General features: G+C 39.1%; 9 protein-coding genes and 1 long non-coding RNA gene across 12 annotated transcripts in view; 8 read left to right on the top strand and 2 right to left on the bottom strand.

The window, feature by feature from the left end:
* Positions 1-901, top strand: part of LOC131304544 (O-fucosyltransferase 27) — a 7,361-nt gene extending 6,460 nt beyond the window's left edge. The window contains exon 10 of the mRNA XM_058331795.1: positions 68-901. Coding sequence (XP_058187778.1) covers positions 68-539 — 472 coding nt within the window. The 3' untranslated portion in view covers positions 540-901. The remainder of the gene's footprint in view (positions 1-67) is intronic.
* A 1,303-nt stretch (positions 902-2,204) lies between these two features.
* Positions 2,205-3,175, top strand: LOC131302812 (F-box only protein 8-like). Its single transcript, XM_058329606.1, has 2 exons — positions 2,205-2,590; positions 2,746-3,175. Exons 1-2 carry the CDS (start codon positions 2,205-2,207, stop codon positions 3,173-3,175), a joined length of 816 nt encoding a protein of 271 aa, XP_058185589.1.
* A 2,456-nt stretch (positions 3,176-5,631) lies between these two features.
* LOC131302811 (putative F-box protein At1g47790) lies at positions 5,632-6,630 on the top strand. The gene has a single exon (XM_058329605.1). It carries the CDS (start codon positions 5,632-5,634, stop codon positions 6,628-6,630), a length of 999 nt encoding a protein of 332 aa, XP_058185588.1.
* A 3,479-nt stretch (positions 6,631-10,109) lies between these two features.
* Positions 10,110-11,694, top strand: LOC131304543 (uncharacterized). The gene is made up of 2 exons (XM_058331794.1): positions 10,110-10,687; positions 11,125-11,694. The coding sequence occupies exons 1-2, from the start codon at positions 10,274-10,276 to the stop codon at positions 11,224-11,226; spliced, it is 516 nt and encodes a 171-aa protein (XP_058187777.1). The 5' UTR covers positions 10,110-10,273; the 3' UTR covers positions 11,227-11,694.
* Positions 11,695-20,139: 8,445 nt separating this feature from the next.
* LOC131304541 (protein HEAT INTOLERANT 4-like) lies at positions 20,140-31,304 on the top strand. Of its 2 annotated transcripts, none has more exons than XM_058331792.1 (15): positions 20,140-20,241; positions 20,920-21,255; positions 22,068-22,106; positions 22,194-22,247; positions 22,451-22,514; positions 24,085-24,143; positions 24,690-24,814; positions 24,953-25,012; positions 25,862-25,920; positions 27,799-27,878; positions 28,144-28,182; positions 28,478-28,540; positions 28,637-28,684; positions 28,775-28,903; positions 30,707-31,304. In XM_058331792.1, exons 2-15 carry the CDS (start codon positions 21,040-21,042, stop codon positions 30,752-30,754), a joined length of 1,083 nt encoding a protein of 360 aa, XP_058187775.1. In that variant the 5' UTR covers positions 20,140-20,241; positions 20,920-21,039; the 3' UTR covers positions 30,755-31,304. The 2 variants fall into 2 exon arrangements, with proteins under 2 accessions (XP_058187775.1, XP_058187774.1); XM_058331791.1 differs by having other exon boundaries at positions 20,169-20,296.
* Positions 30,963-32,042, bottom strand: LOC131304542 (uncharacterized). The gene is made up of 2 exons (XR_009192424.1): positions 31,295-32,042; positions 30,963-31,050 (listed from the first exon to the last, which is right to left on the bottom strand). It is a non-coding gene; the product is annotated as an uncharacterized LOC131304542 (long non-coding RNA).
* A 6-nt stretch (positions 32,043-32,048) lies between these two features.
* On the bottom strand, positions 32,049-32,532 carry LOC131302810 (nuclear transcription factor Y subunit B-3-like). The gene is made up of 2 exons (XM_058329604.1): positions 32,282-32,532; positions 32,049-32,211 (listed from the first exon to the last, which is right to left on the bottom strand). The coding sequence occupies exons 1-2, from the start codon at positions 32,530-32,532 to the stop codon at positions 32,049-32,051; spliced, it is 414 nt and encodes a 137-aa protein (XP_058185587.1).
* Positions 32,533-36,144: 3,612 nt separating this feature from the next.
* Positions 36,145-38,275, top strand: LOC131302809 (F-box protein At5g49610-like). Its single transcript, XM_058329602.1, has 3 exons — positions 36,145-36,892; positions 37,507-37,622; positions 38,060-38,275. The coding sequence occupies exons 1-3, from the start codon at positions 36,145-36,147 to the stop codon at positions 38,273-38,275; spliced, it is 1,080 nt and encodes a 359-aa protein (XP_058185585.1).
* Positions 38,276-58,188: 19,913 nt separating this feature from the next.
* On the top strand, positions 58,189-60,086 carry LOC131304536 (F-box protein At5g49610-like). Of its 2 annotated transcripts, XM_058331788.1 has the most exons (2): positions 58,194-58,807; positions 58,850-60,086. In XM_058331788.1, the coding sequence occupies exons 1-2, from the start codon at positions 58,229-58,231 to the stop codon at positions 59,366-59,368; spliced, it is 1,098 nt and encodes a 365-aa protein (XP_058187771.1). In that variant the 5' UTR covers positions 58,194-58,228; the 3' UTR covers positions 59,369-60,086. The 2 variants fall into 2 exon arrangements, with proteins under 2 accessions (XP_058187770.1, XP_058187771.1); XM_058331787.1 differs by having other exon boundaries at positions 58,189-60,086.
* Positions 60,087-63,378: 3,292 nt separating this feature from the next.
* On the top strand, positions 63,379-64,673 carry LOC131304538 (F-box protein At5g49610-like). The gene has a single exon (XM_058331790.1). It carries the CDS (start codon positions 63,430-63,432, stop codon positions 64,477-64,479), a length of 1,050 nt encoding a protein of 349 aa, XP_058187773.1. The 5' UTR covers positions 63,379-63,429; the 3' UTR covers positions 64,480-64,673.
* Positions 64,674-70,009: the final 5,336 nt, after the last annotated feature.

Below are 70,009 nucleotides of genomic sequence, written 5' to 3'. Positions count from 1 at the left end.
TTACTTGTGCATCCATTTCAATATTCTGTTACTGGTTCCTAAATTGTATTTTTGTGCTCCTTGCCAGAAGAGAAGTCGTCAAGCTTTTAGATGAGACCCGTGACCACTTATACGAAGCCAACCACACTTGGATAACATCAGTACGCAGACATATGAGAAAAGCCTTAGTGGAGGGACTAGCACACGACTCCACAAAATCGAAGCCGCAGTCTTTCCTCTCTCACCCGCTTCCCGAGTGTTCTTGCTTGCGGCGTGGCCCTACCGAAACATCATTTCATGCGTCAAGTCCTTCGATTCAATCGCAAGTCGAGGCCTCTCTTGGTGTTACCCATCCTTGCCCTGCTTGGATGAAGGGTGAGAGAATCTCGCAATCAAGAGATGAAAGAGAGGAGGATCTCGACGAGAATGATTCCTCCTCATCTGGGTTTTTCTTCCAGCATAGTGTCGGAAGTCATGGAAGTCATGGGGACGGAGAAATACACAACAAAGAAGATACTCAAATGGAGGATCAAGAAGAACTAGAGGGCGCAGAAAGATAACTACACGCTAGTTTGGCTCGATGGTCGTACATATCTTAACTCACTGACCTTGAGGAATAGTTGGAAAACATTCGACAATGGAGATTTCGGGGTTCCTGAATTTTTGCTCTAGTGGGTGGTCAGATTTAGCTGCTTGGGTTATGAAGTTTCATGGGTGTGGTGTTCTCTAGTGGTGTTTATACATAAATGGAGAGCTGAGTTCCAATGAAGAGAGCAAAATGGCTCTGTTCTTGATATTGTTTTGACCCAGGTTCATATTTCTTTTCTTCCTTGGGTTAGTCTGTTGAAGTTAGAACTTGATTAGCTAACGTAGTTCTAACTTGTATACCTACTTGAGTCAATGTTAATTCACTTTTCTTGTATTCTCTTCTCTATGCATCTTTATATTTCTATTCTTCTCATTTTATTTTTTTGTATTTACCTTTACCTTGTCCTAATGGCCTTGGCTTCTAAATTCAGGACCTGTTTGATAGCAAGTTTTGTTTGGAGTGGATTGGTAATGAGGTGGAATTAAGATAGGGATTGGTAAGGAGAAGAGATTGGTAATGAATATGTTTGTTTTGCACCGGATTAAATGATAGAAGTAATATCTATGATGTTTGTTTTACATGAGATAAGATTAGATTAAAATATTTATTTCCATTTTTACCCGTGTGCAAAATGGTTAAAAAATGAAGCAAAATGGTAATTGTGTCAATCTATGGAAAAAGGGAGGACATAAAAGTCTGTCAACTCAAATTCCAAGGGATAGGATTGGTAATAATACCCCTTTCCATTTGTGGGATTGACAATCCCATAGTACTCTTAATCCCTCCTGCCAAAATCAAGGGCGCCGCTATTCGCAGCCCTCTATTTACTCCCGTAGCCCACTAAATTTCGGTAAATGATTGTTGAAAATCATAAATAACATTTCGGTAAATTGCTGTTGAAAACAAGATTATATTTCGGTAACTACATGTCGAAAATATGTTCAACTTTCGGTAAACAACTGCCGAACATGCATTTTCGGCAAACATCTGTTGAAAAAAATATTATATTTCGGTAATTGGACGCTGAAAATATATCTCAATTTCGGTAACTAACTGTCGAGTATAATTGAAAATTTTTAACGGGCTATGGGAGTAAATAGAGGGCTGCGAATAGCAGCGCCCAAAATCAAACCAAACAAGATTCTTCAAGCCCAAACCATTTTATTAGTCCAATCCAAGGCCTTATCTTGTTATCAAATATGGCCTCACAATTTGGTTACAACCACACACTTGTAGAAACTCGGGGTTCATGCTGTGCCCATGCATGTTGGGTCAATCCGAGCCGAGCCGTCCATGCTCGGCAATGGACGATTTAGATTTCATCATGGCCGAACAGATTCCAACCGTTTGGCCGAGATGAAATATGAGTCGTCCAGTGCCGAGCATGGACGGCTCGAATTGGTCCAAATGGTGTCCACTATGAGTCTCACATAGATTTGTGCCCAATTTTTAAGCATAGATGACGGTGTGGGACCCACTACAAGTCCTACACAGACTATCCGAGCCATTAGCTAAAAATGCAGGGACTCGACCAAAGGTCGGCGCTGGAGTATAGCTGTGCATCAAGATTGTGTTCTGGGCACCACCAAACAAACAACCCAGGGTTTCAACTTTCAACGTTCTTCGCCTAATCAGCATGGCGATTGATGGGGAGCTTCCGGACGATGTGTTGAAGGAGATTCTGTCGGGACTTCCGGTGAAATCCCTCCTTCGATTCCTTTCGGTCTCCAAATACTGGTACTCTCTCATCCTAAACCCTAGCTTCGTTTCCCTCCATCGCAATCTCGCCGCATCCATTGCCAAAGACACCAACGCCCACTGCCTCCTTGTCAAGCGTTTTCCCCACGACGGCGGCGACAACCTTTTCTGCGGACCTGACTGCAACGAAACTTCTCTCTTCTATGACAAACTTGTCCTGTCCTTGGTCCCCGTTGAAACCCCGGTTGGCGATTTAGATATATCATTCACCGGTCTAAACGTTAAAGATCTCAACCTCTTGCATTCTTCCAATGGCCTGGTCTTGTGTGCCGCTAATAGATCCACAATCGTGATATGCAACCCAGCAATATGACTATATGAGACGTTAGGGTACTCCCTCAACCGCCATATGAATCGAGGTGGACTACTTATTTAGGGTTTGGATTCGATCCCATTTCCAATGATTATAAAGTCATTAGGGTCGCCACGCTGTACGAATCCGATATTCGGTCTTTCAATGAAATCGATAGTCCATTTGAAAAGTACGATGAGTGTACTGAAGCCGGACAAAGAATCGTTGATGAAAAAGTCCTAGTATATAACATGAGTTCGGATTCTTGGAGAGAAGTCCGCACTGTCATGCCCAAAGATGTTGAATGTAGTTTTTGCCCTTCGTTAATTGGGGTTTTCTATTGGTTGGCTTGCGATTCTAGGTCAGGAACCAGGTCTATTGTTGCGTTTCGAATGAGCGATGAGGTGTTTGATGGAATGCATATACCTAAGAAGTTGTTAAAATGCTTGCAATCTACAACTTATGTTGACTTTTGCGTAGTGAATGATTCTCTTGCCTTGGTTCTTTTACCCATGTCTGGCGTCCCCGTTAATGGACAACTTCCGGTCTTGCTTTGACATATGGGTGATGGGTGAGCTCTCTGATAAGGATTCTTGGACTAAGAAGTATACTATCGGTCCCTTCATTGGAGGACATCACTTTGAGTTAGGGTTCCGGCAAAACGGGGAGTTTCTTCTCGTGAGAAGCGGACTGCTATTTCAAAATGGCAAGGAGGTTCTCGAGAGATGTGGAGCTAGACAGCTGTTTTCATATAACCTTGATACTCAAATGATAAAAGAGTATCAAGTTTACGATGTGCCGTTGTGGGGAGCACATTCTCCGTCGATACAAGTTCTTCCTTACATAGATTGCTTAATTTCGGTCAAGAGACGTTGATCAGGACAGGTTCTGTGCTCTTACACAATCTGCTGTTAATCAAGATCCTCTTGGCAGTACTCTTCTGCTCAAGCACTGTGAAACTAAAACACATTTTTTCAGGTCATTTGTGTTTCTTGTTTTCCATGTAGTTCAGTTGGTTTTTCTTCGCACGAGTTACTGGTTTCTTGACCAACTAGTCCTTCTCTCTGTCTCTCTTGGACAAATTGATCAATTCTGATTGTGTTGTGGAGAAAAAGCACTGTACAAGCTTTAAAGCATAGTATTTGCTGTTGATTTCGTTTTTGGTTTTGACACTGCAGATGTCATCCTTGCGCAATGTTTCTCCTTCAATTCTCTCATTATCTCATCCATTCGATATTACTTTTTGTCACCGTTTTGGAATTTCTTCCCAGGTGGGTCAGATTCATCTGTTTGGGTTATTATGAAGTTTCATGGTTGTGGTGTTCTACTGATGTTAAATACAGAAAGTCTACACACACATACAATCTGTGCACAGATTGTGCACAGATTTTGTTGTGGGGCCCACCACGGGTCCCACACAAATTATCCGAACCGTTCATTAAATGTGAAATATTTTTTCAAGGGTCCCTATAAAAAATAATCTCAATCCGATACCTATAGATACTCGATCCAATCATATAACTTTTCATTATCCGAAAATCTGAATGAAAAGTTAGATGGTTGGATGAAGCACATATAGGTATTGGATTGAGCTTATTTTTTACGGAGACCCTTGAAAAAATGTTTTACATTTAATGAACGGCTTGGATGATTTGTGTGGGATCCGTGGTGGGCCCCACAACAAAATCTGTGCACAATCTGTGCACAGAAATCTGTGTGGATAGCACAGCTCTGTTAAATATCACATAAATGGAGAGCTGAGTTGCAAAGAAGAGAGCAAAATGGATCTGTTCTTGATAGTGTTTTGCCCCAGGTTCAGATTTCTTTTCTTTCTTGGGCTAGTGACGCTAGTCTGTATAATAAGAACTTTGAATAGCTAACCTGATTCTAACTTGTATACCTAATTGAGCCAGTGTATATTCTTCAAGCCTTCTCCAAGTACTAAAGGCCTTGGCTTCTAAGTTCTAACTTCAATGTTGTTACAACCAGGAACACTCACACAACTCTCTAGCCTCGTATGGAGAGTGTGGTCTCACATCATGGTACGTTGTCGGGAGATCCACATAGACGGCTTAGCATGATGTTGCCATTATGTGAATTCTCAGCGCCCATAAGTGAGACCACACACGGGCGATTATATCATTATGCGAGAGGATTCGTAATGTTTGAGGGTTCAAATGAACTTCTCACCTCAGAAATTGCGTCATTTTGTTGATTATCACAAAAATACTTCTACTGGTATTTGGGTACTAGGAAATTGGTACTAGGTCATAATAATTGAAATTTTATATTATTTCAGAGTTGAGAGTAGGTAGATATTTAGCCAAACAAAGCCTAGTACAGTCTTAATGCACTTGTGCTCGAGTGAAAAGGAGAATTAGGGCGAGAAAGCGCATTTTGGAAACATCCATACTACTGAAATCCCAGAATAGAATTGGAGAGTAATTTTTACACTCCCTCTTTTGATATCTACACCCCCTATCTGTTTTTTAGTATTGAAAATGAATATAATTTCTTTTTTGCTAAAAAAAATAAAAAAAGGAGTGTAGATATAAAAGAGGGGTGAAAATCAATTCCCTATAATTTTGTTGTGGGAGACTTAGCCAAAAATTCTTCATATTTACATTTTTTGAGCTGAAGGACAAACATCTTATGCAATCAAACATAAGGATAAATGAGCCTATGAAAGTACTTAAAACATTAGGGTACTCTATATATGAAAGTATATAAATCACTAAAATCCTATAATAGAAAAGTGCATTATAACATCCCATGAGATTGCCTAAACATGTTTTTGGCCTTATGGCGAAAAGACTCAAAAAATTAAAAGACCTCCACTGAAAACTATTTTACTGGCGTTCTTTTTCTAAATGAAAATTATTTTACGGGGCTAATTTTTTGTCCACGGCCAAAATTATTCTCCTGGAATTGGAACCAAACCAAGGCCAGTTTTCGGAACGTTCTCTAATCATTACTCGTTCATCAGCACTACCCCATCATATAGAGTATCCCCATGGCCATGGCGATCGAAGATAATAGTATGCCGGAAGATGTGTTGATGCTTATTCTGTCTCGTTTCCCCGTGAAGACCCTCCTCCGATTCAAGTCCGTCTCCAAACACTGGTACTCTCTCATCCAAAACCCCATCTTCATCTCCCTCCACAATAATAGTAATCGATCCCGGAAAAACGAATCCCTCCTCGTCAAACGATTCCTGGAAAAGGATTCCGTACCTACCCTGTCCTTGGTCTCCGACGAAACCCACTTCCACGATTTGTGCATACCTTTCGCCAGTCCACAGGTTAGACATCTCCACCTCTTGGGCTCTTCCAACGGCATCGTTTGTCTCGGCGATTCCTCATCCACGGAATATGTGTTGTGGAACCCCGCAATGAGAGAATTTAGGGCACTCCCCCAACCTCCTTATCATACATGGCGCACTACCAATCTGGGGTTTGCTTTTGATCCAAAAACCGATGACTATAAAGTGCTTAGAGTTGCCACTTTGTCTGAATGCATGAATAGCTTTTATCAAAGAGTTCAAATCTACAATATGAGTACGGACTCGCGGAGAGAAATCATCTTTATGTTGTCCTATGGCTCTTGGCCTCGTCGTTCGACATGGTTGGATGGGGTGTTTTATTGGGTGGCTGTTGATGCTAATGGTGGTTGGAAAATTATTGGTTTCCACATGTTCGACGGATTGCTCGAACAAGTATTTTTACACGAGGATATTCGCGTCAACTGGATGTCTAGGCTTTGCGTTCTGAGGGACTCCCTTGCCCTTGTTACTTCAGGGTTTGACGGTTTGATTAGAGAGTCGTGCCTTGACATATGGGTAAGGGATGGAAAGGGAGTTAAGGATCCTTGGAATAAAAAATACAGGATTAGACACATTTTAAGACGTTATGATGCATTGGGATTTCAGCAAAATGGCGAGCTTCTTCTTTTGAGGGCAAAAGATTGCCAGATGGTGTCATACAACCTAGGTACCTGTTTGTACCACAATTAAGATTTCTATTTTTACCCGTCGATCAGGTGACACGTGACAGGGGTAAATATGAGCAAATGTGAGGATAGAATGGACTTAACTTAATGATTCAGAGTGGAGGTGAATCGATGGTGAAACTATAAAAAGTCTTGTCCATCGATTGGCCTACACGTGGCGTATTCTTGTGGCATTTTGGACCGTCGATCGGGTGACAGGTGTCAAATGGACGTGGATCCCATGATTCCACGATTGAAGAGGATGGAAACCGCAATCAACGAGACAATTTTCTCAACGTGGGCATGATCGGCAGTTGAAGGAGGTTCATAATCAGAATCCGAAGAAGTTTTCAACTGCCACTTTGGGGGGGAAGTTTTGAATTCAAATGTAATGTAAGGAGGCCTATTTAAGTACAAGTTACTAGCAGTTTCAAGGACACACAAACAACGCCAATCAGGCCTTTATCTTTTCTTTTCTAGGAGTAGAATTAACTTGTAATTGTTCACTCAATCATCTCGATTGATTGTTCTTCTACTTTGAGGGTTAATAAAGTCCATTTTGTTAATCTTCTTCCATACTTCATCCACTTCATTGTTTGTTTCCAAAGAAGTCCTGAAATACGGCAAGGAACCAAACTCCACTTTTCACATCCACATTCCAGCAAGCTTACAATACAGTTTCCCGTCGATTCTCCGTCGATTGGAAAGAAAACAAGAATTTTGATAACAGTACCAAACACATAAAGAAGTATGATTTGAGATTACTTGGGTTTCTAGTTCTTTTCTACACAGAGAGCTTAGTTTCAGTCAAGAGACCTGTTTATTGAGACATGATATGTGCAAGCAACCTGCTCAAAATATGTATTCTATACAACGTCGCAGATTGACCAATTGAGGTATAATAAAAAAAAAGAGGTTCAAGGATAATTTGATCTGTCCTTTTGTTCTCACTTTTTTAATTTGAATAACAGGTTTGCTTTGCTATGGTATTACTCTTGGAGAAACTAAAAATTGTTGAATTGTGGTCATGTTTGGTATGTTTTCCTTGTCTTGTTAACTATATTGCCACTTGCATCAAAAGACTGTGTTAAAGGCTATTCTCTTTACAAATTGGCCCAATGACACTAATGCGGCATTTGCTAGTTATGAAAACAAATTTAAGATTATAGCTTCTCTTAGGTCCTAGGAAAGCAGATAAACTTGTTTGCGGTAGATTTAGACTATTGGCTTCTATTTGCACCCTTGCTTGCTGATGAAAAAGTACAAATATACAACTTGACTACCGAATCTAGGAGGGAAGTCTGCATCGCTGTGCCCAAAACCAATGATTATAAAGTGCTTTGAGTTGCCACATTCTACGGATGTTATTATTACATAAATGGAGAGCAGAGTTCCAAAGAAGAGAGCAAAATGGCTCTGTTCTTGATAGTTTTTGACCCCGGTTCAAATTTCTTTCTTTCTTTCTTGGGTCAGTCTATAGAAGTAAGAACTTTGAATAGCTAACCTACTTCTAACTTGCATACCTAATTGAGCCAGTGTTCATGGTTCTTGTATGTTCTATACATCTTCGTGTTGGACCTGGGTGCGTATTCTTCAAGCCTTCTCCAAGTACGGAAGGCCTTTGGCTTCTAAGTTCTAACTTCAATGTTGTTATAACCAGGACACTCACACAACTCTCTAGCCTCGTATGGAGAGAGTGTGGTCTCACATCATGGTTGTCGGGAGATCCACATAGACGGCTTAGCATTATGATGTCGCCATTATGTGAATTCTCAGCGCCCATAAGTGAGACCACACACGGGCGATTATAGCATTATTGATCGTTAAAAATGCTTTTTAGGACCATGTTAGGGCTTGAATCTTAATGAAATTCTTATAACAATACAATTATTCTAGCGGTTGTTTTGTGCCAAAACTTATGGATTATTTTTGCGAGTTCATATGTGCGTAATATATATTGGAAAAGTCGATAGATACTTAGATGTAACCTTGTTTGTTTGGGGTCTCAAAACTCTAGGTATGGGTCTCCAATAAAATTTTCCTATCTAAAGTATCTTTCATTACTGTAAAAAAAAATCTCCCCCAAAAACCCCGAACTAACAAGTCCCCATGGCGATTGAAGATAATATGCAGGAAGATGTGTTGATGCTTATTCTATCTTGTCTCCCTGTGAAATCCCTCCTCCGATTCAAGTCCGTCTCCAAACACTGGTTCTCTCTCATTCAAAACCCTAGCTTCATCTCCCTCCACAATAATTGCTCGCGGAAAAATGAATCCATCCTTGTCAAACGATCGACAAAATATTACGACGATTTTTCACTCTCCTTGGTGTCCAACAACACTGCTATCCTCAATCAAGACGTACCTTTCTCCTGTTGACATGATGTTGATGTCGACCTCTTCAGCTCTTCCAATGGCGTCGTTTGTCTCGCTAGTTCCTCCAAAGTTATGTTATGTAACCCCGCAATGAGAGAATTTAGACTACTCCCTCAACCTCCATATCCCATGAGGCGCACTAGCCATTTAGGGTTTGCTTTTGATCCCAAAACCAATCTATCTATTTTAATATATAAAGGGGGAGCACCAGTTTGGTGTTTCCCCGGTCATGTATTTTCCTTTTCTAAAATACCCTCTAAAGAGAAAAAACACACAAAACAAAATACGGAGTAGTTAATTGTAGGGATATATTAGACATTTTAACACACAAAAAAAACTCCCAAAAACAGTTAACTGTTAACACACAAAAAAAACTCCCAAAAACAGTTACCACCTCACTATATGTCCAGATGTCCTCAAAACACCCCTTTTTCCTTCAACTGCTCCGTCCATTTAAAAGTTCAACTTTACTGGTTAGTTTCATAGAAAAAAACTGCCAAATAGCGCCTCACATGAGAAAGAGAGAGCCAGAGGGACCATTTTTTGTGAACGAGTCTGCCAAATGTCAAGAAATTTGAATAGGTTTGTACCTTCATCTACAACCCATAGCTCTTTACTCTACTCATTCATTTACCTACTTTTGGATTTATTGCTTTCTATTTTTCTTCATTCATTTTTTTGGCATGATCATGTAACCTGAAGATGTAGTTTTGTGGGCCATTTTTGAAGATGTAGTTTTGTTGCCATTTGATAATTGGCCAGACGGATACATGTACAAATATATCTACCGTCACGCCTGTTCGATGCACGGGATTACAAAAACAAAAAAATTGTTTCGTACTCTTTTATATCCACATCTATATATGCTTATATATGCACAATTTGACTCACCAATCACTCTCTTCTCATGCCTCGACTGTGAGTGGAGAACCAAATTTGACGGAACATATTGGTCTCCTTTAAAGCCCTACTAGAGGCCAGGACACATGTGTTGCATGTGCAAGTCGAATTTTCACAACATATGTGAAAATTTGATCAAACAATAAGTGGGAAATATTTTTACAAAAATGTTGTGAAAATCCGACTTACACACGCGTCGCGTGTGACTGGCCTCTAGTGATTATAAAGTGCTCAGAGTTGCCACATTCTATGATGATTTTATGCACCAAAAAGTTCAAATCTACAATATGAGCACGGATTCGTGGAGAGAAACCGTGGCTGTGGTGCCCAAAGATATGCTATTCTATTCTCAGCCTAATCGTTTGACATAGTTGGACGGGGTGTTCTAATGGATGGCCAAGGATCCTCATGGTCGGTTTAAAATTATTGGTTTCCACATGTTCGACGAATTTTTCAAACAAGTATTTTTACCTGAGGATGATATTTGGATTACGTATATGTCTACCGTTTTCGTTCTGAGGGACTCCGTTGCCCTTGTTGCTTCGAAGTGTGGCGAACTATGGGAAAGGGATGGAAAAAGGGTTAAGGATCCTTGGGTTAAAAAGTACAGTATTATTCCCACTTTACTACGACGTTATGCATTGGGATTTCGGGAGAATGGCGAGCTTTTTCATTTGAGGGACAAAGATCACCGGTTGGTGTCCTACAACCTTGATACCCAAGAAATAGAAGAGTTTCATGACGCATACGATGATCCGAGATCAATTGACTTTCAAGTTCTTTTCTACACAGAGAACTTAGTTTCGGTAAAGAGACGTGTTTATTGAGACATGATTTGTGCAAAGCAGCCTTCTGTCCTTCTCTTTATATGAATTCTTCGCAATGTCGCAAATTGACCAATTAAGCTGCAGGGATAGTTTAATCTCTCTCTTTTTAGCTTTTCTTTTTTAGTCTAAATTGGTTTTCTTTTTTGGTAATGGTATTACTGTTAGGAAAACTAAGTTTTGTTGAATTCTGGACATATTTGGTGTGTGTTTCATCGTCTTGTCATCTAAATTGCTACTTAGATCAAAAGCTTGTTTTGAGGGGCTATCCTCCTCCTAAATTGATCTGGCGACACAAATGTGGCGTTTGCAATAGCTATGAAAACATATTTAAGATTAACAGCTTCTAATAGGTCCTAACAAAGGGGTTAAACTTATTTGCGATAGATTATTGATTACAACTTCTATTTGCGAGATAGATTATTGATTACAACTCGAGTACCGATTCTTGGAGAGTAGTCCACATCGCTGTGCCCAAAGATGTGTACTTGGGCCTCACCACAATTTTTGCGCTTGGTTGAATGGAATTTTCTACTGGTAGGCTCCAGATTCAGGATGTACTAATTAACGGGTCAATTGTTGTGTTTCGCATGAGCGATGAGGTGCTTGACGTAATACCCATACCGACATTGATTATTGTCCGACATACTCTGTTTCTTGGTTTGTTTTTGTACCGAGCTTGGGCAAACCGGCGTTAAGGAGTCTTGGACAAAAAATGCAGTATATATAATGGCCGTTCTTTGAAGGAGATCATGACAGATTTAGGATTTCAGTGAAATGGCGAGTTTGTTCTTGGGAGATGTGGAGTACCATTACTAAATGGCGAGTTTCTTGTTTACCGCAGAAAAGGAGAATGGCGATTTTCTGCTTGAGAGATGTAGAGATAGGTAGGTGTATTTTGTATTTTTAGTATGAAATTGTTACTCGGGACGTTAAGGATATCAAGTACCAGACATGCTGTTATGGGGAGTTGCATTGTCCGTGGTTAAAAAGTTCTTTTGTACAACGAGTGCTTAATATTTTCTGTATAGAGACTCCTTGAACTCCCACAATTTGCATTATCAGACCTCGCATTGAGGGGGGGGGGGGGGGGGGGGGGGGGGGGTGGACCGTGAACACTATCCGGGAGAGAGGCCACGTGACTCTTGAGATCGAGTCTCCCAGTGGTTCTTGATCGCTGTCCCTCTTCTGCTTGTTTTACTTCTGGCGAGTTTCACATGTTCAAGCTTGCCCTAGTCCACTGAGTTTTGTTATATTGAACGTCAAAACAATCTCCATGAGCATTCACTTGTTTCGTGATGCTCAGGGCCAGCCCTAGGCGGTAGGCCCTAGGCATAGGCCCACCAGCCGACCGCCTAGGGCCTTCTTTTTTTGTCCAACTATAGGGCCCCGAAATATAGGAACTATAATAAATATTGTATGTCAAGTTTTATACAACAAAGTGAGCCTGGTGAAGTGGTACGTTCTCTGTTTTATAATCACGAGGTCGTGTGTTCGAGACCTTTGATTTTTTAACTTGTGCAAGCTCCATTTTTAGAACTCGCCTAGGGTCTCAAAAATCTTAGGGCTGGACTTGGTGATGCCTTGGTCCATTATGAGGAGGGCTCCCTAGCTAACAAATACAAGTAATAACTACAATTTCTAAACAAGAAATCACCAACCTACACACACAAAGATGATCTTAGAAATTAAAAACATGCATAAATGATATCCTGAGGATCTACTTGCTTACGATAGTATGTAGTACAAGGCGCTCGCGGAGGGCATGGATGCGAGTGCCCTGTATAGTCTTTGGGCCTTGGACTGTAAAGTTCAACGGGCTTCACATCATTCAAATGACCTCGAAGGAGTTGATAGCAAATAAGAGATTTCGAATTTGAGATCTTAGGAGGGAACAAATTCCTAAGTCTATCTCAGGCCTTGATCACTAGGTATCTAGTCAGCTCTCCACCGCAACGGAACCCAGGAAGGATTTTTGCACTCTGAGCTTAGAGCCAAGAAAGTCTTGTAGCTAACTCGAGGAGCTACTAGACGTTTGCCTGTTAGCCAATTATTTTCAAGTTCGTTACTAATCGAGGTGCTCATGAGTGGGCCAGGACACCCGGTTACTACTTACTAGTAATTTGAAAGTGTTTTTACAAAAAAGTGGTGTGAGACTATCATTTTCTTATGAAACATGAAAGTCCCATTTGGTTCTTTGTGAAGATTTTTTTTGTTTTTGAGTATGATAAGAATGCATTGGTTAGACATGTCAACTAGCAAACATTTTGCTCAAGAACGATATCAAGTTAGTTTTCTATATATGTTATGGTAAACTCATGTTGAGTTTTGCCTGGATGTTTTAATGATTTTTTCCCTTTCTCTCACAGCCGAGGAGGAGCATTTTCAGCTACTTCAACTGCTTTGCAAAAGCATGACCTTCCTGGATCAATTTCATTCATTTTCAAAAAATTTCGTGTAATGATATTGTACACTTGTTTTTAGTTTTAGGAACGATGATGTGTTTGCGAATCCTATGAGGGCATGTTGATTCTTGTGAGAAAGGAAATTAAATCGGTGGAACAGTTAGCCATAGTTAACTGAAAATTTGAATGGGGTAACCAAAAAACTAGCAGGACTTTGCCATATCGTTTACCATGCATGTTTACGTACTGTATAGATGACTTAACCAAACTGTGCAAATAAATCAGAATTTTTGCAGACACGACCAATGGGAGGACCATACATAGCAACAGTCAATTAGGGTCAATTACAGCTCCAAGTCTAAAGGCAAAAGGGAAGGAAATCTCCGAAGAAGAATAACCAAGGCGAAAGTTGCACAAATCACCCTCTTTTTTCGCTCCGGAGAGAAGTTCATAGATAGTAATAGTGAAAGTGCAGTAATACAATGTATTACTAACAGTGAACAGCATTTTCCTTGTCAGCGCAGTAATACAACAACGTATTCCTGACAGAACAGAGATTTCCTTTCTCTTGTATTGCTTCGTATTTTTAGCATTTGACAGAACAGAGATTTCCTTTCTCTTGTATCGCTTCGTGTTTTTGCATTTCCCAACTACCAGTTTAGAATGAAACACCACCATTAAGTAGTAACACCATACCACCAAAAGCAATCATGTAAGAGCTTCCAAGTTTCAAGGAGATCAAAAAACGTTATGCGAATCCGAAAGTTGAAAGTAAAGAGAAGCCAAATGTTACTAGCGTTCAAAGTTCTTCAAACCAAGAGCTAAATCTAGTTTCACCTAATGTATTGTGACATAAAATTATCTTAAAAACAAGCTAGGGAATAGATGACGGTGATTGTTTTCTTGTGATGTGAGATCAAGAAAAGAACATCAGCAATGTCTGGTCGAAGCGGGGCAAACAATGAGAGAGAGAGAGAGATCTAATGGGTTGAATTTTGAATTCAGATCTGGTCCTTAACTATTTGGTTGATTGCCAAGATTTAACGGAATCTAGGGATGAAGATTTGATAGATAGTTTTGCTTTCTAATGAAACTTCGTTCGGGCCGGGGAAACAGTTTGAGCATGAATAGTTGTTCAGTCAGCTCTCCAATAGGTTGACACTTTTGCAAAACAGCTCTCCGTTGTAAAAATAAAGGGGTCACGACATTCCAAACTTGTGACTTGTGATCGGATGAGAGGAGAAAGAGGAGAGAGAGTGATCGGGTGAGAGGAGAGACAATGTTTCAATCTAAGCCGTCCAACACAATTTTGAATAGTCCGAATGCGCTACTCGGACATCACGTGGGCACGGCCATATAGTACCCACCCGGGGCACCCTAAAATTTCTCCCAAACTTGTGACTTGTGATCGAATATAACAAATTCCAATTGATAATAAGAAAACCAGCTCTAAAATCTAACTTAACTTCAGTGGTCGCAATAATTACAATTATTATTATTAATAGATACATAAAGCATAAAAAAAACAAACCTGATTAATATATTGAATTCAGAAACTAAACCCCTAACCCAACTTATTATTCTAAAAAAGATCTCATCAACAAGCTACAATAGTGATGAAACCTCTATCATTACAGAAATTAAAACGAGAACAAAATCCTAGACATGGCTTTGTTTGGTTTAAGTCTTAAAAAATTATTTTTGAGAGTTGAGTGGTAATGAGTGGAAAGAGATAGAGAGAGATATTTATTGAAAATTGTGCCGAGAATTAAAAGTTACTCTCAGGCCCCGTTTGATAACATTGATAGATGTGTGAGATTCGTAAGGAGATGAAATTAAGATTGAGATTGATAATGATAATGGATTAGTAATGAGTATGTTTGTTTGAAATGAGATTGGATGATGGGATTATTAATATCATGTTTGTTTGAGATGAGATTAGATGATGGGATTAGATTGATAGAAGAAATTGGTAATGAGAAGGAGTTGAAATTGGATTATGAATATCAAGTCCCACGGGGTATTGCTAATACCCCTAATGACCGGATTAGACATCGGATAGGGTTGGCAATGGGGCGGGTAGGGGTGGATACCATGATCCCCGTCCCCAATCCCTGAATCCAAATCCATTCCAATCCCCTCCCCGATCCCCACCGGGGAATTATTTTTACCCTCCATCTCCTCCCCAAACGGGGAACGGGGATCCCCATGGGGAATTGGGAATCCAACTGAAACCACAGGCAAAATCGATATTCTTAATCCGGTATCCCTCCTGCAACAAGACGCCAAGAACAAACAACACACGCAAAGCTCTTTAAAGCTTCGTTTCTTATTCTCTCAACACGACGCTATTTCATGAGTTTCCGACGTGAACAATATTTATCAGACGTGAACAATATTTATCTGACTAAAACTATCGATTTGAGCTCTTTTTTCTACTAATCTTCTATCCGTGGTAAGTGAATTCAATTACTTCTATGTTAATTGACAGTGAGATAAAATAGTTTCTTTCTTTCTTCCTCACTTATGTATATATAGGACTCCTATATAATTTTCATTTATATATATAACTTATTTTATATATATATAGACACACACACACACACACACACACACACACAAACGGGGCGGGGATGGGGCGGGGACAGACTCATACCCATCCCCTACCCGTTCCCCATTTTTTAAAAAAAATTATCCCCATCTCCTATCCGATCCCCAAAAAATTCCCGAATCTCCAATCCATTTGGGGCGGGAAATGGGGTAGGGCAGGGTGGGGCGGTCGGAATTGCCATCCCTGCCAATGGACTAATAATCCGGACCCCTTTTTTATTACCAAACTAGGTGCACCTTCGTGCACAGCACGAATGCATACCTGTTGAAGGAAACAAATTTTGATAGAGATTAGAAGAGCATGATGCAGTAGAAGAGCATGAAAACTTGTTCCTATATAGATTGATCAAAGTAGCAAAAGCTTAGATGGTTTACGCACTATAAGAAATCATGATTTTCCCGGTATTTTTTAAACACCAGCAAAAGTGAAATGAATGCTGACTTTTACGCTGGTAAAAATCTTCCAGGAGTTTATCCCAGCATTTTCCATGAACACTATGACTGCCGGTGTTCAGCGTTTTTCATGAACACTGTGATTGCCGGTGTTTACAAAACGCTGGGAATAATCCCCGCGTTTTTTCCAGCTAGAACCCATACCGCCTCCAGCAAGGGAATTCCCCGCATTTACTAAACACCGGGAATAGTCTTACTAATACTTTTTTTTACCCATTTGCTATTATTTTCACTTGTTCATAATTCATTAACAAACATATAATAAGTAATAAAGTAAGAAATACACACATACAAACAATTCATAATATCATACAAATCTGCCTATCATAATTCTAAATGAAAAACATATTGTCCAAAAAAATTGACAATATTTTCTATCAAACCACATACAATGTCTCATAATTATACATTGAGTACACTACTCAACAAATAAAAAAATGCTTTCTGAATTGTTCTTGTACTGATGAGGTCTTCAAGAAATGAAGAGCACTACATCAAAGCATCACTGAAAACCAAATAGTAGCACCTTCCTGTAGAAGCATTTAAATATCATCCTTGGCAGCAACAAGGAATATATGCATCAGAAATAGAAGATACAGCATCAAATTGGGAACAAATTGGACTGAAGACAGAAGCTAAGACATTAAACCAACATGTACTCAATGCTTGGCATCCCAACTGTTGCCAAATTCAATTCAAGCAATTCTAGTTCAGTAACATTACAGTAAATTAACAAAGATCTGCCTGCAAGGGGGAACGAAACAGAAGCACCTTCAGAGTTGTGGAGGTATTTTTACATGCTTGTGGCTAGAATAGAGCACGATACTATAGAATTCTTATTTGTGCAATGTAAGAGAGATGATGACAGGTATCAGAGAAGAAAATAGTTTGCCATATCATTTTTGTGCACCAAAAGCTGGAAAAAAAATGTAGTAAGATTCCTAGAACTACCACTCTCCTGCATGCAAGCAGCAATAGCAGGCAGCTATCAGTGATAGAAAAGTGGCCATTTTCGTTGTTCGTATGTAAGCCCAACACTTCTATTCTATCTTCTAGCAAGACTCGTATATTTGTAGGAAAACAGGTCCAGATTCCAATACTAAAAGGTTGAACTTAGGATATTAAACTTCAATCTCAAAATTGCAGTTCAAGCATTAGCAATCCAACTGTTATACCCTTTCAGCACAATGTCAAATTGATGACTCACAATGGTAAAATGACAATTTTAAGTCAGTAAAATACTTGTTGAAACCTACCTGCTCCACTAAGCACAGAAATCAAAATGCTTGATATTGGCATCTGGTGAGGCCTCAAGAATGTCCTTCATCTCCAATTACTTGACCATCAGAATCTAAATCCTTCTCAACATTTCCTTCAATGAACTGCACAAGTCAGCGAAAAAGAACCTTTTATAAAGGAAGAGCCCTAGTTCTATTCTAAAAACAAACATTAAAATAAAGGAAGACAATAAGGAAAGAGAGTCCAATATTTCTTAAGAAGTAAACGAAATTAGGATACATCAAAGTCTGTTTAATTGAAAGAGAGTCCAATAAACGGGGTTTAAAACAAATGCTGAGAACTAAGTTCCGTGAAACCTACTTTTAGGACCTATTTGATAGTAGGATTACCAAAGTGATCTGCAAACCAAAAACCATGCTTGGAGTGATTTCATCAGATGGATTAGGAATCCCATGTGTTGCCCAATCCCCCCAACTGATGGGATTAGCAAACCCAAGTGTGGGGTATTATTGCTAATCCTGTCCCAAAGCGTACATGATGCCTTCGTATATATATATAAAGTTAAAATAATTTATATGTAGGCATATATATAGTATGCAGGCATGAATAATAATTAGACAACTACATAAATAATTTAACCATTCACAGCCAAAACAATGACATAAAGGCAGTTCTATTGGAGGACACTTGATGCTTCTCCATCAATCCATTTCTAGCCATACAACAATCTGATGAGAGAGTGAGAATAGCTTGGGCCAAATGCCAAGAATTACACAGACTCATTCACTCAACAAGTTGGATTTTAGAAAATTATAGGCCTAAGATGACGGCTAGTTGCATAGGATGGGAAGTTTGTACAATGAAAAAGACAAAGTTAAGAACACAGCTCTTCTTTGTCTATAGTAGTTTATTTGAGGGAGAGAGTAGAAGCACTTGAAGCTTAGATTGAGAGTCAAGTTTAGATTTTTTAGTTGAGACGATCTGGGAGATAATTTGGGATACTTTTCTGCAGTAATATGGATATGATGAATATATATAATGAACAATGGGGTCATGGGCCCTCCATTTGTACTCATCGAATCAATGATATTCCCTACTAATGAAAAAGAAAATCAAAAGCTTTTAACTCAATCAAGTAGCCCTATCAACAGAATCCTGAATATGTTGCTGAACGGAGAAGGAAAGTAACGACAGAGAGGGAAGACAAAGAAATGAGGGCTGCAAGTGTTGTTCACCACACCACACTACACTAAAATTTTCAATATTCCAACCCCAGGTGCAAATCTTATCGTCCAACAAGTAACATGACAATTTATAAATCAGAGAAAAGTTTAGTCAAGCAAATCTGGATCATGTACTCTTCTGCTATAGGTGCTACAAAACTCAAGCCTCATTAATTTATTATTGGGCATCTGAATTACATCAAGAAACCAACATCTCACAAATAAAAAAATTTAGAAACTCCATGTAAGTTATTGGGCTTTCTTTACCAAATCGAGAGACCCAGAATCAAGAACTAATAGGTATATTATTTGGTGTTCTTAACACCTGCCATGGAGAGAGAGAGTGTGTGTGTGTGTGTACCAGATCTATGGCAGCGACAGATTTTGGAGCAGGAAAAGTGCGATCTTGGAGTTGTACGTGTAAAACCTACCTCTTGCAGCCGATGAGTGACTCCGACGCCGCCACTTCCATGAGACAGAGGGAAACATAGAGGTGAGAGAAAAAAACAAAATCGAAAAGCAGGAAAAGTGCGATCTTGGAGTTGTACGTGTAAAACCTACCTCTTGCAGCCGATGAGTGACTCCGACGCCGGAGAGGGAAACATAGAGGTGAGAGAAAAAACAAAATCGAAATCGAGATAACCCTTAAAAACACTCTGAACAGGAGGTTGAGAGGTCAAGAGAGATTACCCATGAATATCGGCGATCAAAACGTTGACAATCTTCGTTCTTCAAAGTTGAAAGCACGGAGGAGAGAGAGAGAGAGATGTTGCAGCGGTGTGTAAAACTTCTGGAAGGGAGGGAGAGTAAAGTGGTGGAGAGGAATAGTTGAACGGGAAGAGAAAGCGTGTACTCCCACAGGAATGACACATTTTCAATTGCCCTCCAAGACACTCGTAATTACCGAAATAGAAGCACGCAAATGGACACAATTACCCCCAACCTCCAGCCTTGAGGTTGCCCAATCAAGGGACTTAATTGAAAAAATCGAGCCAAAAATTGGCATCCCTCAATCCCGTTCTTATTATTTAGGAGATATTTAGGAGATACCGAAATAGAAGCACGCAAATGGACGCAATTACCCCCAACCTCCAGCCTTGAGGTTGCCCAATCAAGGGACTTAATTGGAAAAATCAAGCCAAAAATTGGCATCCCTCAATCCCGTTCTTATTATTTAGGAGAATGGATATAGAGTATTAATACTCTCGTGGGATTGGTATTCCAATCCCAAGTCCCAAACCTGTTATCAAAGGGGGCCTCAAAGTTGGGAACCAAGCTTATTGTATATGTTTGCCCAGGAGGCTTCAGCTGCGGACGTCCGCAGTTCACAAAATGCGGACTTTGCTCCGTAGCCGTTGGATAAGTTAAAAGGGAGAGAAGCGCGGGTTAAAAGAGCAATGAGTCGGGTAAAAAAATTGTCCTCGGGTCATCCGGTCTTCTCAGCCGGATCTAACAAAACCCCCCAAATCCCCTCGTTTCACCCCTTGAAAGCGGAGCAGCCGGATCTAGCAAAACCCCCCAAGTCCCCTCGTTTCACCCCTTGAACGCGGACGAAGAGAGAGAAGCAGAAGAGAGACGACGAACGACGACGACGAACTTCGACCAGGTACCACCAAGCTCTCTCTCTCTCGATTTTCCCCACGAAGCTCTCTCTCGATCTTGTGAAGGAGAACACGAAAGACCACCAGATTAGGGCTCCATTTGAAGGTATCTTACTCTCTCGGTTTGGATTTTTTTTTCTCCAGAAAATGTAACTCGAAAAAAAAAAAAAACAGTTATAAAATACCCATTTTCTCGAACCCTAAAAAAACGAGAGAGTAAGATACCCTAACTCCGAAGGTCTTCTTGTCCTCTCCCTGGCTTTGAATCTGTTTTTTTTTTTTGTTAGTGGAATTTTTTTTTTTTAACTGTTTTTGTTTTCGTGGAAGAAAATGGGTATATTTTAGGAACCCTAACTGATTATGCGGATTGGTTTGATTCTAGGTTGATTGACTGAATTTTTTTGTAAAAGCCATAAATTTACTCAAACCCTCCTTTCCTCATTTCCTAGTTATATATAATTTTGCAAATAAAAAAACCGTAAAGCTAATTTTTTTTACATGAATGCTGGTATGGTGTTAGGGTTAGGTTTCATTTTGAATAGTATGACTATTATTGGAGATCCAAAAACCAGACGCATAGTTGAGTTAGTTAATTTTGTTGCACTTTTTTTACCCATACAATCAAGTATTTTATGCAAATAGGAGTATGTTTACTAATGTGGAACCATTTTTTGCAATATTAGGGAGACATTTTAAGCCAAAACCCTATATTTCTCGCTCCCTCGTTTCTCTCTCCCTCCTCAATTTCTTCTCGCTTCTTCTTGGCGCTCTCTCTCTCTCTGAAAGAGCCGATAGGATTTGAAATGAGGAAAGGTGCGAAGAGAAAGGTGAGCGAAAAGGAGGAGGCTATTAAGTCAACAGAAGAAGAGGACACCACTACTGCCAAGAAGGACTCGAGCAAATCAATGCAGGAGAAAACTACCAAAACCGAGTCGAGCAAGGCTGGGGGAAGACGTAAGAAAGTCAAACCATCCAAGCCTGAGTCGGAGCCCGAGTTCTTCCCTGACAGGCGTAATTTGGTATACACATATTGTATTCATATATGTACAGTGTAGCATTGTTTTTCAACTTCTTTGCCTTTTGGAAAACTGTACTTGCAATATCGCTTGCTTGCTTGCTGAGAAAATTCAGGAATCTGATTAGGTTTAGCTTCGTCGCTTTGTTTTCGTTTCTGAATTTCGTTTTTCCTGTTTTGTGTTTCTCGAGTACGAAAATATATTGCGTGTATATGTACGTATGGATGGATGTGTCGATGTTCAATTAATTTGAATGATTAGGTGAAACATACGAAAAATTGTACTCACAGTTGTCCTTGCTTCCTTGCTGAGGAAATTCAGGAATGGGATTAGGTTTAGGTGTTTAGCCACGTTGCTTTGTTTTTCTGAATTTCATTTTTTCTGTTTTTGTATTTTGGATGAACGGAATTAATTATCGAAGACACTCGAGGGAAAATAATATAATGGTGGAATCCAGCCTTATATGGTGTGTAATTGTGTTGGCTTGTGAAACATGAAGTAGTTACTTATTGATCCAAATGAAAACTATGTTGCTATCCGTTGAGGTGGAGGTAAGCAATTCTATTTGCTTTGGTTCATAGTAAGCATCCCGCCTTATCTATTAGACATTAGATCTTCAGGTATATTTTCTCCTGTTTGTATGATGCTGCTTTACCGATAATTTGCATGCAATGCTTGAAAGTAGTTTCTCGTTCAAAGCTCATATTTGGTGTCTGAATGGAAGAACTGTACTGTTTTATGTCTTGTAAGTATTTCTACAATCTTCTGCGGCAGTTTAATGCTTTGAAAATCACATGTCATGCTATGTTTTGCAGGAAGATCTATGGAAACAGGTTTTCCCTGTCGGAACAGAGGTTTGGCAATGATGCTGTTTTCTCATACTATTAGTTTCCCTGTTTTTAATTAGGTACTCCTTAATAGATATTTTTTTCTCTTGGCAGTGGGATCAGTTAGACCAGGTTTATCAGTACAAATGGAATTTCTCTAATCTGGAGGTTAGTTGCATGGGTATTGTTGCTTTTTTTGTGGCTGATTTAATGGTTTTGTTATTTTCCTTGGTTTCTGATTACGGTTGAAATTAAATAAGAAAGACATTTATGAGTATATTAAGGAAAAGTACAAGTGTAAGAACAATATTTAATGCTTACTACTTGCTAAAAAAAAAGAATTAATACTAACTGCTGTTTATTGTGCCTAGAATGCATTCGAAGAGGGTGGAGAGCTATATGGGCAAAAAGTCTACCTTTTTGGCTCTACTGAGCGTAAGTGACGACCATAATTTGGAATCCTTGCATCTTTTTCTCTAAGTTATGTAATCGTTTTTTTTTGTTGTTCAGTTTCTTATGAGGAGTATGTGATATTACATTCCAATTGAGCAAACGGTGTTAAGATGGTATTGGATGTGCTTTGGTTAGCACTTAGCACACCCGAGTTGAGTAACTATTAAACCACCATTGCTTGATCAATACTCTTTATGCAAAATGTACTGTATTGATGCACTTGCCACTGTTGCTTTCTCTTTTTACTAGTACCATTGAAAACTTTTTACTAGGTTCGTCATTAACTCTAGCACCATTTGATAACTTTTCATTGTGATTGACAAAAAGACAACATTTCACCTCTGTTGCGCCTTTGGCAGTGGGTTAGATCTAAGGTTCTTTGGTGTTGATCAATGACCCTATTCATCTCACAAACTACAACCCAGATCAATTCCATGTGTCTTCACTCTTCAATGAATGACTGAATATCGTCTTTCCATCAAAGAATACTATTGTTTAGACCCCGTTACTATTATATTTATATCTTTTGTCATGTTGGGCTCAATGAGCCCTTGTTTCCCTTTGCTCAACCACCAAGGATCGTAGTATGTGTGTTCATTAGTTCTAATATGGTATCTTTGTCTGGCATGATGTAACCCACAATTGCTGGCTCCTCCACACTCCACAGTGATAATAGCTCTCTTGCTCGTGCTGGCTAAGATATCTTCGATGACAATGTGACCTTGCGATTGGCATGTTCTCATTACGACAAAACCTCTTTTTTCGATGTGACAATCTCCTAGCAATGGCTTGTTCTTCTAATCTTGTAGTACCATGTTCTTCTAATCTTGTAGTACCATGGTATAACCCCATAAATCAATATGGAAAGGTGAGAAGGTGGCTGCTAAACTTCTGGGAATAAACTGTGTTCATTCTTCCGAGGATCATTCATGGCATTACACCTTAGACATTCTCCGTAAGAATTTGTGTTGCATAGCTTACATCGTCGTTGCAAATGGACATGCTTGTAGCTGCACTCTATTCCTTTTTATGTGAACACCCATTTGGGGCTATTTCTATGCAAGAATGGGTCAATGTGAAAATGATATCTTAGAGCCCTCCACTATACTTGGAGCCTTGGAGGCATCCACCACCTTTGTTTCGCAGCTGTTGCAAATCTGAAGATACATTGGAGGCCTTCAATTATATTGCTGCCTTTACCTTTCGCGGTTTGCTGAATGTAAGGAATATTAAATTCTCATCTCACTTGTAGTTGATGAGCTTGTGTGAAGAATCACTCTCCCGAGAAAGGGTCAGACGGTTTATCTGGTAACTCTATGGTGGACATGAGAGGAATAAAAGATCATTTTTCTAAAAAATAGAATTCACAGAGGTTATTTCTTGTTGTGTTGTTGTTACCATCTGTTATATATTGTCTCCAAGACATAATACCAATTCACTTGACATCATGTTTAATGTTCTTGTACTAGTCATGATTTAATCCATAAGTGGTGTTGTGCTTTCCCTGTTTTCTTGACGTTTCGTTTTTTTGGATATTTGTTCTGTTTTGCAGCTCAATTAGTCTTTTTCAAGAATGAAGGAAAAGTAACCTGCATACCTGTTGTAGTTGCTGTAAGTTACAAAATTATTAGCTTTGTTAATCTGAAGGTTATTTAATCAGTTAACTGAGACTAATGGCCCACCTTTTCTCTCTACAAAATTCCTATGCCAATCTATTGGTGCTCCCTTGGCATGCACTCCCTAACTAAGAAATATGGAGTTTAGGTTCTAACTTCTAGATTTTGGGTGGGAAATTTTCTTATTTCAACCTATCCATGTTGATGCTAACAGGATCTTTAAATAGCTATTTCCAATCCTTACGAAGGAAATATTTCTATTTTTTGTTAGAATTGCTTTTAGCCTTTTACTTTCACGTTTGTGACATATTCACTATCATTGGATATTCGGAAGGTCCAACATTATTGACCTATGGATAATGGTATGTTGAAGGAGTATTAGTTTAACAAATCCATATTTAGGTATTAGTCTTTCTTGACGATCACCAAATGGATGCTGAAATGAGACTTCTCTAACCATTTGAAACATGCGCGCTCTCTCTCTCTCTCCAGGCATTTGCTATTTTATATCTTATTACTGTTGTTCCTTCTTGTGGAATAGGTTGTTTCCCCTTTTCCACCTTCTGATAAGATTGGGATTAATTCGGTCCAAAGGGAGGCAGAGGAAATTGTGCCCATGAAACAGATGAAGATGGATTGGGTTCCTTATATACCATTGGAAGATAGGTACCAAGCTTGATTTAGATTACTTGGTTTCTTATTTTGGTTTTTCCTGGCTTATCTATGCAATGTTTCTCATTGCTCACCATGTCAAAGTTCTTAGTCAATCACCTTATGGCATTCTCCAATTTCATTTGCCCACAGAGATTCTCAAGTTGAAAGACTAAAATCTCAAATTTTTATTCTGAGCTGTACGCAAAGAAGGTATCGTTGCATCCGCTTGTTTTTTATTTTCCTTTGTGTTTTTTGTGTCCAGCTGCTTTGGAGTCTGTTCATCTGTTAACTATTTGGTTTTAGCTAGTTTGTAACACTTCTTCACAAAGCAATCTGGGTTTGTTGAACGTCTACTGGATCAGGAGAATTTGTTGGTAACGCAAGCTAGAATTGACCAACCATGGTACAAAGATTAAATTTGGAAATTCATTGCCTATTTGGTTACGTAAGCCCCAAACGGTCACAAATCTGAAGGAAAACTTCCCTAAGCCAACAAAACAAGGAGACAAGCATTGCACCTTTCAAATACAATATGGAACTATCAATATTTCCAAAAGCTTTCTATAACTCCTGTTCCACAAATACCACATAAAGTAAATTGCAACAGCCTTCCATGCTTTCTGGAAGCTTTCCTTGTGACAACCACTGCTCCAATGAGTTAACAATGATGTAGCAAATAAGACATTACCTTCTCTACCAGCAATTGATTACACCCCATCCACATCTCCCTTGCCACTGAGCCATGTAATAGGCATTGGTTCATAGCTGTCCCTCTCTCTCTCTTAGTCACTCCGTCACATTAATTTGCCCCCCCCTTCTCCACTTATGCGTAAATCATAGGAATAGCCTCCCTATCCACCTTTCTTGGAAAGAAGGCCACATTAGGCTGGTTGTAGTGAGGGAGTCAAGGTTAGGTTATGGAATTTAAACCATCCAACCAAATTATGGGTGGCATTTTGCAAATCAAGTATTTTTCGATTGAGTTATGTGTATTTCATTAACGTTTATGTTCTTTTACTTGGTTTATATATAATAATATCATGAACTTGCTTATTGCAGGGCTGGTTTAAGACACTTGAAGTTGGAGCACGTGAAGAAGTTTGAGTACTGTTTACCTTGTGAGTCCTATTTTATCTTCTATTGTCTGATCTGACTTCTGGATGCCATGCTAGGTTCATTTCTCATATTATTGGTAGGTTGCTAGGTCCATTTGGCAATTACCTGTGTGCACAAATCCAATTCATGACCTCAAACCTGTAGTAATTATGCATATGGCTAAAGTGAGACTGAAAACTTTTGAAATATTAATATGTCTGAGATGGGGTTGAAAACTGTTATTTCCCTATCCTTGTTCTAGATGAAACAAATACGACTCTGGTTATTTATTCTTAAGGTGGTCTCTTCGAAATTTTCTACTGTGAGTTGTGTTTGTGTTGTATCCACTTTGGCATCAACTGCGGATATATCGTTTGACACAGAAAACTGAAGGAAATCAATTGATGTGGCCGACCCTAAGAGCATCCCCAATGGGAATGTAAAACCAGGTGCTATAGTTATAATAGCACCCAGATGTAAAAAAAATTGCTCCAATGGGGATGTAAAATAGAAATTTCGGAGATGTAAAATAGCACAAATGGAAAGGGAGATGTATATTTGCATCCCCTTTTGGCTGCAGCTATAAATGGACATGTCATCACCAACTGATTGTACCAGATTTTTAGAGAGCCGAAGTTATCTAATCTCGTCGGAAAGTCAGTCGGAATTTGCAAGAACACGCTGGAATTGCAAGAACACGCCGGAAGCTCGAAAACTGATTCCAGGTCTGGAGATCACCTTCTCCGACCCCGATGACCCCGATTCTTGACGATCCATGGACGATGCAGGTCCGGAGATCACCATCTCCGCCGGCTGTGCTCCTTCGGAAACCCTCATCGATTTCCCCAGCCAAGATTACCCCAATCTTTGGAGAGAGAGAGAACCAATCTTCGGAGAGAGAGAGAGAGAGAGAGAGAGAGAGAGAGAGAGAGAGAGAGAGAGAGAGAGAGAGAGAGAGAGAGGGCGTCTGCTTCAGAGAGAGAGAGGTAGGTCGTCTGGTTCAGGAGGGGCGGGGGTGGGTCTGGTTGTGTTCGTAGAGGGAGAGAGAGAGAATAGATGAAAGGTAAAGTTGGGTTGGGTTTATCCCAGCCCTTTCATCCGACCGTTGGTTTTTTTTTTTTTTGTTATTAGGATCCGACCGTTGTTTTGATGAAAAAAATTTGCGACAGTAATTTTTTTGTTCATGCCTATAAATGTGTGTTTTAAATAGGATTTTACACAAAAAAAAATTTCGGAATAAATGGATGGGAGTAAATGAATGAAGTAATGGTGTAATTGAAGTGGATGAGAAGTAAAAAAAAAAAAAATTTGGGATGGAAGTAATTTTTTTTTTTCGGAATAATTTTTTATAAGGTCCTCGATTAAGCGGATACCAAAATTATTTTTCAACGAAAGTAGTACTTGAATTAGGGATAAGAAAGTTGAGGAAAATTAAGGAGAAGAGAAAATTAGTTAATTATCCATCTTTTTTTTACATCTCACCATTGGATAGGGGAAAGTTCTATTTTACATCAAACTAACTTTTAACCACTTTTTACATCTAAAATAACTATCCATCCCATTCTAAAATACATCTCCACTGGGGATGCTCTAAGTAGTTTGAAGAAATCTTTGTTAAGTTGAAACCAAACTGGCAAGTAATATTACAATTTCAATATGTCCTATATTAAATCTTCATGCTGTGAACTTGAAACTTCATGGGCTTCTTCATTGGCCTGTTTCTTCAAGAATCGAATGTAAGAAACTAAGCATGTTCATTCCTCGAGAATTGTCTATCTAGAGTTGGGGAAATAATTGAGTATTGTAGATGTCTAGCTTTGTGAATTTTGTTGATCGCCTATCTTGATGCTGCTTTTGGCTATACCTCGGAGAATCTTTTGTGACGAGATGCCCTTTTGCAGATTTCTACCAGCCGCTTCAGGAAGATGAATTTGAACAGAGCACCATCGTGCAAATCATGTTTCCAGCTGAACCAAAGCCGGTAAGGTTTTTGTTTGTAGTTGAGGATGAGGTCCTAAATTTTAGCGATGATGTGGGTCTGGAGTATATTAGATGATTAAATAAGAGTCTTAGGGTGAACACTTGGAAGTTTGTTTGGTATGAATTCTAAATCATGTATATAGTAAATGGGAACTCCTCAAATGGGTTGACTTAGCAGCTGTTGTCAAGTGCTTCGAATAATTTCTTTTTTTGGTCAACTATAATATGTTTTATAAACTGATTTCATTTTCGCTTATTCTCTTCAGATAATTTGTGAGTTTGATTGGGAACTTGATGAACTTGAGGTATGCATGACTCTTAATTTACATTCCCATGTCTTTATTGTTCTCATTGAAATTGGAATTATAATGGTTTGTTGGCAACTTGAATTGAAGTTTTCAAACATGTTTCTGTGGCAAAGTGAGCCAATTGTCAACACTTCTTGCCATCTGCAAGTGCCACTTCTCTTATTTGGCTATGATTCTTGAATAGTATTAGTTTCTGTTAGGAAGCTTAGATTTTCCTCACTGTTCATGACAGACTTGATTTCAAGGTTTTGTGATAGAATTTCTGTTTAAACTTGCTTCCAATGGTATGTAGGAATTCACTGATAAGCTCATTGAGGAGGAAGAGTTATCTGCAGATCAAAAGGACGCTTTCAAGGTGAACTTTCACTAAATAATAGTACGCAACTTATATCTTCCATGTGATGAAACTAGAATCTGTAAATGTGATCACCTTTTGGGTTATTTGTCTCAGGATTTTGTGAGGGAGAAGGTCGGTGAAGGAAAAAAAGCTAACCGTGAGGTATTGTATTGGAAGCAACTTTTTCTGTTAAAAGTACTGTGATGTCTCCTTATATGAATGTTAGGCATTGTTGCAACTTTTCTCTTCTAGGCAAGGGAAGCACGGAAGAAAGCTTTAGCAGAAATGAGTGAGGAAACGAAGACAGCATTCCAAAATATTAAGTTTTACAAGTTCTATCCTGTGCCAACTCCTGATTCTCCTGATGTGTCCAATGTCAAGGTAATCTTTGCAATCTTTATCTGCTTGTTGATATGGCTTCTTGATTTGGGTTTGATCCATGCCATGTTTAGTCCTCATTGAATTGTGAGACGTCCAGCTGGTATTCAACTAGGCGTGAAATTTAGAGGTCGTTAATAGATCCTCTATAACTTTGTAGTTGCGCTCTTTTGCTACTCTTGTTAGTTGTTACTGTTGTTTTTTATTCTCAAATAGAGAAGCTTTTAGAAGTGTACATTTATTATTCACAAAAGTTAGTCAGACATTTTTGCAGAGCTCATTTGGGTAATCAGAACACCACCGCTGCACTACACATATTATTCATGAAAATTAGTCTTACATTTTTGCAGAGTTCATTTCGGTGATCAGACCACCACCACTCACCACTGCACTAAACATTCACCAATTCCGACCCTATCTTTTATTTGCTTTGAGGAACTATGTCGAGGTCTATTTTAACTTCCCCCTGGAGGATTGTTGCTTTGTTGTGATGCTCATCTTGGAGACTGATGCTCACTTCACAGTTAGTTGAATCTTCAACTACTAATATGAATAGGGGATAGTAGAGGGGAAACTTTAACTTTACACGAAGTTAGCCTGAGAGAGATAATTGAAGTTATAGAGCTTATTATAAAATCCTCCCTTCTCAGTCACTCAGAAATTTCTTGTTTAAAGCAGCTATAAATTGGTGTGGTATTTTGGTGCTATTTGCGCTCAACAGAAGTGTACTTCATACGGATTTGCCACAAGCTGAAAGTTGTGTGTACTGTGCCGTATTCATTGTGTTATTTCAAAGGTTTCGTATTAGTTAGTGCTGGTATATTTTCAAACACACACATGTATGTATGGATATGCGCATATATTTATGTATTTGTTCTACTTTAGATTGGGGCACAACTTTTATTTTCTGATGTTTGTGTTTGTTGTCACTATATAGTTGGATGACAAAAAAAAATTGCTATTTTCAGTCCTGTCAGCCTCAATTCTGTTGTTTTTTTGGGTCCAGAAATTTGAATTTTAGAAGAATGATAGTGGCCGAGACATAACATGTGGTATCTGTAGTTGCCGCATACTAACAGTTTACTTGTATTTATTGTTGTGTTTGCATGATATATGTCGTCTTTAGTTTATAGCTGCCTATGGGTTCCAAGTTCCAACTTAATAATCTTGTACTTTGACCTGGGCAGGTCTTCCAGCCCAATTGTCATGTGTGGCATTTAAATGCTCAAGGTTCTGGGTTTGAGTTGATGGACCAGCATGCATCTTTTTATAGTAATCCAACTCACTAATGTGACCTAGTAAAAAAAATCTTGTTGGTTTCCCGTATCTGCAAATTCAAGTTTCCAAACTCAAACTTTCTTCATTGTGAACTACCTTTTTGATAGTCAAGGCTTGAGAACAAGTCTTCTATAACCACACACACTTACATAGACACAATACACACGCTCACATTCATGTGGGGTCCCACACACATTGGAGGTGTAGTGTTTGTGGGTCCCAACATGAATGTGTGTGTGTGTGTAAAAAGTGTGTGAGTGTGAGCTTTCTTGTTATAGTAAATCAATCAGAAACTTGAGCAGGTCTGGAAACCTTTCAAGTGTTGGAACATGGGATTCATTCCAAAGGGATTAGACGACTGTTAGCTGAATTGCTGTTTGTATTCTGTTATTCAACTGCTTCAGGATATCTAATTTCTGTATCAATAAATAGAACTAAATAAAATTAGCGCCTCAGCCAAGCTTTTCTGATGCAAAGGAAATTTTGCTAATCTTTTGGGCTTTTTGTTTTCTGCATTTTGTTGTGCAGTCTTCATTTATAAACAGGTATTACAGGAAGGCACATATAGTTCTTTGACTTTGACTTGATGCTGAGGACTGAATTGTCATAGCAAGACGGTGCATTGAATGCTTGAGGAGATGCTTAATTTGTTCGTTTTGGCTGCCACAAAAAACCTAGCTAAGGGTAATAGATTTGGTTCCTTTGTAGAAATATGCTGGCCATTTGTTGGCTTGTCATCTTAAATGTAAGCTTGTAGTTCTATCATGTTGGAGGAAAACGGAAAAAGAGAGATACAATAATGAGGTGCTTTGTATACCATCGGATGTAGTTCATGAATACAATGCTGAGGTTATGATTTTGGAAACTGTTTACTCCGGTTTTAGTTTGGTTTAGTATTCCTCAGTGATTTGTATTGCACTGCCGTCGTTTTGAACTTCTGCTGCCCAGCAGAAATATGCTGGCCATTTGTTGGCTTGTCATCTTAAATGTAAGCTTGTAGTTCTATCATGTTGGAGGAAAACGGAAAAAGAGAGATACAATAATGAGGTGCTTTGTATACCATCGGATGTAGTTCATGAATACAATGCTGGGGTTATGATTTTGGAAACTGTTTACTTCGGTTTTAGTTTGGTTTAGTATTCCTCAGTGATTTGTATTGCACTGCCGTCGTTTTGAACTTCTCCTGCTGCCCAGCAGAAAGAGGGATCCCAGAAAGAGGACTCTTAGCTTTGTAATTCAGTCGTTCTGGGAGATTGAATCCCCCATTATTTTGAATGGAAATTAACTTTTTATTTGGTTGTGTATATGGTGAAATAAATTGGGGATAGAAATTGGCGAATTATAGCACTTTTTTGTGGGTGATCAGACAATCTTTGGGAAGCTTAAAAGCTTTGATAAGTTACAGTAAGACTTTTGGATAAGTTACAGTAGGACTTTTGGATCCTTTTTTGTTTTTTGTTTCTGGGTGGAGAGTAAATTAAAACCACTAACTGTAAAGTTATTCGAGGGCACTAGTCAACCCTCGTGAATGTGAGTGTCCATCTCCAAACATTTGTAATAGGGTTGGATCATGCACCCGGAGCATTGAATAATTCACCGTATATTCACATCTAATGCAATTTTACATCATGTTATTGTGATTTTTCTTGCACTCTACTAGGCAGTTTTATATTGATATCGATAACGATTACTGCAAATGAAGTTAAGAAAATCAAAAAACTTATATATAACGGGACTATGTAAGGGTGAAAAGTTAGGAGAGAGGAAACAAATTATAGAGATTAACACTTTAAATGTTTCTTAAAATCTACCACTTAACAGTTAACCCCATAGTGATGAGTTGGCTTGGTTTAGCCCTCTTAGCTTTTTCCTATCCAAGTTGAGGGAAATTTCCCATAGTAAAACCACCATTCACCCAATTTTCCCCATATCCAATAACTTCATGGTTGATGATAGTATCATTAATGCCACTAAGGGGTTGCTCTTCTTGTCTACTCATATTGGGGTTCTTGAGATGATCTCCCTCAGTCTCTCTGTACTTGTTGAGGTAAATCATCAAAGGTCCCACATAGTTTTCAAACCCCCAGGGTTCTCATAGCCCACAGAAGATCATCGCCGTTGATCGTCTTCCTCTTCTCTCTCTGGCACTTATCGGATGCTTCACCCGTTATGAAGCTTATGAACTCGGAAACGCATGTCTGGACCGTTTCCTTTACTTCTTTGGATATCTTTGCATTTGTGGGGAGGGACTTTTTCATGATCCGACTCACGTTGGCAATGGGGAGGAATTGGTCTAGCTCTTTGTCCCTTAAAGGACTTCCAATGGGGCTTGTTAAATTTTTTTCCGCTGCCATGGGGAAAGGAGTTGAAATGGAAAGAGAGGAAAAGAAAAGGGGAGAGGAGAAATGAAATGAAATGTGTTGGAGAGGTGTTTGTGGAATCTAATGAGAGAGGGGTTGGGTTTTTAAGCTCTGTGAAAGAGGAGAAAAAGGAAAGAGTAGAAAAAGTGGAAGGGCGGTTTGATGTGGACACAAGAGGAAAGAAAGAAAATATCCCTTGGTAATGGGAAACCATTGGCAAAGGATGGTGTGGGAAAAGTGTGGAATCTGGAGGGGGCTAGAAAGAGTAGTACTCCTAATTTGGAGCTGTGAAGAAAAATAAGCGAAAAAATGATGTGGTGTCATGGTGATTCATTAAGTTTATATGGAACTTAAATACTCAGTGACGTGCGTAATGTGAGTCTTGTGAGAGGTGGAGAGTTTACTTTTTAGCAATTCGTTTGAAAATCAAAGTACAACAATACACTATATTTTGTAAGTGCGCAATATGCATCCCTTTGATTATATAGGTACTTATAATATTTAGACGTAAATGTGGAACTTCAATCTTGAATTCATAGCATCTACGTATTTCTGTGCAAATATCTTGAATTTTGATTTATCAATTCCCATTTCAAATATCTTGAATTTCTTTCTGTGCAAATATCTTGAATCATTTTTTACCAAATATATATGAATTTAGGGCAATTCAGAAGAGGAGTGTGTATTTTAGCAATTCCCATTTAAAAAACTGAAGTGCCTTGTCGTAAAAATTTGCACCCTTGCATGCTGATGAAAAAAGTCCACGTATACAGGGATGGAATTAATATTTTAGCCTAGCAGTAGCGAAATGTATACTTAAAAAATAAAAAGATGCATTACAATATTAATAGTCATCGGCTCCACAAAAAATTAAAATAACGTAACAAAAACTAAACTAAATGATGTTTTTGCACATGGAGTACGGAAAAAGACTAACTTTAATTTTGGGCATCGATAATGCCACTCCCCAAATTTATAATGTCACTCTTCAGATCCCTATATGGATTTTTCAAATTGATAACCGCACTCCATTTATGGGAGTGACATTATAAATTTGGGGAGTGACATTATAATTAAATTCCCTTAATTTTTTAGGTTAAGTTGTTTTAGGGTTAGAGTGTGGAGTTTTTTTTTTTTTAATTACACATCATCATTTATATTATTTTACTTTGGCCCATTGAATTTAGCTTTGGAATAGTATTTTGGGTCTCTTTCTTGAAAAAAAAATAGAAGATTTATGATTAGTATATAATAAAAAATAAGGAAAAAAAACCTAGCAGTGGTGAGACTATATAAGTTGAGGATAAAATTATTTTTTCACATAATAATTGCATTTTTTAAAATTTTTGTCGTGGTGGCCGCCGCCACTAGACCCCGCTGGTTCCATCCTTGCATGTATACAACTTGATCATTGAACCTTCGGGGGGAAGTCCACATCGCTGTGCCCAAAGATATATCTTGGGCCTTAGCACGACTTTTGAACTTGGTTGAATGGGATTTTCTTCTGGTAGGCTCACAACTCTGAATCTACGTACTATTTAACAGGTCATGGTTGTTGCATTTTGCATGAGCGATGAGGTGTTTGACGTAATGCCAATCCCCATGACAGTGAATGAATATTGCTTGCAATTTAGAATTGACCTTGTAACTTTGGTACTCTGTCTCTTGCGTGGTTTTTGTAACGAGCTTGGAGTACTACGAGTCTTGGTCGTTCTCTGACATATGGTTAATGGATGAGTTTGGTATTAAGGAGTCTTGGATTGATTTTATGAGCTGAAAACTTGATACGCAGGATTGATTTTGCGACATCCCTCTTATGACGAGCACATGCGTTGTCCGCGTTTAATTACAAGCTAGCTAGTTCTTCTGCTGTACACTGATCGATCGAGTGCTTAATTCCTATAAATTAAGGGACTCGACGATGGGTATGGTCGATGAGTTGTTCCAATAAGATTAATTTGCAAATTTGGTAATGGGGTGGGTAATCTTCATATGAGCTGATGAAAACTTGATACGCATGCAGGATTGATTTTAGGACCGGAGTTCAAAGAGTAGCTGAAATAATTAAACGGCAATTAAGTTTCTTAATGCACCTCATACATTTTACTCTTGGAGCTCTAAAAAGTACTAAGATTCGAATCAAATTTTGAACTCACTGAGCCTTCTTTTGGAGGCACGTACCCATGTGTTGGGGTGGAATTGCCATATTAAGAATAATGAGATCGAGCGTGAAAAAATATTTCGCCAAAATCTAAACTAATAAAATCCGTGAGAGGGGAGGATTGAGGGGGGGAGTGTAGAACTTGAAAGAGCGAGAGCCAAGAGTCTTACAAACGGTTATGTTAGTTCAGTTAGTACTTCAAGAGCCTTGCTAAATGCTCTTTTTTTTTTTTTTCCCTTTCTTTTTGAAGTTTTCATACTCACTTGGTGGAGGTTACACATACTCTTTAGTGCTCGTAGCAAGTGATAAGACCTTAGCGCTCGTAGCAAGCAATAAAACCTTAGCAATTTTTTCTTAAGTACATTGGGATCGCACACGTTTGGCTACGTTTTGAGAATGCAATAGCTCTTGTCGAGGAGTTATAATCTAAAGAACCATAAGTTTGAGTTTATGGAGCAACATACTAAGACTTGGTTTGGCTTAATAACCTACTTGGTTTTTTTTTTTTTTCTATGTTCAATTTTCTTTGCCCTTATTAGTTTTGTGTCAAAATTTTTTACATTTTTAATTTGTCTCGATTGAGAAATTGAAAACATAGAATGTTACTAGGCAAAACTGAACAAATACGAAAAAAATTGAGTAAAGACAAAAAGAACAAGCTAAGTAGCTTCTTTTTTTTTTCCCCCCCAAACCAGGCCTAATATTGCATATCATCTATGGTAAAACAACACCCTTATACAATAGCTTTTTCCTTTCGAGAAATCAAGGGTTACGTACATACTAAGTGGCATTTCCACTAATCAACAAGTTATGAACCACTACTTTATGATTTTGTCCTTACTCAATTTTTTTTCCACGTTTGTGAGTATTGCGCCAAACTTTTATGTATTATGACTTTGTCTCGACGTTTCTTAAAATATTTTTTAAGGAGTTAGCTAAGATACCTTTATGGGCTAAATAAGCTTCCGGAATTAGTTAAGATTTTGTTCTACCAGAAAGAGACCTTTATGGGCAAAATAACCTTACAAAGAGACGGCCATGAACAAATTAAAACCTAAACCGAAACCAAACGGGCAAGAACATATTAATTTATCTGATCTAACTTCAGGTCAAAATAACCACTTTTTTCTTTTAAACAGAAGAACAGCCCTACACCCAAATCACTAAATGGATCCTACTACGCAATCCAAACCTCTTGAGGAGCTACCGCGGCGACATCGGTCACGGTCTCCCAGTTACTGCAACGTAATCAAACCTTAGACTTTGAATAGTACTCCCAAAAATTGGACATTCAGGGCAAACCCCTCTGTCAAAATAACCTTACAAAGCTATAAATATAGAGAGACTTCTTGTGGGTGCTTGGCCTGGCCTGCGTACGGCGTACCATCATTCTTCAGCACTAGGATCATATAGACAGTATCCCCCCCATGGCAATCAACCAAGAGATGCCGGAAGACTTGTTGATCCTTATTCTATCTCGTCTCCCTGTAAAATCCCTCCTCCGATTCAAATCAGTCTCCAAATACTGCTACTCGCTCATCCAAAACCCTAGCTTCGTCTCTCTCCACCACAATCATGCCGCTGAAAACACCGACTGCCTCATCGTCAAACGATACCACAAAAAGGATTTCTTACAGAGCCTGTCCTTGGTCTCCAACGAAACTCACTCCAACGATCTATACATACCTTTCGCCGTACCGCCTGGACCACACGTTGGAGATCTCTACCTCCTCGGCTCTTCCAATGGCGTTGTTTGTCTTGGAAATTCCTTCGCCAAATTCATGGTATGCAATCCCGCAACGAGAGAATTCAAGGTTCTCCCTGCACCCCCTTATCGTAAAAGGCACAGGCACGTTACTAGCCTTCTAGGGTTTGGTCTAGATCCCGAAACCAATGACTATAAACTGCTCAGAGTCGCCCCACTATATGAGTACGACCCTAGGGTTTCTGCTAAAATATGTGTGGGGCAAAAAGTCCAAATTTATAATATGAGTGCGGACTCGTGGAGGGAAATCGTCGCTACGGTGCCCAAAGATGCCCTATTGCAGCATCGTGGGCATTCTTTTGCCACATTGTTGAATGGGGTGTTTTATTGGATATGTGTTGATCGCGGTTGTAAAATACTTGCCTTCCACATGTCCGGCGAAGTGTTTGAACAAGTATTTTTACCAGAGGATATATTGGCATTCTCTTGTTTTCTGACCTTTGTGTTCTGAGGGATTCCCTTGCCCAGGGGTGGACCCACCATACCCCACGTGCCCCCACGTGTTTTTTTTAAAAAAAAATTTCCCGATTTTGTGTGTGTGTGTATATATGTGCTAACATGTGCAATAAATTGAAGTTTGGTGCAATGGTAAGCAACATGCTTTGAAAAAGGAATTGCGTGAGTTCGATTCCTCGGAGTCCCTGCACTCCGAAGTTTTTTTAAATTTTTTTTCAAAATCCACTAAAATAGTTTGATTCCCCGCACTCCAAAGTTTTGTTTTTTTGTTTTTTCAAAATCCACTTACCCAACCAAGGTTTCCTCCACTCCGCAACGTCTCCAATCATTTGTATAGTACTCAGTATGAACTCGCACATTGTATTTATACATACTTGGTCCCCGAAACTTGTACTTGTAGAGTTAATAATAGGAAAATAGATAATCAACATGTGATAATTTTGTTTTAACTCATATAGTCGAGGTGCAGAAATTTGCCCAAGTAGCTTTTTATTAAAATGCATATATGCTTTTAAATTATTACATTATCATGAATGCTAAAATTATTTTGGCGTGAATGTGTTTAATTGTAACTCACATATTACAGCGTTACAAAGAAAATTGGTGCCCCCGCTATGTCAAATTCCTGGGTCTGCCACTGCCCTTGCCCTTGTTACTTTGGAGTTTGACGAGTTGGCAAAAGAGCCCTGCCTTGGCATATGGGTAAGGGATGGCAACAGAGTTAAGGATCCTTGGAACAAAAAATACGAGAGCTGCTACACACACAGCAGTTTGTGCACAGATTTTTTTGTGGGGCCCACCACGGGTCCCACGCAAATCATCCGAGCCGTTCATTAAATGTAAAACAGTTTTTCAAAGGTCCCCGTAAAAAATAGGCTCAATCCAATACCTATAGGTGCTTCATCCAACCATCTAACTTTTCATCCAGATTTCCGGTTAATGAAAAGTAATGTGGTTGGATCGAGCACTTATAGGTATCGGATTGAGCTTATTTTTTATGGGGTCCCTTGAAAAAGTGTTTTACATTTAATGAACGGCTCGGATGATTCGTGTGAGACCCGTGGTGGGCCCCACAATAAAATCTGTGCACAATCTGTGCACAAAGTGTATGTGTGTGTAGACTTTCTGAAAAAATACAGTATCAGACCCATGTCCGCGTATCAGAGTGCATTGGGATTTCGGAAAAATGGCGAGCTTCTCTTTTTAGGAGCAACGATTGCCGGATGGTGTCGTACAACCTTGATACCCGTAGCATAAAAGAGTATCATGAAGTATACGATTATCCGAGATCAATAGACTTTCGAGTTTTTCCCTACACGGAGAACTTAGTTTCAATTAAGAAACGTGTTTATTGAGCCATGATTTGCGCAGAGCAACCTGCTCTTGATTTGTTTCGTATGTATGCGTTTTCTCGTCTTGTTATCTAAGTTGTTACTTAGATCAAAAGATTGTTTTAAGGGGCTATCTTCTCGTTCTAAATTGATCTTGCGACACAAATGTGGCATTTGTGATAGTCATGAAAACAGATTTTAGATTATATCTCTTGATAGGTTCTACCTAGGGGTGGCAAATTGAACCCAGATCCATTAACAAATTCAGATCCATCAACTAGAAAATAGACCCAACCCAACCCATTTATTAGTTGGGTAAGAATGAGTTCCAACCCAGCTAACCCATTATTAGTTGTGTCATAATTGGGCATCAATTGGGTCAACTTAAATGACTCAATGGGCAATGAAAGTAACCCACCAAATTTTATCTCTTAATTGGTCTCTTTTGCAATTGGAAAGTGGAGGAGTATGGCTCTCTCTCTCTCTCTCTCTCTCTCTCTCTCTCTCTCTCTCTCTCTCTCTCTCTCTCTCTCTCTCTCTCCCTCCTCCTGTCACGACCCTAGCCCGCCCCCAAAGGCTCTAGTCACAACAAGGCGCCAGTGATCACATCACTAAGGCCATATTAAAGTTAAACACCTCATTAGCAAATGACTAAAGGGACTTAATTAACGACAAGCGGAAGTAAATTCTATTTTATTACATATGCCAAACCAAAAGTCTTTACAAGGATCTCTACATTGCAAACCACCCAGAGCTGTGCATATTTACATACAAAAATGCTCACCAAAAACAACTCCCTATTTACAAGCCAACATCTACTTAGTGTGACCAAAAGAAGAGTTGCACGCCACCACTCTACGTCCCGTTGCCTGAAAGGTGGAAAAATTCATAAGCCAAAGCTCGTATGAATGATTAATACGCAATTCACATGCTTTCCATGGACAATGATAAAACCATTTAAAAAAAAACGAATCATTTCTCATAGCAACATAGCATAGTAATGCACATCCTCTATTCATTTCATGTCTACCAGGCGTCCCCGGTAGTGGATAAGTTAAGACGTCTCTCGTTATCCGATTTAATAGCCATGCCTTGCTAGCCTTTTAGCACGTGTCCCCTAGCAAGCTGGGACGTGGGAGGATGTCATTAATAGATATAAAACATGTCCACCTTCCATTGATATTCCATGGAGTTCATATCTCAAATTATAAAACATCATTGAAACGTAAAGCTTATAACAACCCATGTGTTTTGGGTATTAATCACTCACCTCGTATCCACGTGTCACCCGAACCTCCTAAGACAATTAGGCAAAAAAAACATGATTAGAGGATGTCAAGCAAGCCTATTTTAAATGAACATAAGGTCCTATGGTAAGAATATGAAATTAGATAACTAGCCTTAAAAATTAATCACAGAATCTGCAGGGTCATAACCTTTAACCTAAAATCTGACTTAGCACAAGAATAAATAAGACACAATCTTCCTGCATTTTTTTAGGTCTATGAGTCTAGTTTCAAAATCAGAAATCGGATCGCAATTTCATCGCTCGAGCCCAAAATTATAGCCGTTCCCGTAAAGTGCGACGATGCTGTCAGCACAGCAGAAACCACAACAGCAGGTCGGTTAACGAATTTTAACTTCTTCCACATTGTGAATTAGGTTCTGAAAATTTTACACAGTAAAGTAGACACATACAGGCATCTTCAGTAAAAATATCAAAAAATATTAAGGTCGGGAAGATGGTGAGAAAAATTCCTCAAGAACAAGGCAGATTCAATTCTGCAGATTTTTTTCCAGAAAACCCAGCCTGTTCCTCCTGCAATTTTCAACCCATAACCCAAATCCTACTTGAACCCAATTATCTAAAGCATATATTCAGCAATTAGAACATAGAATTTAACATAAGAAACATGAAATTAAGTATAAGAGAGGGTTGAATTACCAGATTAGCACTCCAATTCAACTCAAATAGAACAAGCCCTAGGTTTCTCTCCTTTTTCCCCTTTCTTCCTCTTTCCTTCTTCTTTTCTCTCTTCCACCGTTCTCTCTCGACTCTCTCCCTCTTTTCTTCTTCTTTTTCCTCTTGCTGACTCTCTCTCGTTTGTTCCCAGGCGGACGAAGCGGTGAAGTTTCAAGAGAAAAATACACGTATGTTTTATTTTTGTCTTCCTAGGGAAAAATTATTCTATGTACTCTTGTCTTTGTGTCTCACCTATCAAGTTTTGGCCAATTAATGATATCCTAAGCATATATATGTGTTTCATCCCGTACAACTAAGGTAACTACACTATTTAACCACAAGATTAACTTTAAGCATGCCAAGTAGTCACGTATTATGAATAATTAAAATCAGGGTTGTTACACCCTCCCCAACTTATAAAAGTTTGGTCCCCAAACTTTACTTGCCTTGAATTGGGAACAAATGTGGATACTTCTTCAGCATATCTTCTTCGGTTTCCCATGACGCTTCTCCTCCTCGCTGATTATCCCACCATACTTTCACTAATGGTATCACTTTGTTTCTAAGAACTTTGTCCTTTCGGCCAATGATCCTTTCCGGTGTTACCTCATAACTCAAGTCTCCCTGAAGTTCAATAGGAGTTGTCACAAGCAACCTTTCATCGGAATTAGGCAAACATCGACGTAACATGGACACATGGAAAACAGGGTGAACATAGGATAACTCTGGCGGTAACGCTAACCGATAACTCACCTCACCAACTTTATTTAGAACTTCAAATGGTCCAACATATCTCGGTTGTAGCTTTCCCGCCTTTCCAAACCGCTTTTTCCCCTTCATTGGCGACGCTTTCAAAAATACGAAGTCCCCGACTTCAAACCTCAACGGTCTCCTCTTTGAATCTGCGTAACTCTTTTGCCGACTTTGTGCCGCTTTCAATCTTTCTTGAATTATTCGAATTCTTTCAGTAGTTTCATCGGCAATTGCTGGCCCCTCAAGTCTCCTCTCCCCCACTTCGGTCCAGCATATCGGCGATCGACATTTCCTCCCATATAGTGCTTCGTACGGTGCCACACCTATACTCGCCTGATAACTATTGTTATATGCAAATTCTGCCAATGACAAATGTTTCTCCCAACTTCCCTGAAAATCCAAAACACAAGCTCGTAACATATCCTCCAAAACCTGTATAACCCTCTCAGATTGACCGTCGGTTTGTGGATGGAATGCCGTACTGAATTTCAATTCTGTGCCCATAGCCTTTTGCAAACTCCTCCAGAAATTAGAAGTGAACCTCGAATCCCTGTCTGACACAATAGACACTGGCGTACCATGTAGTCGTATAATTTCCTTAATATACAACTCAGCCAATTGATCCAAGGTAAATGAGACATTCATAGGCAAGAAGTGAGCAGATTTTGTTAAGCGGTCCACAATTACCCATATTGCATTGTTTCCTTTCTGTGTACGCGGCAATCCTACAACAAAGTCCATCGTGATATGCTCCCATTTCCATTCCGGTATAGGCAAGGATTGAAGCAACCCTGCTGGATTCTTATGCTCAGCTTTAACTCGTTGACACGTCAGACATTGCGAAACAAATTTAGCTACCTCCCTTTTCATACCTGGCCACCAATACACTTCCCTAAGATCTCGGTACATTTTGGTGCTTCCAGGATGCACTGCAAATCTGGATTTATGAGCCTCCTCCAAGATTTGTCTTCGAATTTCTAGTACATCAGGTACACAAACCCTATTTCGAAATCTCAACACACCATCTCTAAAAGAGAAATCCTCCTTAGGCTTAGTTTCCCATGCCTCGATAATGTTCTTCAAAAATTCATCATCCAGCTGTCTTTGTATAACGGTTTCATATAACATAGGTTGAACAGTAAAAGCAGCTAATATAGCATTGGTGCCATGAACGGAAACCTCCAATTCCAGCTTTTCCATTTCCCTAATTAAGTTTTGCTGAGAAGTGAGCAAACAACATAACTCACCCGATGATTTTCGGCTCAAAGCATCCGCAACCACATTAGCTTTACCTGGATGATACTGAATCGTCAAATCATAGTCTTTCATCAATTCAAGCCACCTTCTCTGCCTCAAGTTCAACTCCTTTTGCGTGAAGAGATATTTCAAGCTCTTATGGTCCGTATAAATCTCACATGACGCCCCATACAAATAGTGTCGCCACAATTTCAAAGCAAAGATCACTGCCGCTAACTCCAAATCATGTGTGGGATAATTCTTTTCATGCAGTTTCAGCTGGCGTGAAGCATAAGCGATCACTTTTCCGTGCTGCATCAAAACACAGCCCAAACCTTGATGTGAAGCATCGCTGAAAATCACAAATCCCTCGGTCCCCGATGGCAAAATCAAAATCGGTGCCGTAACTAGCCGTTCCTTCAATTCTAAGTACAACTTTCTCTCTCCTTGGTCCACACAAATGGAACTTCTTTCCGTGTCAATTCAGTCAACGGTCCTGAAATTTTAGAGAAATCCTTTACAAACTTCCGATAGTATCCAGCCAATCCTAAGAAGCTGCGAACTTCTGTCACTGTAGTCGGTTTTGGCCAACTCATTATTGCCTCAATCTTCTGTGGATCAACTGTAATGCCATCCCCACTGATCACATGTCCAAGAAATGCAACACTAGATAGCCAGAACTCACATTTCTTCAGTTTGCCAAACAACTTATTTTCCCGTAGTGTTTGTAGAACCATCCTCAAGTGCTCGGCATGCTGTTCTGGAGTCTTAGAGTACACAAGTATATCGTCAATGAACACAACAACAAATTCATCTAGATAATACTTGAACACTCTATTCATTAAATCCATAAAAGCTGCAGGTGCATTAGTAACTCCGAAAGGCATAACCAAAAATTCATAGTGTCCATACCTCGTTCTGAATGCTGTTTTTTCAACATCCTCTACCTTTACTTTTAACTGATGGTAGCCCGATCGAAGATCAATTTTAGAAAACACCATCGCTCCTTGTAGTTGATCGAACAAATCATCAATCCTCGGAAGTGGATACCTGTTCTTGATAGTCACTTTATTCAACTCCCGATAATCAATGCAAAGCCTCATTGTACCGTCTTTCTTCTTCACAAATAAGACCGGTGCTCCCCAAGGCGAGATACTTGGTTTAATAAACCCCTTGTCAAGTAGTTCCTGCAATTGGACTTTTAATTCCTTCAACTCCAATGGTGCCATTCGATATGGAGTCTTAGAAATCGGTTGAGTCCCCGGAATAAGGTCAATAACAAACTCTATCTCCCTGTCAATCAATGAACCAGGCAAATCTTCCGGAAATACATCAGGAAACTCATTCACAACAGGAATATCTTGCAAAGTAGTAACACCAGATTCAGTTGTAAGAATAGAACACAAATAACCCTGACACCCTTTACCAATCAATTTACGAGCCCGCATAGCAGATATCAGGTAAGGCGGTGAAACCACTGCTTTCCCCTCAAAAGTAACATCAACCCCATTTGGTATCTGAATCATTACTGTCTTAGCAATACAATCTATGGTGGCAAAGTTGGAGGTCAACCAGTCCATTCCCAATATAGCATCAAAATGACCCATATTTAAAGGAATTAAATCAACTAACAAATGCGCACTTCCAACTAAAATATCACAAGCCTTATAAACAGTAGAACATGCAATATTACCACCCATAGGTTGTGACACATGCAATTCGTGGTCAAGTGGTTCAAGTGGTCTAGTTAACTTAGCAGCAAATTGCATAGAAACAAAAGAATGAGTAGATCCCGAATCAATAAGCACATAAGCTGAATGCCCACAAATTTGAAGTGTACCTGACACCACTGAATTTGCATTTTGAGAGTCTCCCGGAACCAAAGCAAAGACCTTGCCTTGTTTCTTCCCCATATCCGGTTTCGTACCTGAGCTCTGTGCTGAACTAGTGGTAGCAGTTGGTGTTCTCACATTTGGCTTCGTCATGGCCGGACAATCTTTCATCAAGTGCCCTATTTGCCCACACCTAAAGCATGCCCCTGTATCCCTGTAGCACTGACCTCTATGCGCTCTTCCACATTTAGGACATGGTCGAGAGCCACTATTATTGCTATTACTGCTTCCACCTTGACTCCACCCCGATGTACCTGTGTTTTGCCTTTTAAAAGAACCCCCGACTACCTGATTCCTGACTGGCACGGAAGTAGTCTGCCTTTTCTGCCCTTCTGCCTTAGCTTTGCTTTTAGCCCGATCTTCTTCGGACAACAAAGCCACATTTAGTATATCAGCATAAGTTGGCAACCTAAGAAGTTTGATCGGCTCACGTAGCCCATCCTTTAGTCCTTCCTCAAACCTCCTTGCCCTACGAGCATCTGTATCAACCATATGTGGTGCAAACCGACTTAAATCTGTGAAGATTCTGTCATATTCTGACACTGACATAGTAGGACCCTGCGTCCAGTTGATAAATTCATTGACCTTAGCATCCTTAAGTGTCTGTGGAAAATACTTTTCATAAAATACCTCTTTGAATCGTATCCAGGTCATATTTGGCTCTCTTTCCCTCTGTATTAGCCACCATCTGTACGCCTCTCCCTCGAAGTTATAGGTAGCAAGAACAACCTTGTGCATCGCCGGACATTGTGCCTGAGCCACAGCAAATATTTTCTCCATGCCCAAAATCCAGTTGTCAGCCTTCAACGGGTCAATTCCACCTTCAAAAATAGGAGGCTTCATCTTTTGAAAGTCCTTGATACTCATTTCTGCCACAGGCTGCGCAATAACTACCGCGGGCGGTGGCGGCGGTTGATTATGCACTTGGTGGTTCATCACACCCAACACCCCCTCTAGTAACCGTTCCATTCTTTCCATTCTATCCATTGGTGGCGGCTGTGCTGCCTCTAGCTCATCTCTATGCTCCATTTGCTATTCAAGAGAAAGGAAATCCACATTGTATAGATGATATAACAGTAATATAGATTATGCATGTCTAGTCATATAGCAACACATTAGAAAATCATGTAGCAAAGCATTTGATATAACTCACTTAGCACACATAGATTCAATTTCCTAAGCTCTGAGGGTACGTGCGTGAGTCATTGCTAACCGTGCATCTCATTTTCCTAGCATGTTGCTCTGATACCAAAAAACTTTGTCACGACCCTAGCCCGCCCCCAAAGGCTCTAGTCACAACAAGGCGCCAGTGATCACATCACTAAGGCCATATTAAAGTTAAACACCTCATTAGCAAATGACTAAAGGGACTTAATTAACGACAAGCGGAAGTAAATTCTATTTTATTACATATGCCAAACCAAAAGTCTTTACAAGGATCTCTACATTGCAAACCACCCAGAGCTGTGCATATTTACATACAAAAATGCTCACCAAAAACAACTCCCTATTTACAAGCCAACATCTACTTAGTGTGACCAAAAGAAGAGTTGCACGCCACCACTCTACGTCCCGTTGCCTGAAAGGTGGAAAAATTCATAAGCCAAAGCTCGTATGAATGATTAATACGCAATTCACATGCTTTCCATGGACAATGATAAAACCATTTAAAAAAAAACGAATCATTTCTCATAGCAACATAGCATAGTAATGCACATCCTCTATTCATTTCATGTCTACCAGGCGTCCCCGGTAGTGGATAAGTTAAGACGTCTCTCGTTATCCGATTTAATAGCCATGCCTTGCTAGCCTTTTAGCACGTGTCCCCTAGCAAGCTGGGACGTGGGAGGATGTCATTAATAGATATAAAACATGTCCACCTTCCATTGATATTCCATGGAGTTCATATCTCAAATTATAAAACATCATTGAAACGTAAAGCTTATAACAACCCATGTGTTTTGGGTATTAATCACTCACCTCGTATCCACGTGTCACCCGAACCTCCTAAGACAATTAGGCAAAAAAAACATGATTAGAGGATGTCAAGCAAGCCTATTTTAAATGAACATAAGGTCCTATGGTAAGAATATGAAATTAGATAACTAGCCTTAAAAATTAATCACAGAATCTGCAGGGTCATAACCTTTAACCTAAAATCTGACTTAGCACAAGAATAAATAAGACACAATCTTCCTGCATTTTTTTAGGTCTATGAGTCTAGTTTCAAAATCAGAAATCGGATCGCAATTTCATCGCTCGAGCCCAAAATTATAGCCGTTCCCGTAAAGTGCGACGATGCTGTCAGCACAGCAGAAACCACAACAGCAGGTCGGTTAACGAATTTTAACTTCTTCCACATTGTGAATTAGGTTCTGAAAATTTTACACAGTAAAGTAGACACATACAGGCATCTTCAGTAAAAATATCAAAAAATATTAAGGTCGGGAAGATGGTGAGAAAAATTCCTCAAGAACAAGGCAGATTCAATTCTGCAGATTTTTTTCCAGAAAACCCAGCCTGTTCCTCCTGCAATTTTCAACCCATAACCCAAATCCTACTTGAACCCAATTATCTAAAGCATATATTCAGCAATTAGAACATAGAATTTAACATAAGAAACATGAAATTAAGTATAAGAGAGGGTTGAATTACCAGATTAGCACTCCAATTCAACTCAAATAGAACAAGCCCTAGGTTTCTCTCCTTTTTCCCCTTTCTTCCTCTTTCCTTCTTCTTTTCTCTCTTCCACCGTTCTCTCTCGACTCTCTCCCTCTTTTCTTCTTCTTTTTCCTCTTGCTGACTCTCTCTCGTTTGTTCCCAGGCGGACGAAGCGGTGAAGTTTCAAGAGAAAAATACACGTATGTTTTATTTTTGTCTTCCTAGGGAAAAATTATTCTATGTACTCTTGTCTTTGTGTCTCACCTATCAAGTTTTGGCCAATTAATGATATCCTAAGCATATATATGTGTTTCGTCCCGTACAACTAAGGTAACTACACTATTTAACCACAAGATTAACTTTAAGCATGCCAAGTAGTCACGTATTATGAATAATTAAAATCAGGGTTGTTACACCTCCTGTTACCAAAATTCTTGTTTTCTTACCAATCAACGGAAAATCGTATCGTAAGCTTACTGGAATGTGGGTGTGAAAAGTGGAGTTTGGTTCCTTGCCGTATTTCAGGACTTCTTTGGAAACAAACAATGAAGTGGATGAAGTGTGGAAGAAGATTAACAAAATGGACTTTATTAACCCTCAAAGTAGAAGAACAATCAATCGAGATGATTGAGTGAGCAATTACAAGTTAACTCTACTCCTATAAAAGAAAAGATAAAGGCCTGATTGGCGTTGTTTGTGTATGTTTACAATGAGACCTAAAAAGCCTATTTATAGGAAAACAAATATGCGCAGGAAATAACTTTCCAACTTCTTCAATACTCCTCATTCTCATTTGCTTCCACTTGTCCAAATAACTTCTCACTAACATCAAAGTGTGTAGGAGTATGCCAAGTGTTCTTTTCAACCGCCAAATGTGTAAGACAATGTCATGTGTCCTTTCAACTTCCAAGTAAATAGAGATACGCCAAGTGTCCTGCACATGCTATTAAAATACAAATACCAAAAATAATAATAAAATAGGTTGCATTTCCATAATCGCCACCTTTCAGTCGATTATTGACAGGCGGTGAATATATGGTCCAAACAATGCCCCCCTTATTCATTTGGGTGAAGTGCTAACGTAACCCAAGTGAATAATGAACTAGTTTTAAATCACTCCTCTGTCGATATCAACGGGTGATAACTCTTTACGGTGTAAACATTTGCCCCCCAACTCTCGAAGAGTTTTAGATAACTTTTACACCAACCCTTTCATTTTTTCGACTAACATAACAAAGCCTTAAAGGCTTAAAAGCCGTTATCGAGAATAACATGGTGGGATTTCAAGGCTTAAAAACAACCATCGAATGGTGGCATGCCTCCGTCGATTAGTTTCCCTTTAAACCTTGATTCCTACTGAAAGGAAGCAGGAAGCATCGAAATGTGGTCCGTCGATCAGAGCACGATACATATGCCATTAGCCCTGCCTAATCCCCACAATAATGAACTTTAAAGTTATAAACAACAGCCAATTAATAGGCATCATTTGGCTTCACACGTTGGCTACTGTGCATATGCATAAATACCAAATACCAACATTTATTAGCCACTCCATCAAAAACTAATTTTCCGTGTCCTCCAAAATGTATATTGATCGACAGAAATCAATACGCAAAGTATTTATAGCCATGTTTGGCTGAAAACGTACTCCATGGTTAAGTTTTCACCTTTACATCTTCTTAACCAATATGGAGGAGTGGAAGGATCATTTTCTACGTCGACCATCTATGGTCTAAATTGACAATCTCTAGTTGAATGACCCTCAAGACTCAACTTGCGTTTCAATCTTTCGAGCCCCTTAAGTTTTATAGTTGGCTCTTCCAAAGATGAATTTTTGCCCCCCTAGTTCATTTGGCAAAACCAAATAATACCGGGCAATCATCAATTTTCACATATTTTCAAAGGATTCTTTTGGCTCATAAACGTGATTACAATTTATAATCAAGGGCAATTACTACCAGAACCATGATGCCAAATAGGTTGTAAGCCTTGTGAATTATGATCGACAGAAAAATGTTCCTATCGATGGGAGCATAACCTGCTATCCATGGCTAAACAAATTGATTTCTTTTACCGTCGATATCCGAACAAATTGGATAAAGTTTGTCAGCCTTGGGTAACTGGAAAATCCAGAGCAAAAGGCAGCAACATATTGGCCACTTTACTGCCATTGGTGGTTGTAAGGCCAATTTCCTTCCAAAACCAACACGTCTCCGTACATTAGTCCTCTTGGTGGCCATAATCTTCAACAAATGGCTTAATTTGGCCAAACGAAGGGAATGGGTACTGGATCCATTTAATTTATTTGGCCTTCTCATTCATCGACGGAGATTTTTTTTTTAAGAATTGTTCCACAGATTGGCCAACAAATAGCCGTCCTTCTTTGAAAAATTTAACTGGTCAAACCTTCCATTTAAGGCTGAATGCTTCAACATTCTAAGCCATTTTGTTTTAACAATTTGGCTTTCTAAAGATGAGTTTGCCCCCCAAGCAAATTCGATATCAAAAGAGGGCTATTTCATTTCATAGTTTGGCCATGTATGTCCTGATTTCGTGCAAAAATCTGGAACGAAATTAGCCATTGGCCTTTGTTTGGCCAAAATATGAGTAACCGCCATTTCATTATTGGCTTTTTGCTTTCTCCATGAAAATCACCTATATAATTTTCCACATCTCTGAATAATGGATAGGAAACCATTATCATAATTAACGGGATTGGGGCAATCTCAAATCAATTGATGCCCCCAGTGAATGCTCTAAATTATGGCCCACGTTTCCTTTTCTGTTTGAACAGAGACCAACTATTACAATTTGACAAATGGCTTCTCAAGCCATTTATAAGTCATATCCTTTCAAGGCTTGTACTGGGTAAATCATATATATACGAGAAAACAATTTTAAAGCAAAAGGAAAAATTGTAGAAAAGCAATGAACATATATATTTACACCTCTTAATCAAAATTGGGCATATTTCAACCAAAACCAATATGGATACCAATACAGATGGCTTCTAAAAAATCCATACCTCTTCCGAACATTGTTGATCAACAATCGAACAAATAATTTTGGGGTCCTTGTGGTTGATGTGTAGTGTGCCATAGGAGGCACATATTGACTTTGATTAGTACCAAATCCAGGCGGTACTTTGAAACCAATGGGAATGGTTTCATTTTGGTCATTACCCCATTGACTTCCAACTTCACTACTTCCACTAGTATTTGGAATTGGTTGATAAAAATCCGTTGGTCTTGTTGGGCTAGGCCTAGGTTCAAAAGTAGGATTATTATACACCTGTGAAGAAGGTGTTTCAATAACACGATTTGCATATCCACTGTTTTGCCCAGGGTTAACATTTATGTTAACTGGGACTTCTACCGTTGGTTGATTTCGTGCCATTGCTGCCTTAAACATAGCCATCAAAGTTCTGGCTATTTCACTCTTTGGATCATTTAAAACCCTTGCAAATCGTTGGATCAAGTCAGACGATTCAATATCTGAGCCATTTGGTGCCATTGCTCACTTCCAAATTAGTAACGAGCCCTTCCTCTAGCGCCAAAATTGTTACCAAAATTCTTGTTTTCTTACCAATCGACGGAGAATCGACGGAAAATCGTATCGTAAGCTTACTGGAATGTGGGTGTGAAAAGTGGAGTTTGGTTCCTTGCCGTATTTCAGGACTTCTTTGGAAACAAACAATGAAGTGGATGAAGTGTGGAAGAAGATTAACAAAATGGACTTTATTAACCCTCAAAGTAGAAGAACAATCAATCGAGATGATTGAGTGAGCAATTACAAGTTAACTCTACTCCTATAAAAGAAAAGATAAAGGCCTGATTGGCGTTGTTTGTGTATGTTTACAATGAGGCCTAAAAAGCCTATTTATAGGAAAACAAATATGCGCAGGAAATAACTTTCCAACTTCTTCAATACTCCTCATTCTCATTTGCTTCCACTTGTCCAAATAACTTGTCACTAACATCAAAGTGTGTAGGAGTATGCCAAGTGTTCTTTTCAACCGCCAAGTGTGTAAGACAATGTCATGTGTCCTTTCAACTTCCAAGTAAATAATGATACGCCAAATGTCCTGCACATGCTATTAAAATACAAATACCAAAAATAATAATAAAATAGGTTGCATTTCCATAATCGCCACCTTTCAGTCGATTATTGACAGGCGGTGAATATATGGTCCAAACACCTTCCCGCCCCCCCGAAGCCTCAGGAGCATGGCCTTCTCTCTCTCTTTTATTCAATTGTTTTGTGTTAAATCACATGCGTCCAAAAATATTTTGAATGGTCCGAATTAAAAATCAATTGTGACCAGTAACAATCATTTTGACCAGTCAAAATTGAAAACACATCTCATCCATTAATTGCGCGAATGGACCCGTGAAATTGTGCTCCGCCGTGAATAAATTTCTCTCATGGTAGTCCCGCAAAGAGTTTGGATTAAAAAATTGACTTATTTTTTTGTCCTTATTCAAATTTTTTTTGCATTTTTTTTGTTTTGTGTTATATTTTTGTGACTTCTTAATTTGTTTTGATGAGAGGAATCGGAAAAGTAAAAAAATTTGATCGAAACTTATAATTTTTTGAGTAAAGACAAAAAAAAAATCAATAAGACAAAAAAAATTACTTATTCTCGTCTTTTTGAAAAAATTTATGAGTTTCGATCATAATTTTTTTTTACTTTTCTAATTTTTTGATCATAATTTTTAGTATATATGTAATTGGGTTAATGGGCGGGTCGGATTTGTTTTAAAATAAATGGGTCGGGTTGGGTATGGGTAATTAGACTCATAGTTAATGGGTTTAAATGGGTCAATGACCCATTAAAGACCCAACCCACTAACAACTTACCCAATTTGACCCAAACCCGCCCGTTTGCCACCCCTAGTTCTACCCAAGATTTTGAATCCTGTACTATATTGGCTTGTATGTACGGCATTGGCCAAATTTGGTACCCTACACCTTTAATTTCGTTTCAGCTCAAATACTGGTCGATACCGACCAGTACCAGTAAATACCGGACGGTACCGCCAAATAGTGGACAGTACAAGACTACTTATAAATTTATTTTTCTTTTCCATTACTAGACAATTAATACCGGTAGGTACCGGTCAATACTGGAAGATACCGGACAAATACCGAACAGTCCTGGACGAATACCAGACTAATTTTTATTTTGCACTTGGTTGAATGATTTTCTATTGCTACGCTCACAATGAATCAATTGATTAGCGAGCCAATTGTTGCATATTTTCATGAGCGACGAAGATGTGTTCCACGTAATGCCCATCCCCATGCGAGTGTCTGAATATTGCTTGCAATCTGTGATTGACCTTTGTAACTTATGTACTCCATCTCTTGCTTGGTTTTTGTAACGGGCTTGGGCAAAACTGCAAGGATCATTCTTGGTCATTTTTCTGACATATGCGTAATGTGTGAGTTTGGCATTAATGAGTCTTGGACTAAAACCTACACTACAACACGGTCAACACCCTTCTTCGAAAGAGAGATCGCGATTGAGAAACAGGCGGGTTTCTTCTTTGCTGAAGTTATTTATTCATCGTATAACGTTGATGCACGGGGCATTAGATAGTACTATCAAGTATCTGACATCCCTGTTAAGAAGAGGAGCACAGTATTGTCCATGGTTACAAGTTCTTCTGTACATTGAGTGCTCAATTCCCATAAAAAGATGATGGGTATGATCAATGAGTTGTTCCAATTAGCTTGGGCGTTGATCAATCCATATTCTCGTTATTATGTGCAGGAAAATGCATTGAATAAATTTTAAAGCACAGTACGTATCTGGTGTTTTCTTGAGCTCCGTCGATTTAGTTTTTTTGTTTTGCTAGTATTATTTTGACAATATCAATTTCACCATTGTGCAATGTTTCGCCATCAATTCTCTCATCATTGCATGCATTATGTAAAACTTTTCTCCGTTTTCACATCTAATTAAATCCTGAAACTAGGCATTGAAAATCACACAACCAAATGCAGCTCAAACTACTGCAGTTTGTTGTTCATTGGCTAGCTGAACGACCAATCTATAGCTCAAGCGGCAGGAGGAAAGAGGAGAATCTCGGAGTGATTGGAAGTGCAACCGCGAATCACACCGTATCGATACTAATCAGCGAGCTGATTGTATAGTCCACCCGGATCCACTCCATTTTACTCAGTCCACCCGGATCCACTCCATTTTAATGGTAGTTATGAAGACCCTACACAGGAAATCAATTCAATCGGACGTTTAGTGGCCTAGACACCTCGGGGGAAAAAGTGGCCGGATCGAGGAAATCCAAAAGTTCAACTTCTGCTGGGAAAGCAGAGAAGCCCTGCATATTGATCGTTGATTGTTTGATCAAAGAATCACCCTCCATTGCCGTTATATGAAGCGTGACATCGAGAGCGTAGTATGCAGAACAGACGGTTCCCATTAATTTTCTCGCCAACCTTAATTTTTTATTAAAGTTAATTAATAACCATGGATTCATTTTAGTTCTCCTTCAGGTGGTTTCTTTGGCCAGCATATATGAAATTTACTATTTTATGATGCCTATGAAGATACCCACTTCAAATTTATTATTTTATTAGAATTTGGCATCTTCAAGATATCCACTTCAATAATCAACATGTCAAATTTTTTATTTTATGAAGTTTTGAGGAGTGAAGTAAAGTATTTTTATTTTTATTTTTTTTTACAGTTACTTGTTGAATTTGAGATGAGGGTGGAGATGTCAAATAACACTTAAATTTGATATTTTGGTTAGAGTTGCTTCACATGTCAATTCTTTCACTTGGCATGTTAAAGTCAGAGTTGATGTCGTCTCGAAGAAGGCATTAAGACTTAGCTTTCATCTTGTCAAAAGTATAGTTCTGGCAATGTTTTGCTGATCATTCTTATTGAATACTCCTTTTTTTTTGCTAAGTTCTTATTGAATATTTAGAGTATCTATAATTAAAACCGCTATTGGTCATGAAAAGGAACAATTTTTCTCTGTAATAGTCGTACTAAAGCGGTTAGGTCCTAATAATGTCCGTGTAATATCGCAAAAAGAAAACAAATTAGGCTTCCATGTATACAAAGCTGTATATATAGATAGAAATAAGTTATTCACGGCTCTACGCAATCTCAACCGTCTGTTTCGTTAATCAATGGCTGTAATACGTTTTAAACTATTACAAATAATAAATTTCAATTAGCAGTAATAGTTTATTTTTAATCCGAATCGTCCAAAATACTTTTGAACACGCAAGATGTAAATTTTATTTACTGAAGACTCCGTTAAAACAAAACACCCCCATCCACCACCCACACGCATATATATTCTTTTTTTTAAGGAGGATAAGAGGGTAATTTTACCTACCAAACTCACCTAGGCAATTGCTGACTAGGGAGAGGTCCTTTTAAACACACACAGACACAAACCCAAACTCCTGATGTGGAAGCCAGTCCAACTGACGCAAGCCTAAGAGCCTTGCCGCGAAATGCACCACGATTTTTCAGTTGAATGAGATTTTCTACAAGTACGCTCCAGGTTCAGAATTTACTAATTAACGGGTCAATTGTTGCGTTATGCATGATCGATGAGGTGTTTGACGTAATGCCCATCCCCATGTCAGTGTCTGATTATTGTTCGACGTACCCTGTTTCTTGGTTGGTTTTTGTATCGAGCTTGGGCATACCGGCATCAAGGAGTCTTGGACAAAAAATGCAGTTTACATGGCGGTTCCTCGAAGGACATCATTACGGATGCCTTGAACATTAAGGGATATCAATTACCAGACATGCTGTTATGGGGAGCACATTGTCCGTGGCTGGAAGAAGTTCTTTCGTACCCCAAGCGCTTAATTTCTGCAGAAGCGTCAGATAGGTATGATCAATGAGTTGTTCCAATTAGTTTGATTTGCCAATTTCGTCTTGTAAAAAAAAAAAAAAAAAAAAAGATATGCCAATTTCGTAATTGATCTCAACCATCAATCATATACGTCATTGCGATGTGGGGTACGAAATTCAGTAGGGTAAGCTTCGAATTCGAAGCATGGGACTCCTTGATCACATGACTCTTGGGTTCACATCACCAATGCAATAGTCATGTGTATATATATCTTCCCAACTCAAAACAGAGGAAGCCCGCAACACACTATGGCAATGAGCCAATGAGAATGTCGCTGTGCTTCTTGATCAATGTGCAGTTGTTTTACGATTGGCGAGTATCGCAATGATTCACATGTTTAAGCTTGTTGTGAAATGGCACTTGGTGGGGGATTTCCGTTAACCAAAAAATTGTAGATCACAATATTTTTGGTTTTGTCATTCTTATTTCGATTTTTATGTATTATTGGTTCGTCTCGATAGAAGGATCAATCAAAAAAGTAATAAAAAATATGACTTTTACAAAAAGTCAATTTCTGGGCACACCTAACAAAACCTAAAAAAAAATTAGCACAAAACTAACAAATGCGAACCAATAATACATAAAACTGTGACGCAAAACTAACAAACGCGAACAATTTTAAATAAAGACAACCAAAAAATTGTGATTGTGCAGCACGATTGTATTGTCGAAAGTTTTGATTTCGAGTTGATGAGGCAAGACAAGTAATTGAATCCTTATCCAAGTCTAACCCACTAACCTATAAAATATTAGGAATAACTTATTCACGGAGTAATTTACCCAAAAAAATCTTATTCACAGAGCTTTGTGAATAAGTTATTACGGAGCTCAATCTTAACCGTTCAAAAATGTTTTAGACAATCTGAATTAAAAACAATCTATTAACGTGATAAATAATCTGTTACCGTTAAACCGTCAATAGATTGGTTTTAATTCCGATCGTCCAAAATACTTTTAGACGACCGAGATGGAGCACCTTCATGAATAACTTTTTCACAGCCTCCTCCGTGAAACCTCCCTGTGAAATCCCTCATCTGATTCACATCAGTCTCCAAATACTGGTATTCTCTGATCCAAAACCCTAGCTTCATCTCCCTCCAGCACAATCGCTCCCGAAAAAATGACTCCCTCCTCGTCTAACGATTCCTCGGACGCAGTTTCGAATTAACTCTCTCCTTGGTCTCAAACGAAACTCCAATCCCCGAACTGTACCCACCTTTTTCCCGTCCACAAGTTACAGCCCGTTACGACATTGTCGGCTCTTCCAACGGCTTGGTTTGTCTCAGCAATTCCTCCTCCGAAATCGTGTTATGGAACCCCGCTTCCTCCTCTGAAATCGTGTTATGGAACCCCGCAATGAGAGAATTCAGGGTACTCCCTCAACCCCATTATCATACATAGTGCACTAATAATCTAGAATTTGCTTTTGATCCAAAAGCCAGCCGACGACTATAAAGTGCTTAGAGTTGCCACTTCCTATGAAGACGTCCTTGGGAATTATGATTTTATGAGTCAAAAAGTTTAAAAAAAATTCAAATCTACGATATGAGTACGGACTCATGGAGAGAAATCATCGCTATGCTGCCCAATGACTGTTGGCTTTGTTGTTCGTTGGTTGGATGGGGTGTTCTATTTGGTGGCTGTTGATCCTAATGGTGGTTGGAAAATTATTGCTTTTCACATGTTCAACGAATTGTTCGAACAAGTATTTTCAAACGAGGATATTTATTCGCATTAACTCGAGGCCTAGGCTTTGCGTTCTGAGGGACTCCCGTGCCCTTAATACTTCAGAGTTTGACAATTTGACTCCAGAGTCGTGCCTTGACATATGGGTAAGGGATGGAAAGGGTCAAAGGGAGATAAGGATCTATGGAATAAAAAATACAGTATTGGACCCATTTTAGAACGTTATGGTGCATTGGGATTTCAGCAGAACGGCGATCTTCTTCTTGGAAGGGAAAACGATTGCCAGATGGTCTCAGTTGTAGGCCTATAGCATTCTTTTGATTTAAAGGGGGACAAAACTTCAAGTTGTAGCATTCCATTGCAAGAATCATTTTCAATGTTAAAGAAAAACAACATTCGTTAACTTACGGGAAGCGAAGTTTTAAAACTATTTATTTATTATTTTTTGGATTAGTTGCTGGTTGAACTATATTGGATACAGGTGTGATACAAATATTGATTGATCGTGATAGCTGTTAACGAATGGTTGTGCATAAGTTAATTACAATTTCATTTGGGTATGTGCTCCTTCTTTTTCAATGGGTGTGGTGTTATTTGTTGTGAAACTATTCTTAGAAGAAATTAATTAGTTCAGTTTATCCTATTTGAAGAGAATTTTAAAAAATAAATTATAAAATTTTCCATTTGGGTTTGTTAAGATCACTAGAAGGGAAGGATAATTTTTTTTAAGTCGTAATAATAAAGTGTTGTGTCATGCCATTTTCTTTTATCAGCGTGTTGTGCCATGCCTTTTATATTCTCGAGTATAAATTACGGTTGTACAAAAACAATCGTAAGGCTCCACATCTCTCGACAAGAAACTCATCTCTGCATCTCTCGAGAGAAAATTTGTCACCCATGGTGGTTAGGTAGAGCCGGCTTATATCCAAGGCGAGGGAAGCGGGCGCTTCTGGCCTCCAAAAAAAATTAAAAACGAGGGCCCCTAAGTTTTTAGGATTCATATATATATATGTGTGTGTGTGTGTGTGTGTGTGTGGTCAAAAAAAAATTACACTAGCCTCCTTTACATAAAATAGGCCCAAATTGTGGACTATACCGATTACAGTTGTATCGGGGGAAAGAAGCTTTTCAAAGTTGAAATTGATCAAAAATTATCTTCGGTCAACCATGCCTCAAGAAAGATTAAATGGATTGACTATTGTGGAGGCTTCGGTTATGGGCTCGGTAACCTAGCCAGAACACTGTTAGCCGAGGTCTCATGGAGGTACGATCCGCAGGATAGTACAGTTGGGCCACGGCACGTATCCTTCGGTTATTCGCTCGGAGGGGACCAAGAGTGATACGTGGCAGATGGAATCATCTAGGCCGAACCTGGCCATGTGCTCCGTAACCACCTTATCCGGTGCGTTATCTATGATGTCACCCGTGGAGGTTACCTTAGTGTACCCTTCACGCGCTAGCTTGGGGGCCAAGCAAACCTAGGTCTATAAATATGAAGGGACTTTAATCTAAAGAGGCATGCCACTCTACCCTAACCCTAGATCTATATTCTCTCTTGAGATCTGACTTGATCATCGGAGGGTCACTGGGCTACTCCAGTCCTAGTGACTTGTTGAAAAAAGGGTGCTTGGATCAAGCACCCTACACACCTCGGATGCCATTGATTCTTACGCGGGCCCCATCGGTTTTCTTTTTTAGAATTTTTGAACGGCTCGGATCGGCCGTCCGGTGGCCGAAAACCGCCCGCCGGCGGCCGTCGGTACGTTTTCCCTCCCCCAATGGTCGGTACTCATAGATTTTCTGATATATTTATAGGGGTCCTTGGCCGGGGCCTGCGTATCAATCATTCTTCGGCACTGCCAATCTGCCATACATCCCCATGGCAATCGACGAAGACATCCCGGAAGATGTGTTGAGTGAGATTCTATCTCGACTCCCTGTGAAATTCCTCCTTCGATTCAAATCAGTCTCGAAATACTGGTACTCTCTCATCCAAAACCCTAGCTTCATTTCCCTCCACCACAATCGCTCCCCGAAAAACGAATCCTTCCTCGTCAAACGATTAGTCAAATCCGCTTCCGGATTCGCCCTGTCCTTGGTCTCCAGCGAAACCCCAATCCTCGATCTAGACATACCTTTCGGCGGTCAACCCGCTAGTTGTCTCCACCTCTGCGGCTCTTCCAACGGTGTCGTTTGTCTCTCCAATTCCTCCACCAAAATCATCATGTTATGCAACCCCGCAATGAGAGAATTCAGGTTACTCCCTCGATCCCCTCTTCATACATGGCACACTAGCCATCTAGGGTTTGCTTTTGATCCGAAAACCAATGATTATAAAGTTCTTAGAGTTGCCGCACGCTCTGAATGCGAGCTTATGACATTTACTTTTACGTTTGTTGATGGAAGAGTTGAAATCTACGATATGAGTACTGACACCTGGAGAGAAATCGTCACTGTGGTGCCGAAAGAGATACTACAATGTACTGACAACTGGAGAGAGGTGCCGAAAGAGATACTACAATATTCTCAGCATTCGTGTTCCACATGGTTGAATGGGGTGTTTTATTGGGTGGCTGCTGATCGTAATGGTCGTGGTGAAATTATTGCTTTCCGCATGTCAGATGAATTGTTCGAACGAGTATTTTTACCCGAGGATGTTAGGATTAACCCTTGGTCTAGCCTTAGCATTCTGGGGGACTCCCTTGCCCTTGTTACTGTGCAGTTTGGAAGCACGGGATCGTGCCTTGAAATATGGGTAAGGGATGGAAATGGAGTTAAGGATCCTTGGAACAAAAGGTACGGTATTGGACCTATTTTAGGACATTACGATCCATTAGGATTTCGGCAAATTGGTGAGCTTCTTCTTTGGAGAGGCAACGTTTGCAAGATGGTGTTTTACAACCTTGATTCACATACCATAAATGAGTATGGTGAAGTATACGATGATCTGATATTAGTTGATCAGCTTCACGTTCTTTTCTACACAGTAAACTTAGTTTCAGTTAGGAGACGCGTTTAATGAGACATGATTTTTTTGAACAACATGGTTTTTAAAAGAGTGTCATGAAGTATAGGTCATTTCAAGTTCTTTCCTACAAATTGATGGGTTACAAGTTCTTTGATATACAGAGAACTTGGTTTTAGTCAATAGACGTGTTTATTGAGACATAATATGTGCAAGCAACCTGCTCTTAATATGTATTCTATGCAATGCCGTAGATTGACCAATTGAGGTTCAAGGATAGTTTGGAATAACAGGTTTTCTTTGCTATGGTGTGAGATTAAAAATTGTTGAACTATGGTCATGTTTAGTATGTTTTCCTTGTCTTGTTAACTATATTGCTACTTGCCGATTTCTCAGAGGCTCAAAACTGCTGTGGACCCTCAAAGGTTACTGTGATTCAAGCAAGAATCACTTGCTATTCTGGCATATTTCGCTTCTTCTGGGCTTCATTGGAGTTATATCTGTTGTTTTGTGGTTGTATTTCCGATTATGTACTCTGTATTGATTGTTGGGCCCATCTCTGTTGGGTTGGTTGATTCCTTATCAACTCGCTTGGGGTTCTTGGCACATGATTGTCACCGGGATAAGTGCCAACCTCGTTGGGATGTATCCTTGACGTTGTGATGCTGTTTTTCCTTTTCTTTTCCCATATTTCCTGTATCTCCTCTTCCTTCTTAATTTCTTCTTTGCCGTTAAAAAAAAAAAAAAAAAAACTATATTTGCTACTTGCATCAGAAAGCTCGTGTTTTATTTTTTTGGAATCGGTCCCATCCTTCTTCTTTTTGGTTGTTGTTGATGAAGGATGGAACAACAAGAAACTCATTGATATAGAATATTACAACCCATCATATGCATCAGAAAGCTCTTGTTAAGGGGCAATTCTCGTTCCAAATTGGCCTTACGACACTAACGTGGCGTTTGCTAGGTATGATCAGAGGTTTACGATTATAGCTTCTTTTAGGACCTAGGAAAGCAGATAAACTTATTTCCTGAAGATTTAGACTATAGAAAAATTTGCACCCTTGCATGCTGATGAAAATGTCCATGTATACAACTTGAGTACTGAATCTTCGAGGGAAGTCCACATCGCTGTGCCCAAAGATATATCTTGGGCCTTAGCACGACTTTTGAACTTGGTTGAATGGGATTTTCTACTGTACGCTCACGACTCTGAATCTACGTACTATTTAACAGGTCAATTGTTGCATTTCGCATGAGCGATGAGGTGTTTGACGTAATGCCAATCCCCATGACAGTGTCTGAATATTGCTTGCAATTTAATTACAATTGACCTTGTAACTTTGGTACTCTGTCTCTTGCTTGGTTCTTGTAACGAGCTCGGACAAGTCTTGGTCGTTCTCGGTTAATGGGTGAGTTCGATCGGTATCAAGGAGTCTTGGACTAAACGCCGGCATAGGACCCTTCTCTTGAAGGAGATCACTATGCGCTAGAATTTCAGTGAAAGGGAGAGTTTCTTCTTTGAAGATAATTGCAGCGCCATTGATAAATGGCGAGTTCCTTGTTTGTTGGGAAAAAAAAGGAAATGTTACGATCGAGTTTCCGCTTGGGAGATGTGGAGCTAGGTAGTTATTTAGTTTTCGTATAACCTTGATGCTCGGGCATTAAAGAGTATCAAGTACCCGACATCCCTATTATGAGGAGCACATTGTCCGTGTTTACAAGTTCTTCAGTACACCGAGTGCTTAATTCCTTTAAAGAGACGATGTGTATGATCAATGAGTTGTTCCAATAAGGTTAATATGCAAATTTGAAAACGGGATGCGCTTCAGAGCATAGGGTTTTTGCTCTCCTTGGATTCCGTTCCTCTATTTATTTTGTTCTCTGCGATTCGGTATTGCAAAAATGTTGTCTTGTGGAGGCGTTTGAACACCTAGCTCTTAGAGAGAGAGGCCATGCGACTCATGTAGTTTGCATTGCCAACGTGATCGTCATGTGTATATCTTCCCTACTCTCTCTTAAAAATTCACGACGGAGAACGTTGGCAACTTAAAAAAGGCAATGTCAAACTCACAATGGTTGTTGATCATCGTCTCTCTCTCTCTCTCTCTCTCTCTCTCTCTCTACCACCTGTGAGTCTTGACTTCTTTAAGCTCATTGTTCAATGGCCGCCAAGAGTGATCATCCAAGGGAACAATAACGGAGTGGGTTTCATATGAGCTGAAAACTTGATCCGCAGGATTCAAATTAGGGAGTTGAAAGAGCATATGACAAATGTATCAGCATCGATAACTAACTGATGGAAGTACATATTTTGCGAAATATAAACGGCAAATAAGTTACCTAATGTATACATCATACATTTTACTCTTGGAGCTCTAAAAATAAGATTTGAATCAAAATTTGAACTCACTGAGTCCCTTTTGGAGGCACCCATATGTTCGGGTTGAATTGCCATAAGAATGGGAGCGTGAAAGCATATATATTTAATTCGCAAACATCTAAACTAAAAAATCTGTGAGTGAGAGGATTGCGAGGGAGTGAGAGTGGAACCTGAAATGAGAGCGAGAGCGAAGAGTCTTACTAGACGATTACTATGTCCAGACAACGATTATCGTAGTTCAGTCATTAATACTCCAAGGGCCTTGCTAAATGCTTGATTTCAAGTGTTCATATTCACTTGGTGGATGTTACACATACTCTCTAGTGCTCATAGCAGACCATAAGACCTTAGCGATTTTTTCATAGTTACACTAGGATCACACATGTTTGACTACGTTTTAAGAACACATGCAATAACTCTTGTCGAAGATTTATAGTCTAAAAGAATCCTCATGAGTTCGAGTTGATGCTGCAAAATATTAAGACTTGGCTTTCTGAGGTCTAAAACGAAAGAAGTAGCGAGACTGCCGCAATTGTGAATAAGAAGACTCGACTTGCATATGTTAAGCATATAGCTATGGTAACTAAGTAAGGGAAGTCCCACAGCCCTTCAACAGCTGATTCGATACCATCCATACGAGCAGCGGATTCTACCCCCTGACTTTCATTCATCGGAGATTGACGGGTGTGATTGCATTCTTTGAAAGGGTAGTGGGTTTGGCTTAATAAGCCACTTGGCTTATATTTTGTTCTTTATTCAATTTTCTTCATCTTTATTAGTTTCAAAAATTACTCCATTTTTTATTTCAAAATCCGGCTCTTTTTTTGGCAATGAAATTTATTGCTTTCTATCTTTCCATAACAAAAGAGAATTGGAATAGGAAATGTTAGAGAAGATCGAAAATAGGATTTAACAACCCTAGGACTTTTCTTAGCCGTAGGATTTATGAGGGCTAAGTTTGGGCCGTTAGATTTATATACATAGGATTCAAATACTGAATTGTTTTATTATATAGATAACATTTGCACATTGAAATTATTATAGCTTAATGCAGTTAAAATATACTAATAATCATTTTATTTTTTTCTTTAGGCTACTTCAACAGTCACGTGCTTATTTTTTATTTATGAAAGAAATTGAAAAATGAGAATGTAAAATAATCAATTTTTTATCAAATCAACCGGAAATTAAGATTATAAGTAGTTATACACGAATAATTATCAATAATATTCAAAATCAGTTACTACAAAATAAAAAGTTAAAAACTCGGGGGGCTCAGGGGCATGACCCCCAAACCCCAACATAGCTTCCGCTTCTCGTTGTTAGGTAAAAATGCTAGTGTTGACAATGCACATTTTTCCTTTTTAGCTACTCACGTCTTTTTCAATGTTTCAACAGAAAACAATACTATCTATTATACATATATATCTTTTATTAAGATAGTACTATTTTCTTCTCTTTTTCAACCGTGTTGTTTTGTACTTTCACCTATCTATAATAGTTAAATAGAAAAACTATTTACCGTGTTGTTTTGTATAAGTTACCGAAATAAACGACCGAGATTTCGCGGAGTGGTGAATAAGTTTCTAAAACTTCAATATACTCCTACCTAGCTGCAGTGTTGCCTTTTCCTTTCGAGAAATCTATATATATTCGGTTTCCTAGTGAGTGTTTGTCGTCCCTGGCCTGCCTATCATCATTCTTCAGCAGTATCCCCACGGCAATCAACCAAGAGATGCCGGAAGACGTGTTGATGCTTATTCTATCTCGTCTCCCCGTGAAATCCCTCCTCCGATTCAAATCAGTCTGCAAAAACTGGTACTCTCTCATCCAAAGCCCTTGCTTCATCTCCCTCCACAACAATCGCTCCCCAAAAAAGGAATCCCTCCTCGTCAAACGTTTAATCAAACCCCATCCGACATTCTCCCTGTCCTTGGTCTCCAACGAAACTCCAATCCACGATCTTGACGTGCCTTTCGTTAGTCCCCGCTTTCATGATCTCCACCTATCCGGCTCTTCCAATGGGGTCGTTTGTCTCACCGATCCCTCCACCAAAATTATCATGTTATACAACCCCGCAATGAGAGAATTCAGGCTACTCCCTCAACCCTATTTTGGTATTGATAACATTTGTAACGGTTTAGGGTTTGCTTTTGATCCCAAAACCAATGATTATAAAGTGCTTATAGTCGTCCGACTTTATAAAACCAATGATCGAAGAGTTCAAATCTATGATACAAGTACCGACTCGTGGAGAGAAATCGTTGCTATAGTTCCAAAAGATATACAATTCTGTTCTCGGCCTTACCGTTTGACATGGTTGGATGGGGTGTTTTACTGGGTGGCTAGTGATCCCAATAGTAGTTACTATACAATTATTGCTTTCCACATGTTCGATGAATTGTTTGAACAAGTATTTTTACCCGAGGTTTTTAGGATTGCCTCTGTGTGTAGCCTTAGCGTTCTGAGGGGCTCCCTTGCCCTTGTTACTTCGGAGCTTGGCAGTTTGACTGCAGAGTCGTGCCTTGACATATGGGTAAGGGATGGGAACGGAGTTAAGGATCCTTGGAATAAAAAATACAGTATCGGACCAAAATTGAGACTGCATGATTTGTTGGGATTTCGGCAAAACGGCGAGCTTCTTCTCTCGTGGGGGGGCGATTTCCAGATGGTGTCATACAATCTTAGTACCCAAAACATTAAAGAGTATGATCTGAGATCAATAAACTTTGAAGTTCTTTCCTACACAGAGAACTTAGTTTCAGTCAAGAGATGTGTTTACTGAGCCACGATTTGTGCAAATTAAGCAACCTGCTCTTTATATGTATTCTTTCATAATGTCGCAGATTAACAGTTGAGTTGCAGGGATATTTTTATCTCTGTGTTCCTTTTCTTTTATAATCTGAATTAGCTACTTTGCTTCTGATGATATTATTGTTAGGGAAACTGAGAATTATATATTATTGAGTTCTTGATATATTTGGTATATGTTTCCTCGTGTTGTTTTGTATATTGGAACTTCCATGGAAAGCTTGTGTTGAGGGGCTTTCATCATTTCAAATTGGCCTAATATAGCTTCTGCAGATTAACTTATTTGCTGTAGATTTAGACTATAGCTTCTATTTGCACCCTTGCATGCTGATGAAAAAGTCCATGCATACAACTTGAGTACCAAATCTTCGAGGGAAGGCCACATTGCTGTGCCCAAATATATATCTTGGGCCGTAATTAGCACGATTTTTGCACTTGGTTGAATGGGATTTTCTACTGCTATGCTCACAACTCTGAATCTACTATTTAATGGATTAATTGTTGCATTTTGCATGAGCGATGAGGTGTTCGACGTAATGCCAATCCCCATGACAGTGTCTGAATGTTGCTTGCAATTTACAATTGACCTTGTAACTTTGGTACTCTGTCTCTTGCTTGGTTTTTGTAACGAGCTTGCATGAGTCTTGGTCGTTCTCTGACATATGGTTAATGGGTGAGTTCGGCATTAAGGAGTCTTGGTAAAAACCGGCATAGGACCCTTCTTTGAAGGAGATCACTATGCTCTAGGGTTTCAGTGAAAGGGTGAGTTAAGAATATATGCAGCACCGTTGATAAACGGCGAGTTCCTTTTTTATTGGGAAAAAAGAAATATTGTGAGTTTCTGCTTGGGAGATGTGGAGCTAGGTAGTTAATCCGTTTTTGTTTAACCATGATGTTAGGGCATTAAAGAGTGTCAAGAGCCCGACATCCCTATTTTGAGGACGGAGCACATTGTCCATGTTTAGAAGTTCGTCTGCACACCGAGTGCTTAATTATTGTAAAGAGACGATAGATACGGTCAATGAGTCGTTCCAGTAAGCATAACATGCAAATTTGATGATTAATCTACAAAGCATAGGATTTTTACTCTGCTTGGACTCCCTTCCTCTATTTATTTTGTTCTTTGCGATTCCATATTGCAAAAATGTTATTTTGTTGAGGCCTTTGAACACCTAGCTCAGAGAGAGAGAGAGAGATGTTATTTTGTTGAGGCCTTTGAACACCTAGCTCAGAGAGAGAGAGAGAGAGTCCATGGGACTCCTGTAGTTCGCACCGCCAACGTGATATTCATGTTGTGCCCAAAGCTATATAGGCTGGGCCTCACCACGACGATGTTTGCACTTGGTTGAATGGGATTTTCTAATGGTGACTTACAATTATAAATCTGCTAATTAATGGGTTAATTGTTGCGTTTCGCATACGAGACGAGGTGTTTGACGACTGACGTAACGTCAGGGATGGATTCAGAAATATTGTTCAGTGGGGGCACCTTGTTAATCATAGTGGCGAAAATTTATCTTTCTAGTTAACCACAATAAGATCATTACATAATTAAGGCATGCAATACAAACTACAAAAATATATAACACATACTTTCACTTAAATTATGTAAAAATAAGCACAAAATCTCAGACAAAATTTGAGAGTAGGTTTTACATGAATATCGACAAGTTTTAGAATGATCGATATAGTTTTATTAATGATATTATTTTAAGAGATTGCTCTTAGACGGTTAAAAATAAGTACAATTAAGAAAGAATCGATCCAAATTGACAAATAGTTCAAAAATCAACAAGTATAAATGCACTATATGACTTGAAACATAAAACTAATTTTATATGCATATTTTCAAGATATATGCACTTGTTTATGTGTAGTACTCCCTCCGTCCCTTTATTATAGTCCAGTATTCCATTTTGGGCTGTCCCTTAATAAGTGTCCATTTGGTAAAGTTAGTGGGTAAAAGTTGGTACATTGTCTATTTTGTCCCTAAAAGTATATTCCATTTTGAAAAGTTAGTGAGTAAAAAGTGTAATAATGATGGGTAAGTAGGGAAAGTGGAAGAAAAAGTTGATGTGAAAGGTATAATGATGATGTTTTTTTAATAAGTTGGAATTACGAAGTAGGACATTTAAAAAGGGACGGAGGGAGTAGCACACTTAATTTCATAATTATGCAAAATATAAGAAAATATAACAAAATTATTTTAGTTCCGTCCCTGTAACGCCCATACCAATGTTTGTGTCTAAACACTACTTGCAATTCACGATTGATATTTGTAACTTTTGTACCTTTTCTGTTGCTTTGTTTTTGTAACGAACATTGGCATATTGGCAAGGCATGAGTACCGGCCGGTTGTTTTCTGACATATGAGTGATGGGTGAATTGATCAATCCTTGACTAAAAACTACAGTATAGGCCCGTTCTTTGAGGTGCAATTTTGTTCATCCTCCTTAAAAGAGGATGAACGTTACACTCCCTGTTATTAGTTGAAATGGTGTAAGTCCCACCCCTGCAATACACTTTTTGATAAGAATGACATCAGTTTCTGGTGAGATCCACTTCATTTCAATCAATAGGAAGGAGGATAACGTTCACCCTCTTTTAAGGAGGGTGAACAAAATTAAATTCGTTCTTTGAAGGAGATATCTACGGTTTAGGATTTCTACAATGAAATGGTGAGTTTCTTGAGACATGATTTTATTTAAGAGATTGGGCCGTTAGTTGAAGAAGATCGCTATGGTTTAGGATCTCATAAATCAAGTTTCGGGTGGACCAATTCCACCATCCACTAGTAGGGCTGCAAATAAAGCCAAAGTAAAGCTCCGTTGAACTGGCCGCAAAAACTCCAATGTTCATATCACCAATAAGATAGTCATGTATAGCAAGTGGAGTGGTAGCCCAGTGGTTGGCACGATGTACTCTTATGCATTCCATAGGCTTTCAAACCTCTCTAACTACAACTAGTACAATAGTGATTTTTGGTGAGAAAAAAGAAGAAAAACTTCCAAACTCTTAACAATAATTCAGTATAGATAAAGCAAAAAAACTTCCCAGCTCTCTTCAAAATTCAAGAGAGGTGGTTTGTTTTTTGATCCCAAAACTTATTAATAGAAAGTGCTTAGAGCTGGCCCAATCTATAAAGTGCTTAGAGCATGTGTGCCAGTGTCGGTATGTCAGTTTTGCTAGTTATAATCGATTGTTGTGATTTCTCAGTTGCATGCCGCTTGTGGAGAGCATGGAGCTGCAAAAGGGATGAGTCCAGGAAAAGGGTACTGTTTCATTGTCTTTTCTTTCATGTGAAGCATTAGGAAATGAGCTGTCCATCCACTGTCAGCACTCTTGGCAGCATATCGGTGTAAAATTACTCTTAGGCTGCCAGTTACTAACTATTGGTTTAAAGAGTGTTACTTGAGAAACCAGGCACCTACTGTTTCTTCACTAGATTTCGATGGGCCTAAATTTCAGGCTTGGGTGAAGTAATCTCTAGAATTCATTCTACAAAAGGGCTTGCTATGTTGATAGACAGTTGCAACAAGCAAAACATGTATAGGCCGTTCTCCTGTTTATTTCCATCGTTGCTGCATATGAGGTCATATATGAACTTAACCTCAAAGGGCTTGTTTGGTTATTCGTAGTAGTGTAAGTAGTCCCGTTTGATTTAGAGAACCATTTGAATTGCGATGGATTGAAATTTATGTCCATTTTCTGTACCTTTATAGTGTTGGGTGAGGTGAGGCTGTTTGGATAGAATGGTGTGGATGAGGTAGCTGAAATATTTTGGGCTTATAACATTTAGTTTTAGTCTTATTGCTAAAAGAAGTCAATGTTAGAAAGGCAGTGTTAATGTCTGATGGAAAACTTGAAAGAGACAAGCAAATGCATAAATTGATAGCCTATGACAATCTCATGGTACCTTCCCATTTGTTAAGACCCATGAAAAGACCTGTTCCCAGTTCACTGATTCCATTCTATAGCTTTTTAGCTTCCTCATCCAATCTGCTTCGATACTTTTTTCTTTTGATTGCTCAATCTTCCAGCAATCTTACTATTTGGCTTACTGCAGATGTTAACAACTCTTTATGGGTATCACCATCCGGTGGCTTTGCTTTCAGCTTCCAACAGATTGGAACTGGAGACTGTAAGATGAATATACCATACCGGTATACGCTGCGGAAATAAGATCGAACTAACCTCTAGCCATTGTTGTTCAAGTTGAATACCGAACACACCCGTATTAGATCTAGCTGTCTTCTAACCTATACATGACTTAAGTTGCCCTGTTTGATGGATATCATAGGCTTATATAGATGCTAGGTTAGGGACACTTAATCTTCCTCAAGAAATCTTATAGTGTCCCTCCATCATAGAAACACACTTATGAAGATAGTGGAGAGCCAAAAGCTTTTGAAACCACCACTACATATAATGAAAGTGGGCAACTAACTATAATCACACATGTGACTAGGTGGGCTCTAAAATATTTCTTACAGAGACTACCTGTTAGCCATCTGGTTCAACAAAATACCCTAAAAGGCCTTAGTTTGGCCAGCAAATGGAGCTACTCTAGCCCCAGAAGGATCCAAAATTCAATTTGTGACAGATGGGAGTTTCACGGTCATTGAGCCGAAAGGGCAGCAGATATGGTCTTGATTTGACTGATACCGGTGTTTCCTATGCAGCCATGGAACACTGGTAACTTCGTGCTATCGTGCAGCAATCGCTCAGTTACTCAGTGATAATTCTAATAATGCAACAGAGGTGATATTGCCAACATATATATCGAGCCAAGGCATCAGACTGGTGGTCTGTTTCCGAGAAACAAGCTACACAATCGGAAGATTCAAATTCATTATGCAGCCAGATGGGATCGACTCTCACGCTTTACACCTAATTATTGGCCAAGTTCTGTCAACTCTGCTTACTAGGCCACCATAACTATTGGCAGTTGATTTCAGGTGGTATTCAACCAATCTGGATTCTTATATCTGGTGGCAAGGAATTAAAGTGTACTTGAATTTGTATCTTCAGATGCTGCTTCAACTAGCCATTTTTAGCAGCATGCGATTACTGGGCATGATGGAGTTCTAAGGCAATATGTTTACCCAAAATCTGTTAATTCAGCTGGCAGAAGGCCTATGGAATGGACTGTTTTGTCCTTCATTACATCGGATATTTGCTTGGCAATTGGGGAAGCTACAGGAGGTGGTGCTTGTGGGTTCAATAGCTACTGCATTTTGGAAAGTGATCAAAATCATAAGATGTGAGTGCCCATCTGAATCTTTTGATCCAAATGATGAGTTGAGTGGATGCAAACCCACATTTGTTCAACAAAATTGTAATGGAGCTTTTTGGTTTCGCTGACATGCCCAATACCGACTGGCCTTATTTTGGCTACGAATTATTTAGAGGTATTACATAAGAAGGTAATACATGAAAGACCACAACAGATCATGATATCACGAAAGACGCAAAAGAGCTGGAGAACGGAGTCGAATCTGGAG

This window comes from Rhododendron vialii, chromosome 10a (genome assembly GCF_030253575.1).
Source record: "Rhododendron vialii isolate Sample 1 chromosome 10a, ASM3025357v1".
NCBI classification, from domain to species: domain Eukaryota; kingdom Viridiplantae; phylum Streptophyta; class Magnoliopsida; order Ericales; family Ericaceae; genus Rhododendron; species Rhododendron vialii.
The sequence above is the reverse complement of the archived record's forward strand: the minus strand, read 5'-3'. Positions and strand labels throughout refer to the sequence as shown.

Bases quoted from the DNA above. Each gene is read 5' to 3' on its own strand.
- LOC131302812 (XM_058329606.1), top strand. From the start codon at position 2,205: ATGGCGATTGATGGGGAGCTTCCGGACGATGTGTTGAAGGAGATTCTG. The intron at 2,591-2,745 runs GTGTGCCGCTAA...TAAAGTCATTAG, and splicing joins TCTTCCAATGGCCTGGTCTT to GGTCGCCACGCTGTACGAAT.
- LOC131302811 (XM_058329605.1), top strand. From the start codon at position 5,632: ATGGCCATGGCGATCGAAGATAATAGTATGCCGGAAGATGTGTTGATG.
- LOC131304543 (XM_058331794.1), top strand. From the start codon at position 10,274: ATGGCCAAGGATCCTCATGGTCGGTTTAAAATTATTGGTTTCCACATG. The intron at 10,688-11,124 runs GTAAAGAGACGT...TTTGCGAGATAG, and splicing joins ACACAGAGAACTTAGTTTCG to ATTATTGATTACAACTCGAG.
- LOC131304541 (XM_058331792.1), top strand. From the start codon at position 21,040: ATGAGGAAAGGTGCGAAGAGAAAGGTGAGCGAAAAGGAGGAGGCTATT. The intron at 22,515-24,084 runs GTAAGTGACGAC...TCTGTTTTGCAG, and splicing joins CCTTTTTGGCTCTACTGAGC to CTCAATTAGTCTTTTTCAAG. The intron at 25,921-27,798 runs GTGAGTCCTATT...GCCCTTTTGCAG, and splicing joins GTTTGAGTACTGTTTACCTT to ATTTCTACCAGCCGCTTCAG.
- LOC131302810 (XM_058329604.1), bottom strand. From the start codon at position 32,532: ATGGCAGCGGAAAAAAATTTAACAAGCCCCATTGGAAGTCCTTTAAGG. The intron at 32,212-32,281 runs GTGGGCTATGAG...CAACAAGTACAG, and splicing joins ATCAACGGCGATGATCTTCT to AGAGACTGAGGGAGATCATC.
- LOC131302809 (XM_058329602.1), top strand. From the start codon at position 36,145: ATGCCGGAAGACTTGTTGATCCTTATTCTATCTCGTCTCCCTGTAAAA. The intron at 36,893-37,506 runs GTTTTCTGACCT...CACATATTACAG, and splicing joins GGATATATTGGCATTCTCTT to CGTTACAAAGAAAATTGGTG. The intron at 37,623-38,059 runs GTAAGGGATGGC...GAAAAAATACAG, and splicing joins AGCCCTGCCTTGGCATATGG to TATCAGACCCATGTCCGCGT.
- LOC131304536 (XM_058331787.1), top strand. From the start codon at position 58,229: ATGGCAATCGACGAAGACATCCCGGAAGATGTGTTGAGTGAGATTCTA.
- LOC131304538 (XM_058331790.1), top strand. From the start codon at position 63,430: ATGCCGGAAGACGTGTTGATGCTTATTCTATCTCGTCTCCCCGTGAAA.